This window comes from Oryza sativa, chromosome 10 (genome assembly GCF_034140825.1).
Source record: "Oryza sativa Japonica Group chromosome 10, ASM3414082v1".
Lineage (NCBI taxonomy): Eukaryota > Viridiplantae > Streptophyta > Magnoliopsida > Poales > Poaceae > Oryza > Oryza sativa.
Genome location: NC_089044.1, coordinates 15141827 through 15193881, shown reverse-complemented (window position 1 = coordinate 15193881; position 52055 = coordinate 15141827). Strand labels below are relative to the sequence as shown.

Sequence of the window (52055 nt, the reverse complement as noted above, 5' to 3'; positions counted from 1 at the left end):
GTAACTTGTTTAGATTCATCATAATACTAGAATATATTTCAACCGGTACTAAATTGCTATATTACAGTATTATGAGATGGAGGGAGTAACACATTCCTCTTGCTTTCTTACATGTTTAGAAAGCTTCTAACAGCTACAACTTCTTATAAAATTTAAAACTTTTTTAAATAGTCCAGTTTCTCATCCAAATTATAAGAAGATGTAGTTATAAAATCTAGAAAATGAACTATAAGCTAGAAGCTGGGTTTTCCAGACTCTCATAAGCTAGTTACTAACCAGTTGTTTCTCAAAATTTTAAACTCATCACATAGACACTAAGTACTCCCTCCGTTTTACTGATACACTTTTTTTTAAAAATAATAATCAAAGAATAGGATGAGACTAAATAAAAGGGAGTTGCCATTGATTATGATGAGGAAATAGATAGAGCAGCAGCTCTATTATGGATAAAATTTAAATGCTAGAATAGTTGTATTATGAGATGGAGGTAGTATGTTTTAAATATCGGAATTGCTAACCTTCTATTATGTCCCGATTCGTGATGCACTCCTTCTACTCTAACTCTGGCGACCGGCGGTGACTCGATGAGTTAGGGTTTAAGCCTTTAGGGTCCCGGGTTGGGTGGGGATAGGAGGAGGGTTGGGATAGATGGAAGAGAGGAGAAATCGCTGGGCTTAGGGGGATAACCGTGGGAGACGACGGCCTAGTGGTGGACGGTGGTTCTAGGTTTCTTTACATAATAAACATGCAAATTATCCATCTGATTATCCTATGGAAGATTGATACATAATAAGCAAACGGAAAGATCATTTTGTAAATCTAATGGTTTGGGAAAATACCTCACTGTTTTGCCTTCGATGCTTCCTCAGGAGCGTTCTCCTTGCATCAATTTGATCAGGTCATGGATGGAGCAGGGAGACGACACCAGAAGGATTCGAATTAGAATCTCCTTTTCTCTGGCAGGGCCGGCAACATGGAGAGAAGAGGGTTTCAAAAGGTAACGAGGGAAACAAACTCTTCCCCATCCACATAGACGAACAGTCTATCTAGGCGCTCGGGAATCCCGGGCATTCGACCACATGATGGAAGTATGGAACGACCGTTAAGATGTACTAGCTCCTGCAGAGCTAGATCATTAAGAATGAGACGGAAGCGGCCCATCATTCGCCGGTTAAGGTTGGTGTTGTTTTTCTTGGTCTCGATAGATTAGATTGAAATTGGCTATTATGATCCCAGGACAGACACGATGGGCTCTAATATCTCGGATTTCATAGAGAAAACAAATTATATTTGGGTCAGTTTGCGGGCCATAGACGATAGTAATCTAGTGGCACGACCCGTCAACAAAGGATAGCTCTGTCGTGAAAGATAACGGGTACGCCTAATGGGCAATCGATCACCGTGGGGATGGGATAGCGATCAGATTCGCTCCCCACCTCCCCCCTTCCTCCCTCCTCTGGTTTTCTTTTTTGGCACCGCATTACTTTCATATTTTAGTAAATTTATACAGCTAAAGTTTATACACCTAAAGTTTACACATCTAAAGTTTAGAGACTAAAAGTTTATAAGTCAAAAGTTTATATATCCGATTCAAATTTGAATTTGAATTCAAATATTTTTTTATATATAGTATTTCTATACATCTAAAGTTTATACACCTCAAGTTTATAGACCTAAAATTTATAAGTCAAAAGTTTATATACCCATTTCAAATTTGAATTTAAATTCAAATATTTTTCATATATAAGTATTTCTATACACCTAAAGTTTATATACCTAAAGTTTATATACCCGATTCAAATTTGAATTTAAATTATATCTGATTCAAATTTGAATCTGAATTCAAATATTTTCTCTATGTAGTATTTCTATACATCTAAAATTTATACACCTAAAGTTTATAGACCCAAAGTTTATAAGTCAAAAGTTTACATACCCGATTCAAATTTAAATTTGAATTCAAATTTTTTTTATATATGGTATTTCTATACATAAATTTTTCTAACTTTTGTTTTTTAAAAAAAATTGTATGGTTTACTGTAGTAGAAAGAGGAGAAGGGAAGGAGGAAGGGGGAGAAGAGGGAGGAGTACATCTAGTAGTATAGGGGAGAGGGTGGGCGGGTGATCGCTAGGCGGGTGGGGGAGCGATCACCCGCCCATTAGCATTTCCGAAAGATAACTGGCCGAGAGAGAGGTTTTTGCAAGAAACCGCACTATTTACTTCTACAGGAGAGATGGAATGACGAAGCCGAATTGGTCGGCTATTAATTTATATCCTAGCAGCACTGCCTCCCTCCCCATCGAGCAATCTACAAGGGTTTCTCAAAAGGGCTTGTGCTTGTGTATCAAGAAGAAATGGTTGCCTCTTATATTTGAAGACCCCACAGAGTTCATGCTAGTGGGGAAATTCGTACCTTAACTGTGACCCGCTATCGCACGCAAATGCAATTCTTCCTCATTGCCGCTTGGGGCGCGCGTTTGCGATCACCCCCTACACCATTAATCCGTATTTGTATCAATTATATGTAACCGTTCAGAACAAGAATAGAGTAATAATAATATGTGGCATACAAATATTTATCAAGAGAAAACTACACACTAGAGATAATGTTTCATTTAACTTAGGTCCTGACAATAAACTACCGAGTTTGTATTCATAATTTGTCACGACCCAAATATTTTTTTTGACAGTCTGTCGTATCCTTATATATATATATATATATATATATATATATATATATATATATATATATATATATATATATATATATATATATATAAGTCCATAAGGATATAAGGCAAGATGTAATATCTAACTATCACAACTAGAGCTTGGACACTTTCAACAATGGTTCCATTTATTTTTCACCAGCTACATTGCATAATACATCGGTTGATTCGCTTACCAACTTATTATTACCAAGACGATACCCTATACCTAGCATGATGGTATGTCCTCTTGTATGCTTCTAAAGACTAAGTAGACCACGCTCCCCATTAGGTTTGCATGTCATCATTTCCCTCGGACATCTCGTCTTGACTAGTTTCTGCGCACATCAAATAGTAAATATATGAGTATATTACACATACTCAGCAAGATTAGTACATATAGCTATATAGATGTTTTTAAAGACAGAAAATACTACTACCCTTAGATATTAACAACCGATAAATAATAGAAGACATTTAACATAGTAAATGAGTTAAAAATACACTGCAGAGGTATTAAAATAATCGTCATAATATCGTTCCTTCAATCCATTTTCTCCCCCAATTAGTGATACCCTAATCTGAGAATCACGCCGCTGAATTCCCTAGTTGTGTGAGGCATTCCTCATCTCACACTGATATCAGCCGACTCGATATCGTTGTTTCAGGTATCGGCCGTCTCAGGCTAAGTATCACTATCACGTTATTATTCTCACTGATAAAATCATCAATCCATTATTCGTGTATTAATAATATTTACTGTTAGATTGTTAGTATCACCATCTCAATGTAATAATGGTAAGCAAATTTAGTTAGAGATGATTAAGTAAAATAGTTGATGGGCGTAGTCTTGCCTAGTTTTCTATCGTTCTACCCGTGCGTTTCGCCTAGCCAAATATGCAAATCTTTGATATTAATTAGGCCGTGTTTAGATTCCAACTTTTTTCTTCAAACTTCTAACTTTTCTGTCACATCAAATATTTGGACACATGTATGGAACATCAAATGTGGACGAAAAAAATCAATTGCACAGTCCGACTGTAAATTGCGATATCTTTTGAGCCTAATTACGCCATGATTTGACAATGTGATGCTACAGTAAACATTTGCTAATGATGGATTAATTAGGCTTAATAAATTCGTCTCGCAGTTTACAGGCGGAATCTGTAATTTGTTTTGTTATTAGTCTATGTTTAATACTTCAAATGTGTGTTCGTAAATTTAAAAAAAAAATTAGCACACGAACTAAACACAGCCTCAATATATAAATTTTCATGCATGACAGCTACTAATAGAAGATAGCTAGTTGATGTGACTATGCTAAAGGGACAGAACCAACAAGTACTAGTAGGTGCTTCCATGCATGCATGTAGCTGCTGTTAGCCAGAGTATTAGTCTTTTCACTAATATATTAGTATATTTTTTACACTAATCTATCTATTCTATAGCTAGACATCAGGTGTTTATTCTAGCCATGTACTCACAAAAACCAAAGGACAATGTTCCATACATTAATTACCGGGAAGGCTTCTACTAGCTCTAATCACTCAACTCATGGACCTTGCCACAGCCAGCGCAGGGAAAAGTACTACTCATGAGACAAGAGCTGTAGGATCACGTACGGCTTAAATAGAGCAGCTTCCTTCAGTCTGAAGCGGACATCTGTCCAAAGCCATGATGATGGAGATAGGATTCACCCTCTCTCTTCCTTACCCTAGAAGATCCTATCCATCAACCCTCAGTGATATTTATCTGTCCTCCTCCCCAAAAACAATTCAAGAATGTATTTAAGGTCACGTATCGAACAGTCTCCTGCTGCTGCTGCTATTATTATTATTGTTGTTGTTGTTATTATTATTATTATTATTATTATTATTATTATTATTATTATTATTATTATTATTATTATTATTATTCACTACTACATAATTTCATAGATGAACATAAACCAATTCAGATGGTTCTAATTTCTAGATTCAAACATTGTCTGATTACAATATCTAGTATCTCGATACCGCGGCTGTCAAGGTTATGGATACCACATACCTAATAGTAGTCGACTACATCTCGGCAGGACGCACCACGTACCATGTCTTATACGGAAACTAACTTCAGATATGGAGGGAGTTCCGGATAAGGAAAGACAACCAGAGTTCTACATGGAAACGACAAGGGCTACTCGGATTGTATCCATATTGGTTTCCCTAGTTCTACTTAGACAAGGGGACACCTATATGGGTATAAATACAAGGCCCCTAGAAGAAGAGGGGACACAATACACGGGACAACATACAAGCCAACATACGCCAAGACAAGACGCCGGATATCGACTTCAGAGAAAGGCACGGCTAGTCCCATACGGTGTCTCCAGATACTGTCAGGAGAGACGAAAGCGCTATCTCTGATCTCGCCGGGCACGGATTCGAGGAGGAAGACTACCCTGTCATCGACTACGAGTCAGACATTCAAACCGCCATGTCGACGACGGTTAGATAGGCTACCCCACATATTGTACTGGTGTGATTATGGTGAATAAAAGCAACTCCGGCTCCGGCCAACAGGATGTAGGGTTATTACCTGACAACTCAGGGACCCGAACCTGTATAAAAATCCCTGTCTCCGTCTCTTTTACCTCAGTCTCGCGTATATCCTAGCACCGACGATCCCCATACTATGTAAATACCAGAATTGCGACATCAAACGTCGACAGTAGCGCGCCAGGTAGGGGGATTTTGGTGCTTCAGGGTTTCGACGAGATGAGTTTAAGAGATGGATTCTCCAACAACAACCTACTCGACGACTTCGGTTGAGAGGGAGATCTAATCTGACCAGAGTACGTGCCCCGACAAGATCGGAACCATCATCATTAACTATTCGATCCGGCGAGATCGACCAAGCTTCAAGATGTCGCCGCTGCGGAGAACAACGGTTCAATGTTGTCGATCGTGAGGCCTCGGCCCGATTGATTACTTTGAGACCACGTCGCCGCCAAAAATCTAATCAGGAGAGTGCTCCCGCTTGAGCCCTGTCCTCGTCGGCTTCGTGTTGATTCTCGATGACACACAAGCACATGACGAAAAGGACAGCGAAACTGCCCTGTATGCCGCTCCACTCGCATGCACCAGGCTAACTAGCGGGCATCCATTAATCTCCTTGATTTCTACTCGGAATACAAACCATGGCAGAGGACCTAACGTCACGCTGTTACAGCGTGTATATTTTGGTCTTGCTGTCAATTTGTCTACATGCGTGGGCACAAAGCCAAAGAGCCACGTGTATACAGGAGTAACCACCACAGTACTCATCCACGGTTGCTTCACTTGTACATGTGCAGATTATCCAACTACATCAACAGAGGTAATTAGCAGATTGAATTTTTAAATTAATCTACTAATTTCGTAGATATATCCGGCATGTATCTACAAAAGTACGTAATATTTTATATGTAATTTATCGTACCTATTCAGATCATACAGCATTATCAGATCTATAATTTATTATGTTTACCTAGAGCATATTTTTTATACAATATCTATTGTGCAAGCGTCCCCGATGTTAGGCCAACTACGGCCTAACGCTGGGGGCTCGCTCTGTTTTCTTCTGTATAAATCATGCTTGTTTACGGTTTACATAATGCATGATATTTACATCTGCATGTTATATCCTGATAATGCTAGAAGATCCATGCAGTTTTTTTAAGTACATACTCGATATTATCTGCTATATATCTTGCCTTCTAGAAAATATTTTTTAGGAACAATTGAGCACTCGAGTAGGTTATGGTCGAGTACACTCTATTATCGAGAACATTATCGACAAATGCGGAGTTATCGCACCCAACCTACCAACGAAGACCGACGATCTATCTCATAGCACCGGCCATCGCTGGACTACTCAAGAAAAGGTTGTTAACGGATAATTCCTCACGAACGCCGTCGGCTTGATCACCCGACATGATTGCGAACGGATATCCGGATATGCTATAAGTTGGGTATGTGAGTCATGCTGGCCACATGAGATACACATGTAATAAACCAACTCTAGCACTTTCATTGGTGTTCGAGAGATAATTCTACACGTTCGCTGGTTCTCACACCAGTATGTAGCAATCTCTCACACCACAACTTCTATTGGTGTTCGAGAGATAATTCTACACGTTCGCTGGTTCTCACACCAGTACGTAGCAATCTCTCACACCACGACTTCCATTGGTGTTCGAGAGATAATTCTACACGTTCGCTGGTTCTCACACCAGTACGTAGCAATCTCTCACACTGCAACTTCCATTGGTGCTCGAGAGATAATTCTACTCGCTCGCTGGTTCTCGCACCAGTACATAGCAATCTCTCGCACCGCAACTTCCATTGGTGTTCGAGAGATAATTCTACTCGCTCGCTGGTTCTCGAACCAGTACGTAGTAATCTCTCGCACCTTAACTTCAGATGGTCGAGGTATGACTACGGCAGCGTAGCGGTCCTCGCACCATGACTTTAGATGGTTGAGGAACAGCTACAACTAGTCTTCGACCGGCAGCGTAGCGGTCCTCGTACCACGACTCCAAATGATCGAGAGACACCTACTCACTGGTTCTCAACCAGTTGATCGTAGTGATCTCTCGTACATTTGCTTCCAGTGGTCGAGTTACGACTACTACCTGGTCCTCGACCAGTGGTGTAGCGATTCTCCCACTACCTTTACTTCAAGTGGTCGAGTTACGACTACTACCTGGTCCTCGACCAGCGGTGTAGCGATTCTCCTACTACCTCTACTCCAACAAAGTTGGTATCAGGTACACACTATCGCCAAGTGTTTTACCCAGAGATTCCTTACCACGACGACACCTAGCGTTGAAACCTATCCTACTGTCCCTTTACGCCATCTTGACAAGGCCTCCGAGGAACCTAAGGGAACTTCGGCTGGGGACGCCCAGAGCCGATAAGGCCTTGTCGGATCCTGTAGAGACAAAAGACCATGTAAGATCTGGTCATGTAAGAGTTCTCGCCGTGCGTATTAACCAAGTCATGTAATCGGAAATTGAGTTTTCCAACTTCACGGCTGGGGGCTAGGATCAGTGCTTGTTCAACCAAGGCAGGTCAAGGGTCCAAGAGCCTTCTCCTCCGAGAACGATTCTCCAACGACAAGGCTAGGGTCTAGGGAGAGTGTATGACTCTACAAACTGACTGATCAAAGTCGGTAAGAGAGAAGAAGCTCATACACAAAACATTGGTCGGTAAATTTAATTCATTTTTAGTTTTCCATATATATTATAACATGTCACTCTTTGAGCGTTCGCTCGGGGGCTATTTCTATTTGATATTCTCTTCTGAGTATTGATTTCAGGAAAATTCTATTCGACATTGACGAAGACTCCATGTCTCTATGGTTCTACACCAAGATCGACTAAGGCGAGTACGACAAATGTCGACAAGGCTCCGTCGCAGACTCTACACCTTCTCGATCGCTCGAGAATGGTTGCTGGATCTCGACAAGGAATACGAAATAAAGAGATGGTGTACCAGCCGAGATAGAATTTCTTGATTTCAATCCAAATTCTCGATTACGGCAAGACGGGAGACTTAGTCGTCTACTCCGTACTTCCTTGGTTGACATCGGAGATTGACTCAGACAAACCCTATAGGTGCCCGCACGAGGCTGATAAGGGAAGTCTAACGTTATCTCTGAACTCGCCGAGAACGGTCACATGAGCACGACAACAGTTACTCCAGGGTCTACGGTTGAGAATATGAATTCGTTCATTTGCATTGAAGTCGGGGGCTACTGTTAGGGTTATGGATACCACATACCTAATAGTAGTCGACTACATCTCGGCAGGACCCACCACATACCATGTCTTATACGGAAACTGACTTCAGATATGGAGGGAGTTCCGGATAAGGAAAGACAACCAGAGTTCTATATAGAAATGACAAGAACTACTCGGATTGTATCCATATTGGTTTCCCTAGTTCTACTTGGACAAGGGGACACCTATGGGTATAAATACAAGGCCCATAGGAGGAGAGGAGACACAATACACGGGACAACATACAAGCCAACATACGCCAAGACAAGACGCCGGATATCGACTTCAGGGATAGGCACGGCTAGTCCCCTACGGTGTCTCCGGATACTGTCAGGAGAGACGAAAGCGCTATCTCTGATCTCGCTGGGCACGGATTCGAGGAGGAAGACTACCTTGTCGTCGACGTCGACTACGAGTCAGACCTTCAGACCGCCATGTCGACGATAGTTAGATAGGCTACCCCACATATTGTACTGGTGTGATTATGGTGAATAAAAGCAACTCCGGCTCCGGCCAACAGGATGTAGGGTTATTACCTGACAACTCAGGGGCCCAAACCTGTATAAAAATCCCTGTCTCCATCTCTTTTACCTCAGTCTCGCGTATATCCTAGCACCGACGATCCCTATACTATACAAATACCAGAATTGCGACATCAAACATCGACAGCGGCAATCCTGCCTAAAAATGATTTGTAGTTCAACGCATATCATTTAGCCAGGATTGCTATGATACTATGATCATACAATACTACTCCCTCCGTTTCAAAATGTTTGACACCGTTGACTTTTTAGCACATGTTCGACCGTTCGTCTTATTAAAAAAAATTGTGAAATATGTAAAACTATATGTGTACATGAAAGTATATTTAACAATAAATTAAATGATATGAAAAGAATAAATAATTACTTAAATTTTTTGAATAAGACGAATGGTCAAACATGTATTAAAAAGATCAACGGTGTCAAACATTTTAAAACGGAGGGAGCATATGATATGTTCGTGACACTGACAATCTTGATCACACGTGCGTATAAAGCATTTGATTCCTTTTGTATGGGTAGATTGCAGATCGATGCTCTAAGAATTAAATCTCGGTTTATCTAAATTTATCTACAGAACTTGGAACTACCAGTAGTGCAACGCTCATGATTTCAAACTTCGAAGGAAAGCTCATTCTGGTTGGCTCAATTTAGCATTGTTCCAATTAACCTCGCTTTTCTTTCAAAATTAAACCATCCGATTCTAAAAGAAAGTTAGTCTAATTCCTTGTCCAAATTAAGAGCAGGTCTATAAGCATGTTTGATGCCAAAACTTGCAGGAAAGAAAAACATAATGCTAATAGAGTTGGATAGCATTTGTTTTGCTAACAAAAAAATGTCATTGCCATTTTTTTAAGGCTCTCTTTGAATCAAAAGAAATTCATAGAAATTTTAGAGGATTTCATTCCTATAGAAATTTTTCCTATATGGTCTTTTGAATCGAAGGAATGAATTTTATGAAATTCCTATGAAATGACTCTTCTCATACAAGTTTTGAAGAAAATTTAACATGAGGTTGGGATAGAATCTCATGAAAAGAATCCTTTGAATCTTTATCTCTCCTTAAATTTATGTGTTTTTTATGCGGCCCAATTAAACAGTCATTCCTATATATTTTCCTATGTTTTGCAATCATCTGTTTTACACTTACGTTCTAATCAGAATCCTATGTTTTTTTTATTTCTCCGTTTTTTCATTCCAGTGATTCAAAGGAGTCTAAAAAAAAAGTCCCAAATACCTACAAAGATTTGTAACCAAATCAAACAACCACATCTCGCCAATTTTTTCATAGTAATTTTAGTATTATCAAAATATTAAAATACCAATAAATCAAACAACTTATAACTTATGTTACGCTACATCTAACGCATGCATTAAACTAGCCTAACAGTGTCGATGTGTTCTCTCTGCTACCCCTCTCTTAAAAAAACTAACTCTAGATTTAAATTTGGATATGTGTATTCAGATTTAAACCTAAAACTAGATTTTTTTTATAGAGGGAGTACTTTAAAAGGGAGCCCTAATTGGTGCCTGTGCGCGTGCCTCCCCCTAGCGATGCACACCCCCTCTAGTCTACTACTTATCCTATATAAGTAATAAAAACTTTGTATACACGTATATAAAATTTATACATATGTATACACATACACTTTTAACGGATAAAAATACGTACATATATAAAAAAGCTATGACGTGTCCTCACCCTTGGCCTCTCCTGCACACCACGTGGCATCAGCCACACACGACGCACGCCTTTGTCATCACACGTCTGAGTGCATATTAGCAATCTCGCTTTAAAATACGAGTCGTCCTCCACTCTATCCTGTGCTTCTTTTCTGAAACTAATCCTATAAAAAAATATTAGTAGAAAATAAAAACCAAATATGGCAAAGCGGTTTCGTTTTCCATCCTTAATATATACTCTCTCTGTCCTAAAATATAAGCATTTTTAGCTATGAATTTGAACAACTATATATCCATATTCATAGCAAAAGTTGTTACATTTTGGGACGGAGGTAGTATTGTATAATATAGGTAATTTTCTAGCGTATTGCAAATCGGTACTAGTATACTCCTCTTAACGAATAGGAGACCCCACGTGGCACGTCGAGCTGACTAACCTACATTGCTTGCTTCTGCTCCTCACTGCGACACTGCCCCCGTCATCACCTCGCCAGTCGCCACCCCCGCTTCTCCCCACAAATCGCCTCTCCTCGCCAAAATCTCCAATCCCGCCGCCTCTCACTCCGCCGGCGACGGATCGGAGGAGGAGGCGCCGCTCTCCGCCGTCCGCGCCCCCCAAGGTGAGTGAGGAGAGCAGTGTCCGTTTCGTCCCGTTTCGGGTTGGGGGTAGTGAGTCAGGGGCAAAAGAGTAAACTCGCGCCGCCGATTTCGCGCGGGAAACCCGGAGCAGCAGAGCCCGCGCACCCACGGTTTCCCTTCCCCTTCCCCTCCCTCGCGCGCGCCTCTCTCTCTTCCTCCCCCCGTATACCGCAAGCCGAGGGGCGTGGTGGGGCTAGGTTTCCCCTCCCCGCCTGCTCGGAAGGTGTGGCTATAAAGTTTAGGAGAGATGGATTTAGGAATTTCGATGTATGTATGTATGTTGGGGGGTGTTCCTCCGTCTTGGGGCCTAGTTTCTGGGGATCGAGGCAACGTTTTGCTGGATGCATTGGCCCTATGGCGTCTGGGTTGAATGGAAGGCCGGATGGCTTTCTTCGCTCCTCAGCCTGGCTCACTCGATGCAAGGTGGATGCAAGCGTTGCATCAGTGGGTGCACGCGCGTGGCAGGGGTCTGGCGTCCGCTCACCTCCTCCCTCTCATTTTCATCTTCCCATTCTCAACTGCTCTCCTCTTCCCTCTCTCCCTTGCCGCCGCCGCCTCCACCAAATCCCCTACGGTCACCACCACTCGTTCGGCGTCTTCTCCGATGGTGGACTGGCGGCCGACCTCGAGCTCCCTCGGCCGACCCCGGTGGAGAAGCTGCAGCCGCTATTACATCCCTTGCCATCTCCATCGCCGGCTTCCTCGCCATTGCCGGCGCCGCCTCTCTTTTCTGTCGCCACAATCGCCTTCTCCGACCGCCAGGCCACCAGATCCGGCGACCATGGTGGCGTTGAGCAGCTAGGAGCAGCTGGGAGCGCCGGTGAAGCAAGTCAACGATGAGATTGAGGGGATTTTTTTTTGTTTTCTCTTTTCTATTTTCAATTGAGAGAAGAGCGGAGGAGCGCGCGTGGCAGATCCGTATGAGAGGCCAGCGACGGAGGAGCGTGGTACTGGCCGGCCGGCGGCAGAGGAGCCGGGAACGGCTGGCAGCGATGAGGCAAGAACTCCTCTCCTCGACGACAATGAGGAGGACAAACGCTTCTATCTTTCTTTTCTTTTTTTTTCCAGCGCTTTGCAGTCAAATGGTGGGGAAATTTTGGTGACTTTTTTTTTTTGAGAACTCAACAAATTTCGCTTTGGTGCAAAGAATGCTGGCTGATTTTTAATACCAATATTATTCTTTGTATGTGAAAAATTGTTTATACCTATTGTCTAGATTTGAAATTTTTGTATGGGATATTATAGAGGTAACCTCACCCAATTAAATGAAGAGGTAACCAGACTCAAATCTATCCAACCAACCAAACAAAATATTTTCCAAACCGCATCTCTCATGCACTCAACCAAACAAAATCTCATCTCAGCCGGGCTAAACCGATGCAAACAACCAAAACAGTTGCATGTGTATCTCTTCATCTGGGCTAGACTCAACCAGGATGAAAGAGATGAGCCAGGCTAGGAAAATGCAAGCAACCAAACACACCCAATTGTTGCTGTGGTGTGGTGGATGACTCAGGCTGGGCCGTGGTTGCTCTCATGAGTCATAGCAAATGGGTTGATGGCGTCTATTCTTGATTGTGCTTTTGATGCGTTCTTCGGTAGCAATGTTTGTTCTCTAGCAATAGCCCATGGATCAATATGGATTAAGCAAACCCTTGGGCCTTCCGGTGCTAATTAAGGAGTTTTGTCATGTGTGGTTCACATTATCAATGAGATTTTGTTTTAGGACCTTGTTACAGTGCAATGAGTCTGCGTTCAGGATTTGTGGTTGGTTGGGATGACAAATTGGGGAAAATGTGTTACACCTTAGTAACAGATCTGGTTTAGGATAGCCAGATAAACGGTACATATGCCTATTGAAGTGTAATTTATGGATGTATTCCCTATATTTCCCCCCCTATTTTGACACAAATCCATAGCTTACAAAACAACCACTGTATGAAACTTCTATCAGGATCATGAGCAAGTTTGCAAGGGGTCTTATTACCTGGAAATGATCAACTTGTATTTACTTTGTAAAGGTCGTGTTACTGAAATATGAATTTGTTCTTGAATATGTTTACTCTCTAAAAGCCTAACATGTCATCGAAAATATGGCTACCAAATGCTTGCCATTTCATAATTATCCAGAAATTTCTTATATAAAAGTGTTGCTTTATTCAAAAGCACATCAACACTGATTTTCATTTGTCACCCAGCTTTGGGGATTAGGTAAATGAATCAACTTTAGTTGTGATATTGGGGTCCATGAAAGATTGGGAAAAATTAAATATATTGGACCTTTGCCGAGCAAGGTTCCGATTCTCCCTGAACTGTGGTAGTCTTAGTCATCTTTCTTGGATTTGTGCAACACATGGATTGACTGGTTATGCTGTATTGTAATGTAATGTCATGGACTCGATTTGTCCTAATCTTTTGCTAATTACACTATATGTATTATGCCTTTTTTTTTCTTTTCAGCCATGATTCCCTGTTCACTGAATTCTGAATGTAGATGGTTCACATTGTATCCAACTACCATAAATCATGAGAAATTTAGTTCAATCACACCTTCATGTCATACATAGAAACATCGATGGGCATTAAATTTTGTTTACACATTGCACTTCTAACTAATTTCTCTAGACCACATAAGCTGTGCACTCATTTTGGATTGTTTCTTTGATCTGTGTTCAAATTTCAAATGCTCACAAAAAAAAATCTCTACAATATCTCTATCATCATGTAAAAAAAACTAACATATGTAATATGTCTTGAATCCCACAATACTATACAGATGTTCAAACACAAATCTCTTTCATCAATAGTTGTTAGTTAGTATATTTTGCAGAGAGTGTGTGCTAGACAGCTACGCTTGTTGCAGCTTATGTCATGGCATCAAATCATTAGTTTTTTTTATTCATTATAGTTTCTTTGCTTTGAGTTGTTCTACTCCTATATGCTAACAATTGAAAACATGCTCCAAATTGCAAATTATGTCAGTTTCAATTACCATATGATTTGATCAACACACACCTACCGCCTCAACAACTTTCACCTGCTTTGTATTGACCTGCATGTGTTCTCATCGGAGTTCTTCGTCATCGTAGTCTTGCATTAGTCATCATGACTGACAAGTTCACTCTAACTCCATTTGGTAGTAATTTTTACTTAAAAACAGGGTGTTTAATTGTTAAGCAATGCAAGATCCATTTCTTTGTATAGGTCCAAATTAAATGCATACGACAACCAACTCCACTAGCAAGATCGGTTGCGTCATTGTTTCATAGTGGTGGGGCTGTACAAGCTACTAGTAGATCATGAAGCCTGGTTGTCTTCCTATATAAGGATTGGTTTCAGATCCTTGGGAGACTTGACCTCTGCATGGTCATGGAAGTTATGTGTATAGTGGCAGTACCTTGTGTAGTGTCTCGTGTATCAGATATTGTTTGATATCAGATTCCTATTATCAACTCAGTATGATTGCTTGCACTTAGCTTTCCTGGCCATCCTTTTCCGTAGTATCTTTGTTAGTGAGTTCATGTTTCTATCCTCACTTTCAGACAGAATCTCTGAACATTGGTTTTTCTCTCAGAAGCTAGAAGATAATTTATTTTGAGTTCGGTTCTCTACATCTTATCATAATTTACAGAGTTTTCCATTCACTTTTGCAGTTTCTAGCTATGTTTGCCACATGTATATCAAATATAGTGTCATGGGAGGAATCCATCGCTGCTCTTGGACCAGCAAAGGTATTCATAACAAACCACCTCTGGAAAATATGTTTTAGCTAGTGGTATCTGTGAATTGTTAGGATATAGGCATATAGTAGCATTTTTACATTTCACATTGGAGTTGGGTAGTGGAGTTTCATGATGTTTTAGCATGCATGTTTCTTTTCTTTGGTTGTTCCATTTTATAGTGTTATGTTTGTAATTCTGACAGCTCAGGTAAGTTCCAAAAAAGCCTAAAGCTACAAAATACATTGCAGACCTCTGATTTTAATTTAATAATCTTGAATCTGATCGTAAGAATGAAAAAGGGCAGAACATATGCTAAATAAGGCAGCTATCTCTGAAGTTCAGTGTTCTTGCTATTGAAACAGACAGCTCACTAATACTTATGGTAAATTTAGGAATTAGGATATTTTGAGTATCTATCTGGATAATAGAAACAACTTTCTTCTTTCTTCTGGTGAAAAGGCAATTCACAGGACGAAAGCTGCTTCCTGTTTATGTCTAGCAGTGAGCTTAGTTGCCCTTTACATTTGGATGATTTTCCTACTAGCATTTAGCAACCATGATTGCAGATGCTGCTAGTTGTTAATTTCAGCAGGTAAAGCTGAATAGGATTCCAATGCATAAATGGTTGAGGAATGATGCCTCCCTGCCTTGTTTGGAGGACATCATGAGTAGGTGAAGCTTGAAGTGATTCCCTTGCATTTCTTATGTCCATCTTGCTGGTCAGGCCAGCTTTTACTTCAATTCTAGGACTTGCTTGGTCAGTCACTCAGTTGGCATTAATTTCATGATTTTTGCCTCTCAAATGTTACTGGGCATACTATATTACTATCATGTGTATTCTTAATTCTGATATGAGTATAGGTATTCCGCAATGCAAACCAATATAAGCTTCTGAAAATAAAGATGTCAGATCAAAATTTTACTCCCTCCGTTCCAAAATGTAAGGGTTTCTGGGTTGGCAAATGCTAAGATTAGGTCAAAAGAAACCTTTTTAGTCATTTCAGTTGTCAATTTTTGAATTTTGAATTGCTTAGATTCCCTTTCCAAGCATGTGATTGGCAATGCTTTGGAATCATTGAAATGATGGGAATTAGTGCAGGGATCCTTGTATTGTGGTACAAGATTTGAATCCTAGAAATCCTTATATTTTGGAACGGAGGGAGTAGTACAGTTCACTTCTCTCATGTACTGATGGTGTATACTCATGTTAATGCTTTGACCAATTTCCTGAAAGAAGATTCTGCGCCATCTTAGCTCTATCTGTTTACGGAATCTTTAATCATAAGTTAGTAAACCTTTTCCAGAACTTCGTATGATAATCTGTCTACACATGTTCTATTCTAGGCACAAGTTTATAACTTCTTTATAGCAAGCAACTGTGTTATTTCTTTGCAAAATAGATGGCATTAGCCTATGCATAAGTTTATGACTTCTTTATCAACTACAAGCAATAGTATGCTTATTGCCTGCTCATTTTCAAGGTTATTTCATGCTAGACACGATAAAGTTAGTAAGTCAATGTTCTTCTATTACCAAATGCCAAGACATTTACTCATTTACTGCAGAAGTACTGCAGAACTTAACAGTGTAATTGTAAGCTCTAACAAAGCAATCGAGTGCACTCATGATAGTCAACATTTTGAGATTTGACTGTCACATTTCGTGTTTAAGTTCCTTTCATATGTTTACTAGTCCCACTAACATAAAAGATAGAAACAATCAATAGACCAATTTGATTTACTCCAATTTTGTGTGCAGATGATCTGAGAATTTTTATTAATTGTATGCATCCTACGTAAATGTAGGGTTTATTAATCTACATGCCTCCATTAGTTGCCCCCTTGTTTTTCGTCTGATCTTGACCTCCAGCTTCAAGCTCCAATATCTGTTAAGAATGCAAACAGCTAAAACTGATATAAATTGATATGTGTTGGAGATCTTACATAACCCTTAAAGTCCAATCTTCCTACTAGAGCCATATCACTATTACAACAAAAAGAACGGATGCAATGGCTGATCATGATTTTGTTTTATGATTGGTTCATGCAACTATTGTGGTTATACTAATATAGTAGATTCATTGTTAATTTATATGTGCTCTTGAGCAGTTATTACCGCCGTGCCTGGGGTGATCTTTTTCCTTGCATTGCATTTCCACTTCCATTGTTCAATTTCAATGTTCTCTCATTGGGCGATCAGCCCTATCGCCTAGGCACCAATCAGGACAATCAGGGCGATTAATCGAGGCTGATCGGTTAGTATATAGGAGTGTTCAGCAGGCCATATATGCTATATATTATGTACTAAATACTCTATAGTCTGTAGTATACGGTAAAAAGCAAGCATCATTTGGTCAAAGAAGAAGAAGCATCATTTGCTGCCCATCATCTGCCCAAAATGGAACATGGGCTGGGCTGGCAGGCCCAAAATTATATTTTTCTCAGGGAGGCAGCCCATGAACTGATCGTTTTCCACCCTGATAAGACGATTAATCGTGACTAATCGTCGATTAATCGGACGATCAGCTTTCTGATCGGCTGATCGACTTACCTGTGCCTGATCGGAGGTAGGGGAGCGATCAGGATGATTAATCACGATTAATCGGATGATCAGACAACATTGTTCAATTTTTGATATCACGGAAATAACTAAAAATAGCAGATAATCTGTATTGATCTAAAGCAAGGATCCATGATATACATGAATCTTACCATTGCAATGTGAGCAACAATATGCAATTGCATTTGATACACTAACCTGATTGACAGCGTGCTGATCTTCTATGGTACAACCTTAGATCGGTACTTGTATATCAACATTTTGATAACATGTGATGAGCTTGTTGAGGCAAAGGTAAAAGAGAAGGAGCAGGGCTGTACCTTTCTCCCCAGTACTTAGCCTGAGGTTGATGCCATATATATAGACATTGTAGAGCATTGCAACAGTAGCCAGGAATTCTCTGTACTGTCAAACTTGGCTGGCACTTGCACATGTTATTAGTTGTTTTAGTGCATTTGGTTATTTGCATTGGATACAAGACATTTTCCTAATAGGTTGTCCTGCAGTCCAACCTAATACATAGCCTTTTTTGACTGTTTCCTCCTTTCTGCCAGCAGAAGAGGCCTCCAGATCTCTGTCATAGTTTGTTTATCTTGGACGCCAACCAATAGTGTCTACTGGTCCCTACATGTTTATCCAAATTGATCTTGGATATGCTTATATAATCCTAGAGTTACTGCCTAGATGATGACACCAGATCACTATTATTTTTTCTTCAAGAGATGCTACTATTTCTTTGCTTGTCACAGTCAACTTCATTATGCATATTTATCATGATAAATGTTTTTTTCACTTTGGTACTTGAATTTGTTGCAATCTCTCTGCAAGGTTTGACATTGTCGCATTCTGTTATTGCAGGGCAATGCATTGCCATTGGTGGGTGGAATCAAGGTTGGCTATTGTAGTGAAAGGCAAACTAGAGGCCCTCTTGTTGCAAAGATGTGGTGGATCCTTAACTACACTGCGAGCCTCCCAGGCCTCACCACCATGAATTGCCCATCTATGCCCTCCCAACCCAAGCCCCAGCTCGGTAAACCCTCGTAAGAGGGGTTCCTTGTTCTGCACGTGCCCATCGACCACTCCTGCAAACCGTTCTCCTGCCAAACGCGGTTGAACTCATCGGTGTTTTTTTCCTTCATGGGATAGCACTGGTGATACCTAACTATATATATTTAGCATATAGTTTCTCACCTCATAGGACCATCCTATTTTCGCCTCCATTAACCGGCTTGGTTTTGCTGTGCCTTTTGTTTTGGATGGTGCATTGCATTGTGATTGCAAGGTTGCAGTATTTGCCGAATGAACTGTACTTGAAGTGCTAATTGATTTGCTGATCTGATCCCCATGTGACACCTCGTGCCTGCCAATTTTTGATATTGCCCTTGAGATGGGGGCACTATAGCCTCTTTCGGTGGCCATAGTGCTGTTTATAAACTGGAATTGCTGGATAAAGTGGCCTTATTATTCATCCCTTCCTAACATCATTTGGCACCATTGTGTTGTTCCATCCATTCCAGGCATTATTTTGCCTATATTTTAGAGTAATATTTGACTCAGGGTTGCACAATGGAGACATGGGGTAGTTACAGTCTCTATTATTTTCATATTCCACAGGGTTGCCCCATGGAGTTGTTACAGCCTTACAGGCTAAGTACCACTGTACTACACAATGCATCTTGTTTCCCACTAGTTGGGTTTCTCACTTTTGCCATGGATCTCGTCTCAATCTCGGCCTCCTGCCTGCGTCTGTTCTGCTTGTCTTTGCTGCAAAGGTCCATCCATACTGTCACCTGCACTGCTCTAGTAGTAATAAGATCTGATTCACTTGCTCTGCCACTGGCGAAAAGGACGGCACTGGAATTTTTGTAACCTGACACCTGACAGGATATGTGGACTCCTACGTGTTTCTTGTATGCCGTTTCACCGGCAGATTGCTCTGTTGCTTTGCATGATATACTACCTTGTGAGTTGTGACTGGTGCCTCGTCGGTTGTCACGGTGAGTTTGGCATGGTTGCTCCATCAGATGATGTCCTTAGCTGGAGAAGCACTTAAATCCGTTAGAAGTATAGTGATGATGTTGGTTTAGATCCTACTGCCCTTGCGTGTGGATCAATTTTAGCAGTAGAAAACGTAGTAAGGTTTACTGGGGGTGAAAACGGTTGTAATCGATAGCATCTCTAGAAACAAAGCTTGATCTATCTGTAATTGATCATATCTATTATTTAAACTGCTCGGTATCCATATTAATTTCCGTGATCATTTTTATCCTGTTTACATATGAAACTATATATCTATCGATAAAAATTTCACAAATACAATATAATCATAACATAATTGTATTATTATATTATAATAAATTACATGTAAACTACATACTCCCTCCATCTAAAAAAACCAATCTAGATTGTCCAGATAGGAGTGTGTCTAGATTACTTGTCATAGAATATGTCATATCATATCTTAGGTTGAGCTTTTTTTTTAACAAAAAGAAGTAACGTGTATGTAACTGTTTCTTTTTTAAAAAAAAAAAAACATTAGCAAGGGGTAGCATGTTGCTCGCATGAAGTGGTCCCTCAACTGCGTGCACTCTGATTTTTTTCCTTCCCCATCTTACCCGAATCTTAGAGTAAATCTAATGTCTCAAAATTTGACAATTTTTCTCTAGAATATTTGTCAACATATATATAGCAAAATCGAAAAAAATTGATGTCCCAAAATTTGACAAATTTTCTCCAGAATATTTGTCAACATATATATACCAAAATTGAAAAAAAAATGATGTCCTTGGTTGCACCAAGAAATTCAAATTGGGTAACAGTCTTTCTTCTTTGGGTGGGGTTAAGGCCAAGCATAGAGGAATAAGTTCACTTTACATCTTATATTGACATCGAGTTTGAATTACATCCTCAAATCGTAATACTGAAAATATTAAACCTTCATCTTTTACAACCAGGTTAAATAAGATCCTATGGTAGTATAGATGGTTGTCTTGACTGACGTGACATCCTAGTAAAACAAAACATGTGGGGTCCACATGTGGCATCCTAGTAAGGGCAGTAGCAGTGCGCCCTGTGATTTTGGCGAACTTCACATGCCACCTAGATGAAGAACCGCATTAGCCACATACTACTTTACAATGCAAGTTACCTATAGTGGGTTCCACTAGTATCTTTTTTTCACTTTTTATCTCCCTTTCTCTCTCCTTTCCTCCTTTCCCCATTGCACAGCTTCCTCCTTTCCCCATCGCGCAGAAAACGGCGGGCGAGGTGGCACTGGGGCGGCACCGGCACTAGGGCGACAACGGCGGCGGGGCGGCTAGATCCACCCTTCCTCTCCTCCCCCGAAGCAGCGGCGGCGTTGGCGGCGCGACGGTGCCAGAGAGGGGCGACTAGATCCACCCCTCCTCGGTTGAGGCTGCCCCTCTCCTCTCGCCATGCCGGCTTCTCCCATCTCCGGCGGCGGCTTCTTCCCTCCCCCCTTGCCTTACCCTCTCCTCTCTGGTGGCGGTGGATCGAGTAAGGACGAGGAAAAGCGCGGCAGCCATCTCAGGCGTCGAGTCGAGTGGAGCTGGAGGGTAGCGGGCAGCTGTGGCGGCGCTACCTCTCTCTCCGTCGGTGGCCTCTCCCCTCTCTAGCGCTGCTCCTCTCTCCCCTCTTTCCCCTGTGGTGGTGATGGTGGCATCGGGGAAGAGCGGGGAACAACGGTAGTGCCGGCGACCTGCGGAGCCGGGGGCGGCGACGAGCCCCACGACGGTGCCACTCCTGTCTCCCCTCTTTCCCCCGGTTCCTCCCCCGGATGCATAGCCCAAGCTATTCCCCTCCCTCCCCAACACTCTAACAAATCTGACGAGGAACTCGTGGCTAACTTTGGCTCTCCGGACTTCACTTTGTTACGGGAGTAGCAGATGTGGTATGGAATCCATGACGTGGAATGTTAGGATTGAATGGTACATGTATACAGTTATGCACCGTGAATGGCCTAAGTGAACATCCACGGTTCCACCTATCCCTCTCTTCCCGCATGTTGGAGTACTGAAATGGGTCACCAAATGATGATACCCCATCTGTCCACGTCTATTAGGAATGGGCCGTTCTAGGCTACATAGTACACACCTAGCACAAAGCTAAACTAAGCTAATGATGGTACACAGTAGACGTTTGCAGGCCATCCGGCCCATTACCGCCGTCCCAAAATACTTATTTTTGAGTTTTTATTACCAATTATCTTGTTTAGAAGATTATATAATTATTATTTATTTTATTTGTGACTTACTTTATTATCAATAATATTTTAAGTATGACTTTCTTTATATTTACACTAATTTTTTAAATAAAACGAATGATCGAAAATTGAAAGCAAAAAGTTAAAACGACACCTAATTTACAGAGTCAAAATGACATCTAATTTGGTACGGAGGGAGTTACAAAAATACGCTTTAAAACTTACAAAGCGTATCTTATGGCACCTCGAGGGCCCAAGGCTCAGGCGGCTCCGCGGCTATGCGCCAGCGCCACCTATGACCTATACCCGCCGATGCCACGTCATGCCTCACCGAAGCAACAAAGCCTCGCCTTTTGTCTCCTGGCTAGCCCCACACACGGCCACACCACGCGCCCCGCCTCGAAGCAACGCATTTGATTTCCGCCTCGTCTCGTCTCGTCTCGTCACGCGCCCCCGCGCCGCCGCGGAAGCCTCGGAGCAGCAGCCATGGCGACGGCGGCGACCCTCCCCTCCTCCTCCTCCTCCGCCGCCGCCGCGGTCCAGACCATATCCCGCGTCCTCTCCTTCCCCCGCCGCGGCGGCGGGGGCTTCCTCCACCTCCGCCGCCACCCCCTCGCGGCTGCGGCTGCCGCCACCCGGGGCCGGGGCCCGCTCCTCCGCCTCGGCCCGCGCCGCCCGTTCTCCGCCTCCGCCTCCGCCGGGGATAACGGGGCCGCTGCGGGCGGCGATGGGGGTGGGTGCGACTACGACTACGACCTCTTCACCATCGGCGCCGGGAGCGGCGGGATGCGGGCGTCGCGCGTCGCCGCCTCCCTCTACGGCGCCCGCGCCGCCGTCTGCGAGATGCCCTTCGCCACCGTCGCGTCCGACAGCCTCGGCGGCGTCGGCGGAACGTGAGTGAACTTCGCCACCCTTCTTCCTAGTTCAAGTCGCACACATTGTTCAGTGGTAATGTTTGTTTGGAATTCGGATGGTGTGCATGGTTTGCTTCTGATTGTTTGTTTAGGATTATGATTTAGTAGTGAGGAGAGGATTGAACAATTTCACGCACGATCCAGTGCTCTGTTATGATCAACGACCACTAGGAGTCTACTCTATGACTATAAGAACAGATTCTTATTCACCATTCCTGGAGCTCATGCTTAATTTCAGAGGCTTTTGTGGTATTCACTATAATGTTGTTCAATATATGTGTAGAGATGATGATATGAGATTTACTATTAGGGTTACATACTTACATGAATGGCTCTCCATATACGCAAGTAACAAAAAAGTTAGAGAGCTCTGTCACGATGGCTGGTTGTTATCAACCAGTTAGCCTTACGCGTTTCCAGCTTCCTTCTATATCTGTAATTTGCTTATAGCGTCTGCAGAGTGAAATGCTTAGTATCTATAATGTGCGGATAGCATCTTTCTTCCATTTCATATCCAATTGCAAAAATGTGCAAGTAAGATGTTCAGTTTTTCCATACTTCAGATGTGTGCTTCGTGGCTGTGTCCCAAAGAAACTGCTGGTGTATGCATCCAAATACTCTCATGAGTTTGAAGAGAGTCATGGCTTTGGGTGGAGGTATGGCACTGAGCCAAAGCATGACTGGAGCACTCTGATGACCAACAAGAATTTAGAGTTGCAGCGCTTGGTGGGGGTTCAGACAAACATGCTAAAGAATTCTGGGGTCACTATAATTGAAGGCCGTGGAAAGGTTGGGACAAATTTGTAAATTGGGTTAAGTTTGCATATACAGTTTTGTTGAAAGGATCAATGCAGCAATGACAGTGTTGATATACTACCTGTTCATATTATGCAGGTTGTTGATCCACATACTGTCAGTGTTGATGGAAAGCTTTATACTGCAAAAAACATACTCATTGCAGTTGGTGGTCGGCCATCCATGCCAGACATTCCAGGGATAGAGCATGTTATTGATTCAGATGCAGCATTGGACCTGCCTTCAAGACCTGAGAAGATTGCGATAGTAGGAGGAGGGTATATTGCTTTGGAGTTTGCTGGCATTTTCAATGGCTTAAAAAGTGGTGTTCATGTTTTCATCCGACAGAAGAAAGTACTGAGAGGCTTTGATGAGGAGGTGAGCAAGTATCCATTAGAACAATAATTTCGTTTTTGAACTGAAGTGTGTCAATGCGTCATGCCTTGAGTTATTTTCTCATTCCATGTGGATTTGTAGGTCAGGGATTTTGTTGCCGATCAGATGTCTTTGAGGGGTATCACATTTCATACCGAAGAGACTCCTCAAGCAGTAATGAAATCAGACGATGGCTTGCTGACTCTGACGACAAACAAAGGAAGCATAAATGGGTTCTCACATGTAATGTTTGCAACAGGACGAAAACCAAATACAAAGGTTAATATTATGCCAGTCATTTCCACTTTTCTCAACCAAGTTTGTTTTGGGGGCATACATTTATTTTCTGGATACACATCTTCATACAATCCATACCTTTGTAGAATTTGGGTCTAGAAGAGGTTGGGGTCAAAATGGACAAGCATGGTGCTATTGTGGTATGTGTATTTAAACAAGGTTCTGTGTATTCTACATAGATTCTATACATTATGATTCTATACATTATACATAATCTAACATTTTCTCAATTATTAGATGATCATTAAGTGATAACTGAAATTCTTGGTCTATATATGTTATCCTAGGTTGATGAGTTCTCTCGAACCTCAGTTGATTCTATATGGGCTGTGGGTGATGTTACTAACAGGGTGAACTTGACACCGGTTGCATTAATGGAAGGTGGGGCATTAGCAAGGACTATTTTTGGCAATGAACCTACAAAACCAGATTACAGGTATGCATGTATATGTATTTTTAGTGTGTATATACATATATATATAACATCCATATAAATTTGTATTGATCTTGAACCTTGCGATTTTGATGCTTCATGTTCCCTTATTTGTGTATACAAACTGATTGTTCTTGGTGAGCATTAACAAGAATTCAAGAAATGCTAAATTGTGTACCTTGTAAACAGTTGTCATTTTGTGCACATTATGCATTAATTATCTCTTGTGGCAGTAGTGCATAAGTTCAAACACATCCGCTGCCCCATCCCTTTCTTTCTTCACAATTCAAAATGACTAACAAATCTGATTTTTTTTTGTCAAGTTCTCTATTTAACATTATAATTCAATAGTAGAATCATGTACACTGTAATTTGGCATAACTGTTGTATTAAACTCTTTGATATGCATTTTTACAGTGCTGTGCCATCTGCGGTGTTTTCCCAACCTCCAATTGGACAAGTTGGACTCACTGAAGAGAAGGTATTGTAAACTTACAAACTTGTTAACTTGCAAAAACACACGAGAAATTTAAGTAAACTATACACTTCTGTAGGCGATCGAAAAGTATGGAGATGTTGATGTCTACACATCAAACTTCAGACCTCTCAGGGCCACTCTTTCTGGTCTACCTGATCGTGTATACATGAAGGTTATCGTGTGTGCTAATACTAACAAAGTTCTAGGAGTGCACGTGTGTGGTGAAGATGCACCCGAGATTATTCAGGTTTGTGAGTTCTTTATTTAATATTTAGCCATCATTTTGTTCATGTTTGCCTAATATATTTGTGGTGTACATTACTATGACAGGGTATTGCAATTGCTGTAAAGGCTGGGTTGATGAAGCAAAACTTTGATGCCACCATAGGTGTCCACCCAACCACTGCAGAAGAACTTGTCACAATGAGAAGCCCGACTAGGAAGGTCCGGAGAGATGCTGTGGATGAGGTTTGATGAACCCATAATTTACAGTTACATACTCCTTGATATAAATATTACATAGTGTACAGAAATACTGAAAGTATAGGCTCATCTGTAGAACTGCCTGGTTCATAAAGTTTGTTTCCTTATGTTTATTCTTGCCTTTTCAACTTCAGGCCAAAATGAAAGATGAGGCCACAAGTCAGAAGTAGATACACCTGCCCTGCATAAATGAGGTAATCATTTGGAGTAAGGGTTTTTTCTTTTTGAAATTTGGATGATAAATTTTGTGAAACAATCGCTAAATTGACGATGATTTTTTTCTGTTTATTGCACCATCTGCTTCATTAACATCTTTGGCAGTTGTGCAACTAGAATGATTATTTTCGGTTGGTCATTGTATGAGCACCTAAACAAGTCATGAATTGGATTATACATCCTGGAGACAAATGGCAAAACTGTCCAGACATATCTTTTGATATTTGCGATTTTCTTTTGAGATGTTTGTGGTCCACAATCATCATCTTCTGAAACATTACAAAGGACCACTAAAATAAATCTTTCTAAATTTCCACCAAAATTATCTGAGAATTTAGTTTGAGTTCTATTGCCATGAGCTACCTAACTATGATGTAGTTTGTGTTGCAGTCTGACCAGTCGATTTCTAACCGCGGAAACAACAGACAGATATCGGTATTTCGAGCAGTACCAGAGAAATCCAACCCACGATTGCAGCCAGTGAAGAACGGAGATGAGTTACAGCAAATGGCTAGCTATCTCGTATATTGCATGGTTTATAAGTTCATTATTATAGAAACCAGCTCAAGTTCCTTTTATTTTTTTGGCCTAACATGTTACTGAAAGAAATGCTTCAGGTCCCGGTCAAAAAAAAGAAAGAAATGCTTCAGGATGTTGATAGTATTGCCGCATGAAATTTTTTGATTAAACAACAAATTTCTTGAGTACCTTCTCCTGAACTATTGACTGGTTTATGTACATGTGATCCGTGGATCAAGCATCCATCTATTTTGCTTCCAGTTCCAGATATCCAGAGGTATATTATATAATATCACTGTGCCGTTCTGAATGTAAATCGTGACTGCAAGTTGTAACCCATTCATTCGTGGTGTGGTCCTACACACTAAGCTTTTTGTTCCTGCTTTTGATGCTACTTTACTGCTTTGTGATCTCCTGGTCGCAACAGCTTGCATTCAAGGATGTATTAGTAAGGGTATGTTTGCTGCAGCTTCTTTCAAAATCAGAAACTCATTCAAACAATCTAGCTTTTGATTTAGATTTTAAGAAGCCATAGTTGTAGAATCTAGGAAATAAACTAGAAGTCACAAGCTAAAAAACCTAGTTTTTTTTATTCTTAGAAGCTTAGCTACCAACAAGCTTAAATAGGCCTAAAACAAGGTGCGGTTTGAAGTTGGACTTATTCTGGTGACCTGGTCAGCAAAGGTGCTTAGAAGGTGCCTTGTTAAGCTGATTAAAAAGTGACGCTTTTGTTCGTGCATTGATATTTCTCCATGATTTTCTTTGTGACCTGAACACGACACCTTGCTGCACGATGCTTCCAACGGCAGATACGTACGCACACTCGTTGGGATGGGATCGTCACCTCGGTGTTTCCGTTTCATTCTGGGTCGATCTGGCGTCAACATGTGGCGTGGCGACAACAACAACAAAGTCGTCAAAACCTAGGAGCATAATAACGAGGAAATCGCTCACGGCTCCTCCAACAGCCGAACCGGTTCTAGCGAAAATTCCTATGTTTCAAATTCACTTTAATCCATTGGACTACAGCTAATTAGGAAAAAGATTAATGAGTGAGCTTTTATATTTATATCCTTACTATCCCTAAACTATCACGGTCGATCGAATTATACCCTTAAATCACAAAACTAGACATTCTTCATCTATAACTATGCAAACTGGACAAATAACCCCCCCGGCTCAATCCATGGTGGTTTTAATCCTACGTGCGCGGTAGTTTTGATCCTACGTGGCGTGCGAGAGGATCAAAACCACCGCGAATTGAACCGGGGGTTATTTGTCCGATTTATATAGTTGGGAGGTGAAGAATGTCTGGTTTGTGGTTTAGGGGTGTAATTCAATCGACCACTATAGTTCAGGAGGCCATTCATATTTTTTCCTTTAATTTAAAAGCACACGAAAAAAACTACGAAAAAATAAATCTCTAAATTAACTCTAAAATCACTTTTAAAATTTTAAATTTTGTCTACGGCTCATAAGCCAAAAGAAAGACGGTGCATAGCTAAAATCTCTTGTATTGAAGGGATAGAGGAAGTTTGAATTTTAGTTCGGAGAAAAATCGTTCTTTGGAATTTTAGTTTAAGAAAAATTGAGGGGAAATGGAGAAATGACTCCCCTGCCCCTTCTTCTCTCTCCTCCCATCACTCATCACTCGCCTCCACTCCACTCTCCATCCCTCTCTCTTCTCTCTCTCTCTCCGCCGGCGGAGGCAGAGGCACCGCCGGCATTCTCCCCCGCAAGCCCCGCCTCGCCTCCTCCCCCTCCCCGCCGCGCGCCGCCGGCGAGCTGCCCCTGAGGCACACGGCGTGTGCGGCCTCCTCCTCCTCCCCTTCTCCCCCACCCCTGCGCGGCCTCCTCGCGCGCACGGCCGGCGCAGCAAGGTCCGGAGACGCGACGCGGCCGGCCTCATTCCACTCGCCTCCATCCCCGGCTCGAATCGAACCCCCAAGGTACTCGTTCTTCTCCCGTAGCACTCTCTCCCTTCCTCCCTCCCCGCCGCTTCATGAGCCGTCGTGGCGTGGATTTGGAAATCCATCCCGACCTGGATTGACTACTTTGCCTCCAATTAACCCATTCAGTTTCTTCCGTATTTCTTAGTATAATAGTAGTTTTTTTTTTGAAAAAATGCTGAACCCCCACGCCCCACGTTAGGTCGGTTTATTTTAACAAATTTGGTGGTTTACACTTCAACGCTTGTGCTAATTTCTTGGCTTGCTAATTAATTTTCACTAATTATTACTGCGTTCTTCATATGCTAATCATTTGTAGCACTCTAAATTTAGGGGGTACCCGATTTCTTAAGGTGGACGCATGTCTTACTGTGTGCAGCATGCCATTTTTTTTTTTGTGTGTGTGTGTTTTGCAGTTGAACAATGACTGCTCAGACCAAGAAGAGGGGTGGCGGGGAGAGCGGGAACGGTGGCGCTGGCTTGGGCCTTGCTGCCTTCATCGCCAACGGCGAGGATCTGGGCCCTATCGTCCGCCACGCGTTCGAGTCCGGGAAGCCCGAGTCCCTCCTGCAAGGCCTCAGGAGCATCGTGAAAATGAAGGAGGTTGAGATTGAGGAGCTCTGTAGGGTCCACTACGAGGAGTTCATCCTTGCAGTCGATGAGCTCCGCGGCGTGTTGGTTGACGCCGATGAGCTTAAGGGTATGCTGTCCGGCGAAAACCTGCGCCTGCAAGAGGTTGCTAGCTCCCTGCTGTTGAAGCTTGATGAGCTTCTTGAGTTGTATTCAGTGAATAAGAATGTTGAGGAAGCCCTAGGGATGTTGAAGATCTGTTTGCAAGTCACCAGTCTGTGCCAGATGTGCAACAAGGACATTGCAGAAGCCAGGCTTCATTCTGCTTTGAAAAGTTTGGAGTTGATTGAGAAGGATTTTCTGCAAAATATTCCTCTAAAGCTTCTAAAAAAGGCTGTTCAGAAGCAAATACCAATTGTCAAGCTGTACATTGAGAAGAAAGTTTGCAATGAGTTTAATGAGTGGCTGGTGTATATCAGAAGGACAGCAAAGGAAATTGGTAAGGTTTCGATAAGCCAGGCATCCTTGGCTCGTCAGAAAAATGAGGGAATACATTCCCAACAGAGGGAAGCAGAGGACTGCAGCCGTATTGGGTTTGACGAGCATGCTTATGCCTTGGATTTGGATCTCATAGGTGAGGAGGAAGTACTGGAATTCGATCTTACACCAGTATACCGAGCAAACTACATTCACACATGCCTTGGTCTTGGGGAAAAATTCCGAGAATACTACTACAATAACAGGCTTATGCAACTTAATTTGGACCTGCAAATTCCCACGACACAACCGTTCATGGAGTCTCATCAGCACTTCCTTGCTCAGATAGCTGGGTTCTTTATTGTTGAGGACCGTGTCCTTCGAACTGCAGATGGGCTTCTTTCTGATAGTCAGGTTGAGACAATGTGGGGGACAGCTATTTCTAAGGTCACATCTATCTTAGAGGAACAGTTCTCTCGCATGGATGCTGCCAACCACCTCCTACTCGTAAAAGACTATGTCACTCTTCTGGGTGCAACCATGAAGAAGTATGGATACCAAACCACATCATTGCTTGAAATTCTTGAGAAGAATAGGGACAAATTCTATCAACTTCTTCTTTCTGATTGCCGGAAAAAGATAGATGGCATCTTCACTAAGGACTCATATGAGCAGATGATCATTAAGAAGGAAAATGAGTACCACATGAATGTTTCAGCATTTCAACTTGAACCCATTGGTGTAGTTCCGGATTTTCCATATGTTGCACCATTTTCCTCTTCAGTTCCAGATGCTTGCCTTATCGTGCGCTCTTTTATTGATGATTCTGTGAACTACTTGTCATATGATCCTATGATGGACGCCTATGATGTGGTGAAAAGATACCTAGACAAGCTCTTGATTGAGGTACTAAATGATGGCCTTCTGAATTTGATACATGGTGGTTGTTTGGAGATTACACAAATGGTGCAGATTGCAGGAAATATTGCCATTCTTGAGAAGTCCTGTGACATGTTCCTCTTTCATGCTGCCCAACTTTGTGGTGTTCCTAGGCGTCTTCTTGACAAGCCTCATTCCGGTTTGACTGCTAGAGCTGTGCTCAAAGCCTCTCAAAATGCAGCGTACAATGGGTTAATAGCCTTGGCCAATTCCAAGATTGACGAATTTATGTTGCTTTTGACTAGCATCAATTGGACACCAGAGGAAACTCCAGAACATGTGAATGACTACATGAATGAGGTCGTCATCTATCTTCACACGTTAGTGTCAACTGCACAGAATGTTTTTCCAAGGGAAGCCCTGTACAAGGTGGTTTGTGGGGCATTCAGCCACATCTCGGACTCGATAATGACAGTTTTTCTTAGTGATCGGGTGAAAAGGTTCAATGCTAATGCTGCCGCAGGTATTGACATTGACCTGAAAAAGTTAGAGGAATTTGCAGATGATAAATTCCACAGCACTGGGTTGTCAGAGCTGAGAAAAGAAACAACTTTCAGAGATTGCCTGGTCGAAATTAGGCAGCTCACCGATCTTCTGCTCAGCAACCAGCCAGAGAACTTCATGAACCCTGTAATCAGGGAGAAGAATTTTGGATCCTTGGATCATAAGAAGGTGTCTATCATCTGTGACAAGTTTAGAGATGCTCCGGAAAGCTTATTTGGGAGCCTTTCAGGCCGAAGTACAGTGCAAAGTGCTCGAAAGAAGTCCTTGGATGTGTTGAAGAGAAGGCTGAAGGATTTTAGCTGAGCTTAGCCATGTTGCATCAGAAAATAAGTTAGTGCTCCCTTGAAAAGACTGCTGCCAAGTGGTGGTTAGCCTTTTTAAGTTTCTTTTACCCCTTGTAACCTCCGTAGTTCGGCAACTCTATATGGAATTTATGTAGCTGTCATGGTTTGTATAGGTCAATTTTGACTGTTATTATGGGCAGCACTTGCATTCTCTCTTCAAATTATGAACTTCGATGGCACTAGTATACTAAATCACTGAGAGAATCAGGCCTAAGAATTTGATCTCCTGAATAGTTAAGTTCTCTTGTTTAAGATGTAATCCGTCTATAGCATCTATTTTGTTTTCTTACAGTGTTAAAATGTTTATCTTAAGAGCGTTAAAACCGTGAAATCTGAGAAATTTTGATTTTCCCTCAACTGTTGCCGCTATTCCAAATCATAAATATACTTAATACTTAGCACATGTCAGATCACCAGGTATAAACCACTGGCACAGATGGCAGAGACATTCATTTCATCACCAACATGATACTAACTAACTGCATTCACATGTCATGGAAGAATTTGTAGGTTTTGACATCAAGTGCGATCGCTCTGACGGCGCCGATGCATGCCAGAGCTCCGACAATGGAGAACAAGACAGCGACAGCAGAGGTGATCACCTTCACAGCATGGCGTAATCCTGGGTTTTCAGGTAACTTCCCGGCCTTCAGAAATGCCAGTGCAGGTAGCACAAAGTCCAGAGGGGTAAAGCCAACAGCTCCACAGACTGACACAAAGTCCCCAAAGAATGGCATTGCTGCAGAGATGAGGGTGATCACCACCATGTATGCAGAGGTATACACCAGCCTCCACATCCTTGCTCTGTAGCCTGCGTCTTTCGCCTGAATCCGCTGTTCAAATTGCGCGAATGTCGGCCTGCAGTATATCTTGGTGAAGATTTACAGTTACTGGATAGTCTGTCAGAGTGAAAATTGTGAAAAAAAAAAGAGGTTACTGGTGTGTTACCTGAAAGCAACCAGTGATCTGAATGACTGCAAATAGATTTGCCATCACAATTGTCCATCTTGGAAAAGTCAGGGAGGACAGGATGTAGGGCTGTACTCCTGAGCCAAATGCCCAGTACCCACTGAATGCCAGGGTCCAGTAGGACATGACGATGATCGAGTACGCCGTCGACACGCCTTTGTACATGTTCATCCTCACCGGTTCTCGCACAGAGCTCTGAATTTCAGTGAAGTTTTGGAGTTGAGTGGACACTGACAGCATGAATCTCAGCATAATATCAGATATTCACCTGAATTTCTGGCAGCATTGCATCCCCAAATGAGAATGCTATTGTGCCCAGTGCATTGAAGGCTCTGAAGATCTTTGATGCAGCGCTTCCTTGCAGACTGTAATCAACTTCCTTCCGATCAATCCGATGCCCTGCATTAGGAAATTCATTCTGTTCATTCTTCCACATCTTCAATTTCCAGAAATCTTCAGTCTGAAAAGTGAAGATATGACCAGATTTTACCATCATAAATGGTGACACCAATGGCTGTCCCTGCAAATCCAATGGTGCTAGCGGTGCAGGCAGCATTGACCCACCGGAGTGAGTGGATGTCAGGAAGCTGGGAGAGTAACAGCTCGAATGCGCCGAAGAGAATGATGAACTGTTGCAGGGTCATGGCGCCATCATCAGTGGTGTGGTAGTGCTTGTACACAGCCTTGAGGCTGCTCCCAGCTGCAATCTGGATTGCAATGTTGTTTCCAATTGATGCCACTTGCTGGAAGAACGACACATACCAGTAACCCCAGGGACCTTCAGACAAAAGCACAGATTTTTACCATCACTTGAGGTAAATTTGCAACAATTTCTGCACTGCTAAGTATATTACTGTTACAAGTAGATCATCAAAAGTAAATATTTATGGTGAAGAATCTGTAATCCCATTTACTATCGTTTGGCAACTCTTTTCCTGCTAGGCTGCTACTCAGAAATCTTCTTGTGACACAGTACAGTAAGATCAAAAGTACAATTTTGTCGTGACAAAAAAAATGGTGATGAGTACTAACCAAAGATGCTCTTTGCAAGAAGCTTGTAGCTGGTGTGCTTGTCTCCATTCCACTGCCACAGTGAGGCAACAACCAGGCTAGAACACCATGTAACTAGTGTTCCTGTGACCAAGCTACAAACACCTGTGCTCAAACAACAGTTAGCTAATTACAAATTACTCAAATCAAACAGAAGAAAAAATCATGCATGCATATGAACTGAGAAACTTTCTGTTCATGGCATTTCAGGCAACAGAGCAGGAGAAGCTCAAATATCAGAGAATCCATGGAGAGGATGAAACAGGATGAGTAAAGAAGCACCAACCAAGAGGCCAGCCAAGGGAGGCAAGAGCAAACGGGAGGGGAGCATAGGCCGCCGGCGTGGCGATCGTCGTCGCCACGTGGAACGCCGCGTGCCTCCACGTGCCTCTACCTCCCGTCTCCGCCGCCGCCTTCTCGACGTCGGCGCCACCGCCCTCCTCCTCCGGCGTGCCACCTCTCGCCGGCGACATGTGGAAGTACGGTAATGCTATTACTGGCTCACTAGCACCACCCTTTCATGGCTTTCTTGGAAAGCAAAGCTGCTTGTATATATCTTATCAGTCTATACCAACTTATACATGGGAGAAGATTCAGACTTTCAGAGTGGCACAAGAAGAAGGAAGGCACTCCGATTAGCTCATGTCATATCACATCCTGAATTGGCCAAAACGCTGTCTTGAGAGAGAAGAGAAAGGCCAGACCACACAATTTTGGAAATGGAATACTCTTAAACAAGCAAAAGCTAGAAGACTATATTCCTATGCAAACATGAGGTTAAGAGTAATAGTGTGGGAGATTTGCTCCAATCTAATAAAAAGTATCTCAAGGTACCGGTACTTCATGGTACCAAATTGTCCGTTTCCGATCGTTGGATCAGCGTGATGTATCGGGACCTTGAGGTACTTTTTGTTGGACTGTAGCAAATCTCATAGTGTGGATAAAGAAATCAACCATGTGTTACATGAAGTGGCATTTTTGTGATGGTTATTTTAAACTCAAGGCCAGCATGCATTTGGGACAAAATAGGCAAGCTTGCAATTTTAAATCTAAATAAATGCAAAGTCAGCTCGTGTGCGGGAATACAGGTTGTTCACGTTTTAGTACGAATTTGACTAGTTTTCTTATTATTATTGAAAAAATGTTCTAATTATTGGCTTTTGTTTTTTTTCCTGGAAATACAGTATTGGCAAGTGGATACTAATTTTTAATGTGAAATTAGTTGGATTCAGTTCGTCAAGAGAGTTATATATGACGAAGAGGACAGATAATCACTTAATCAGATGTGATGCAAATTGTACTTCAAAAATGCAATTTCAGTCAACTCTATGGAACAATTAAATAAACATAACATCCCCGCAAAAAAAAAAAAACAAAGAGAAGGAAACAGCGTTGAAATAAGAGAAGATAATAAAATGGAGGATGGATACAGTGCTGGAAAGAAAATATTTGGAGATGTTTTTTTTCCTACTACTTTATACAGTATCCTACTCTCTCCATGCCCATATAATTATCATCAACATTGGTCATATGTAAACTTTGGCCATTCTTATTTTTGCAACACATTTGTATATATATGAAAACATAAGATATTATCCAAGCATGTTGCATGCTAAACATGACCATACCACAATTTTCGTTCAACAAAAAAAAAACTTGTTAATTATCAAAGTTGCAACGATATTGGTCAACAGTGACTAGTACTATCTCCATATTTTAATGTATGACGCCGTTGACTTTTTATCCAACGTTTGACCATTCGTCTTATTTAAAAAATTTATGTAACTATCATTTATTTCGTTGTGACTTGATTCGTCATCAAATATTCTTTAAGCTGGACATAAATATTTTCATATTTACATAAAACTTTTGAATAAAACAAACAGTCAAACGTTGATCGAAAAGTCAACGGCGTCAGGGAGTAGTAAATAGGAACGGAGGGAGTAATTGTTGAAATTTCTGAGATATGCAGTCCAAAAGCTCGGGAGTTGAGACTAAATGGTCTGCAACAATATGCAAGATAAGGACGTAATTACTTCAAGCCGTGAAATTCAGATTTGGATCTTGACTTTTGGGCAACAATACAGAAAGGAATAAAAGCTCAAGTGGACTAGGTTCAATCTAAAATAGTAGTTTGCTAGTGGCGGATGACGAATTCCTGTGGAAATAACCGGCCACTCATATATGCCTGGGAAAATAGCACAAGAAAATCCCATTTGCAATTCTCTCATCAGGCATCACACAATCAGCAGGAATGGAAAAAGAAATTTAAACGTATGGAGAAAATTAATTGGATGAGGCAGAAAACCTTGCATTTCTGAAGCAAGGAGACATTGATTAATTTGATATGAACACTGTATATATTCTACTAGTTAAACTCCTCTTTTGCAAGAACCGCAAGCATCAGTTACATCTACAGTTACAAACTTGCTCCTAACAGCAATCACATCGATATAGAGGAGATGCCTTTGTCTGTTTCAGTAATTTACTGAAGCAGTGACAGAATTACAGCAACAGGGGGCCAGCCTGGTCAATGAAAACTTGAAGATTAGTACAAGGAATGGAAGTTTTTTTTGTCAGTGCATGCTCCTTTTCCTCATTTCAGATGATCTTTCACCGACATCGATTTCTAGACCTCTTCAATGCTGCTCTAACAAGAAGCACCATGAAGGTCTGTAGCACTACATGAGAAGAGCTGCAAGAAAAGGTTAGGCCAAAGTTGTCAATGATTTATGGTTAAGCAGAGCATTCATGGACAACATTTGCAATCCTATAATTAAATTATATAAAGAAATTGAATATCAAAGAAATGACAAGAGGGATTAATGTACTGAGAATAACGCAAACATAGCTAAAACCTGATGGTATTCAGCAATGGAGCAGAAAGAACCTAATCCAGATCCATCTTTTGACATACAGATGGGCCAGAATTATTAGTGTCACTTATCAGTGTATGAAAACACTTGCATTAATTTTGCATCAATTATGAATGTGCATTTCCTTGGTAGCTCCTACCATGGATATATTTCTAGAATCTTCTTTATATAGGCTTCTGTTTTATCAGGTTACATGTTTTTGGTAAATCAATTACTACCTCATAAAATGATAAAATCCTTCCGTTTTTTTTTCAAAATGTTAAGGAAACTTTAAAATAATAGCTCACTGCTATGAAATGGTAGCTAGAATAATTATTACCTCATGACCAGAAGGTGTGAAATCAGGGGGGAAAATTATCTCTGAGTTGCAATTCTTCTCAACTCTAGTAAATGGCTGGCTATCGCCTGTACACACTGCAGTCCATCAGGGCTACACCTTAGGGAGTTTAACACATGCTTAAGAAACTCCTGATCAGCTTCAAGTGCCTGCAATCTCGTATGCAACAGTGAGACTTCATCCTTAAGATTTGCATCACTCGTTTTCCCATCCTCTGGATGAGAACAAGAACAGTTATCCTTATGGTTCTGAACAGATTTGTTTCCATCATCTTGCTGATCAGAAGTTGATTCACCATGCGTTGGTGAGCTCCCAAAATCAGCCCCTCCTATCAATCCCTCTTGATTAATTTTGGCATCGTCAGAAGCAAGTCTGTTTGTGGAGACGCAGAGCTTATCCTCCAATCTGCTTATCGATTCCAAAATATACGCCATTTCGTCTTCGAAACCCGACATGGTGTTCTTCGTGTAGCCCAAGTCATTCAAGACCTCAAACGGCATGTCTGTTTCATTCATTATGCCAGCGATATCATGTTTCCCGCCATTGAATTGTTCATTCTGGACTAGCCTCCTGAAGTTCTCAAGCTCAGCATCCATGTCAAGTAATTCTTTCTCCCTCTCCGTAAGCAAGTCGTGAAGATTCTGAATCGCTTCGTGGTCATGATCGGCCTGCTCTTCCATCATCCTCAGGTATTGCAGTGCCTCCATCTGCATTGCAGCCTTTTCCTCATGCAACTTATTGATCATGGCCATTGCTTGGCTAGCCGCGATCGCCGAAGCGCTACGTTCTTCCTCAAGCTCTTTGTAGAGAGCACTCATCGACTTCTTGTTGAGCTCAAGAAGCCGCTTCAGGTTCTCAGGAGAGCTCTCTCCCTCAACTTCATCAGCGAGGTTCGCATCCGATGGTTCTATCACAGAATAGTTCCTCTCGAGGGATGGCCTCCTGCCATTGGCATTGCTTTCATCGGTTTGCGCATTGATTCCGGGGCTAGGAGCTCCATCACTCCAAGAACTGTCAATGCCCCTTACAGTAGACATCTGTGAAAGGAATGCCTTCACTTCTTGCTGAGTGGTTGAATTGCTGTCCTTGGCAGAGATTATTTGTGATGGCCGAGGTGATGAAAGATTGGCCCTACTTATGAAACCGTTCTTTACGCTGCTGTTGCGATCGACGAAAACGCGCATAGGCACAGTAGATCCACTGGGTGCTAGCTTTGCAGTCCCAGCATTTCCAGAAGCGCCATTGTTCTTTGTGGATTGTTCATATGTTCGTGGTGAACTATCAGATTCATTCACCTCCTCAATACCCACCACAAAGGCTACAAAAAAAAAACACAATGGATTCACTCGGTGAACCTCTAAAAAGGATTCAGTTATAAGAGAATCTGAAGTACAGTAGTTCAGACAAGTGAACTTACCCTTATCTTTTGAATGATCTGCAGGGATTTGTTCCCGGTTGATCTCCCCAGAAACACTGGCAGTCTCAGAAATCCTATGCGCATTGCGCGCCTTGGTGAATGGCTCCGAACAGCAAGAACACAGCTGCCTGGATTTCGATCTCCTTGTGTCAACCACATCATTCGTTGCTACAGTGCATCTTTTGCAGAGATCATCACATTGTGCAAGATTGTTGTGGCTACTGCAGTATGCCAGAGATGATATCTCCGACCTATGCGCGGCGCAGACCAAATCCGAAGAGAACCATGGCTTCCCATGAAGGGCATGATCCATCCTTGTGCACAGGATGCATGGCATCTTGAGCTTGTGGATGCGCGCCAACCTCGTCGCCAGGTAGGATGCTCCTGCGGCCACATGGAGCAGGATGATCAAGCAAAGCTCGCTGCAAGCATAAGACAGCATGGACCAGAATCTCCTCCAGAAGTCCTGGGATCTCGCATGGTTTTTCGCAGCCATGGATGATCAATGTGCATCAAAAAAATCACATGAAAGGTTCCTCAATGCAGCTTCAAGGCAACCAAAATCACACTGCTGAATCTTGGTTTGATGATATGGGAGCAAATGTTGAATCTTGATTTGGTGCCAATGCAGATTGCAGCACCAAGAAAAGGTGATCTTCACAGGAAGCTGTTTGCTCAGAAGGTAAATGGATGGAGCGTTGGTGCTGCCAATGCCCACCTTTCTTGCAGAAAGACACCAATATCTGATTGTTCAGACAAAAAAAGGAGGAAAATATGAGCAAGGATCCAAAATTTTCACCAGTTATAACAGGGGAAAAACTCCTGAATAATCTTGAGAAGAAATTACTTGCAGCGCAATTGATTACATGTAACATCACAGCATTTTCACATTCATACAAAGATTGTTCCAATGATTTTTCAAGGAATTTTAAGAAATACATAACAGGGTGATTGAACATACCGATGCTGAATTTTTCTTTAGACCGAAAAGGCGTACAGATTTGTGTGGAAAATCTGAAGAAAGATTGGGGGAAAATGTGGTTCTTGGCAGGAAAGAGGAGGCAAAAGGGGTTCCTTCTCTCTCTCTCCCTCTCTACGCAGGGACGAAGAGAGGAGAGAGAAAGGAGGAACAGAATGGCTGCCTTGCTCTCCTCTAAACCCGGCATTTTCCCCTTGTAATGTCTGAAGTCTGAATGTCAGGCGAGAGATTCAAGCATGGCCACACATACAAAAATAGATCAATGCAAGCTATGCAACACCCAAGCATCCATTGACATGGCAGCAGCTTTTAACAGTCAGGTCACACATCAGCAGTTAACAAGGAATTAAAAGTGAATTTTAGTTTGTAGATAACATAATGCATGTTGTCATGTAATACAAACTGTCTCTCAAACATCTGAGGGCACATATCTTGTACATCACTTACCCTGAATCCACCAAAAAATTGTTGTCCTATACCATAATCTCAGACTTCTAACCCATGGATCAAGGTCTATTTCTAACTCATGGATCAGAGTCAATTTCTAACTCATGGATCAAAGTCTATGGCTAAAAGCCAAAGAAAAAGAAAATATTAGATACAAGTCTTGGGGGTTCAAAAAGGGGGCGCATATTAATCATCTGAGGATGGATATCAAAACTTTCTGGGAATGTACTCTCGCGGATTTCCTGTATTGCCGGTGTAGGGACTATGTGCAGAAAGAGAACTCTTGGGAACTCAGTAGGTCGCTTGCAGGCGAGGTTCTGTAAAACAGCTTGCTCTGCGAGTGAGTGAAGTAGTTGGAATATCTGGCTCTGGAGATCTCGGTGCTGGCAAATGTGATGGAATGAAGTCATAACTGTGATCAGGGGAAGCGGCAGCAGCTTCAGCCATGAAGTTCTGGAAAAGAAAACGATGGTCAGGAGAGTGGTAGGGCAACATTGATATTTTTAAGGCAAACGTACAAGCGTGGAATTCATCTTACAGCCTCAGGCTCTCAGCACAATAGTGGTAAAACTACAGAAACCAAGGTGCAATTCCAAAAAGCAAAAAGCAGTCCCGGTAGCAAGTGGTTGAACTTTCAAGGGTACTGAGCTGCTATTCAGGTCAAAGTTCATGCATATCAACGAAGAGTCTAGAACCTGATACACCAGGACAGCAACCAGCACCCTGATTTTCCATACAAGGACTGGGCTAGCGAGCATTAGATGAATAGCAATATGTGGTCTGTTTGCGGAAACATGGAATCTTATACAATTAATTAGCTGTCCAGTAGGTAAAATAAGATTGAAAACTAGATATTGAACTATATTTACAATAAAGGAAAAATTGGCTACTCTAGAACCAATTTTGCCTACAATAAATGGAAGCAATACCCACAAAAGAGAGGATTGCAGTCATGTTGTGTTTTTCATAAAACAGAAATAGAACCTTGTCTAAAAGTAAAGACCAGTTATGTCAACAGAAATGCAATGAACTTACTTAGACTAGTCATTTCATCAGAAGTAAGTACAACAACAACAACAAAATTATAAAAGCTGCTGCTACCTTTATCAACTGCTCTGCAATTTGAACATCTGTTGCAGCACTTCCAGTGATCTCAATAGACATTGCACTGTCATCAAGATCCTTTATCACGACGCTTGATCCGCTGGCTTGGCGAATGTAATCAATTCGTGCACCAGTTGGGCCAATTACCGCTTCAGCATAGAAAATTGGAACTTGCATCTTCATTATAACCTGCCAAGCAGCCCACCGTCCAAAAATGATAGTAAATAGTGTTGCGCAGACAATAAAAACATGTCAGCAAACAAGAAGTAAATAATGTTGACAGGACTAATTAAAACAAGTCAGCAAGAGTCTATGATAAAAACCATACAAACCTGAGAAGTGACTGCAGGAGATTGACTAGTTAACGAAGGCACAACCACATTTGGCAGTTCTTCTGGAGCGCATGCAGAAACACGGCAGTGTTGAAGGTTTTCGACATTAGTTGAAGGATACATCTTTAAGGATGGAGATACTTGCCATTTATATGCAGAAACAGCAGGAGATGGGGGTAGTTCAGTAGCAGGTGATGGAGATACCCTTGTTGGATGATCATCCCTTCTGTACAAAGATATCCCCGAGTGTGGATGTTTTTCCATTTTAGTTGATTGATATGTCTGCCTCAGCGGATGTGGATGTGCCTGTTTTCCATACACAGATATAAGGGAGCGTATTCTTTCAACAGTATCTGATCGACCAATTGGTGGAGTTGCTTGCCATCCATATGTATTCAGGTTGTTATGCAAACATAATTCCATTGGAGATGATAAATATGCTTCTGCTTCATGCCCATAATGTGGAGGTGTGACTGACCGATATCTCCCAAAAAATACTGGTGCTTCTTGTCTGTATTCAAATATGTCAGCATGTGTAAAGTTTTCCATTGGATACCTTGAATAACTAGTATCAGTCCATGGGTGTTCAAGTTGAAAAGCTTCAGCATATAGGGAGTAATAGCCTGGACTAGCTTCGTGCAGAAGGCCCTCATGATGGTCACTGTAGTGGAATGGGGGCATATCCACAGGTGAGATTGGAATAGACACCTGAAGAAAATCATTCCTCAGAATTAAATGTTGCGAGGACAAAAATGTACTGTGTCGGTATGCTCAATTGCTCATTAAATAACAAATGTTCAAAATAGTGGCAACTTACATGGGGGTCAAACAGTGGGATGACACTTCGATGAACCAGGTACTTTCTCAAATGACAAGCAACAAGTTCCAATGCTTGATGCACTCTTGCAGGCAGTCCCCAAATTTCAATAATCATATCATCTTCAAGTGCAACAGGTGGCAAGTCACCGTCTACATAGTCAAGACATGATGGAATGAGTACTTATTAAGATTATATATAGAAGGCTGGAAAGTGTACCAAATAATAGCAGTTTAATCTTGAAAGTAGTATTAGATACTGAAACTGCATATCACCAAATGGAACTAATATAATACCATTTAGGTCAATCATAACTGAAACTTTTGAATTTAAAATAAAAGTGCAACCCATTTTATCCAAATGATGGATGCAATGAAACCCATGCGTCATCGCATTAAACAGATGTTGCATTTTGTAGTTTTGATGAAGTCAGTGTCAAACGCAGAGCTAAAATTTAGAGGCGAGGAAGGGGCCGTGGAACAACACTAATAAAAAAATAGGATTCAGAAGGATGGTTTGCATATGTTTTACCAGATCACCATGGCATCAATGAGATTAAAATCCCTCCAAGATTTTATTTGTTGTTTCATACTGCCATTTGTGCGGGAAATATTGCTAATATCACTTGAGAAAAACTATGTAATTTAGTTTAGCCATATTTATGAATCTAGTAATAGATGAACGATAAATGCAAAATAATAATCAACGGATCAACTAAAATGCTACTCTGTATGTTGCAATGCCGTGGCCATTGCTTGGTTACTAGATAATTTGACCGTGAATACATAGCAGGCATGATGGGCTGAAAGCACTAGGCCCGGGGTCCCCACCTTCGCGCCCCCTGCTCCATCCGCCATGGATGAAGTCATGCTTAAAACTGTTTCTTTTCATTGCATCCATGGGCAATCATTGTGTTATTGTTGATATTGCTTGATAAATTCAAAGAAATAAGTTAATTAGTCACATAATTTTCATGCCATATCAGAATCCTTTAAGTGTAACCAAGTCCTAGTTCATTATGTATATTAACTTCTCTGCTTGCTCTGTAACTATTTAAGTGAGTGACAAAAGAAAGAGAAAGATCAATTAATTCTTAAAATAATATGGTTGATCCTTTTATAGGATGGTCCCTAACAAGAATCTCTAATGAAAAAGGAAACAAACAATCTAATGGAATGGAAACATAGACAAAGATAGCAAGTAGGGATATCTAATCCACTAATTATCTCTCGCCAGTGGTCCGCTTTCAACGGATGTCATGTTGGACGGGCCGCATAAGTACGGAACACTGGCCATAACAAATACTTTCTTAACACATAAGAAAATATGGACACCTGACAACATGTACATAGCTACACGCAATATTAACTATTCCTGCATGAACATATTTTTTCACAGGTACAATCTCAGCTTATAATTAACCAGCAAAAACATGTTTGACAGAATATGCTGATGTAGTAGTCCATTTAATTCCTTGATGGGGCTAAAACATCACTGCATGCTTAAGAAATTTAGTTTCAATGCAGTAGAGTCACCAAGCAACATGAGTAACCATGTGCTTCAGTAAGCTGAAATTCATGTAGCTTATAGATACACTAGTGCATCATCCAAAGACCCGCATCTGTATATATGGAGAGTTGGAGACCACTGATATCAAATTTATCAATAGAAGGAACTAGTGGTTCCAAGAGGTGCATCAAAGTAAGAAAGTTACCAATAACATGGATGTTGGTTTTAGAAGCTTTCTTGATATAATTAATCACTGAACCCTGATCGCCAATAAGGCTTGCTGCCTGTTCACTTGGTGTAAGAATCCGTGCCACAACTATATTGTTATATCTCACATCTAAACCATCATCATTGATTATACACTCATATACTCTTAGTAGTGCATCAATAGCTGGAGGTTTTGGCTCATCAGGTTGTTCCTTTGCAAAAATGATTACCTTCCAATAAAAAAAATTGAAAGAAACAAAATTGAGGAAATTATTGAACTAAACATAAATGATGCCCATATTTTTATGAATCACAAGCTATTGCAAAAATTATGTTGAAAAAGACCAACTTATATAAGAATCCAAAGTACAAAGACAAAAAAAAACAATATAGGAGGTTATATTTCAGTTACCACAAAAGCGATTGGAAGTCAACACAACATCGTAACAGGACAACATTCTAAAAGCAAAGAAAAACCATCTGCATCCAGGATAAGTACATTCTATAGTCCACTTCTGGTTTGCTAGTTGATACTTGATACGTTAGCCAGATCATGAATCATTCATACATTTCTCTGAAAGAAACCCCGCAGTATTGTTTGTGGCCAAATGCTATAAAATTTAATTGCAAGCACTCAATTAAGATCATCATTGCCAAAAAGAAAAAAAAATGCTAGCATACTGCAGGCAGAAAAGGAAACAGTATTCTAGTATAAATAGTAATGGGAAGTCAAGGATGATCAAGAAAAAAAATAATACTACTAAATGGAGAACTTACAGCTCGCTCTGCAGCAGCAAAGTGGCCACCTATTACTCGGACGCAGGCTTTTGTTTCCTCACACAGTCTTCTAAGCCTTTCTCCACTGTGACCAATTACTGCGCCAACTTTAGTTGCAGGAATCAGCATCCTGAAGACACTCGTTCCAGGCCAACCAGGATCCCTATTTTCGCCAGCCGAACAGTTGGTACCACCACACTCTTCATCATCTGTAGCGCCTTGTTCTACCATTCTCCAAATCACTTCATCCTCCTCTTGCCTTTTAGTTTTGCTAAAAGCTACAGTAACCTCTTTCTTATCACAATATGAATTCATCCCAGCATTCCTGGTAGCACTGAATCATCGAAAAGGATAAATAGTAATGAGAACAATCTGAATAGTGACATTCCTACAATTTAATGATGGAACCAAGTAAAATTTCCTGGCAAAATCCCATCGAATATCAACCCCGCAGTGAGCGACTCAAATCAAGAGCTCAATCAAGGCTTGCACACAGACGCAGTATAACAAGCCTCAATCACCGGGATCCTAACAGTCCCACAAACAAAGGAACTGTGTAATCTGAAGCTCAATCGTAGCAAAGAACAACCTGATCAGCTTAGCCCCTGGTACAGCTCTGCTCCCAAGTACTACCAAGTAGCATCATTGCGCATTGCCCGAAACGAAAACTCGAACCAAGCCCAACACGGTCACCAACGGAGAACAACTCGCTATAGCGACGCCGACGCATCAAAGCATACAAACAAGCAAACAAAAAAAAAATGAATAAAACGAACCAACCCCCTTTAGTGCCTTAAGAACTCAGAGCGACACATATAACCCCATGGATTAGACCAACAAGCCGTACACCTCCCAGCTCGATACCCAAGTAAGTCCCCAACCCCGCCAAACCCAGCAGAAATGGGGCCGGCGATCCCCGCCCCGCGCGGCACCGGAGCACGGCCGCCGCCGCTGCTGCCGCATCGCTTGCATGCGCGCGAGCGGAGAAAAGGTAGGAGAGAGAGAGAGAGGAGGAGGAGGAGGAGGGGGAGAGAGCTAGGGACGCGGAGATCACCTTCGCGACGCACGGCGTCGGCGGCGGCGGCGGCGGCGGCGCAATGGCGACGGCGACGCGGCGGGGGCGGAGCAAGGAGAGTGGGGTTTTGTGGGGGGAGGAGGAGGAGGAGGGGTTTTGATGGCCAGAGCGTGGAACGGAACGGAGGAATGAAACGGAAAAAAGAATAAATGGGCCGTGTTGGAAGTGGGCTTTCTAGGGCCGAAAAGAGGATGTAGGCCTTGCTTGGATGGGCCAGAATTCTGGCCCATACAGTTCAGGCCTTGTTTGGAACGGGCCCAATCTGTCTGTCATGGGCTAAATTTAAAGGAATAAGTTCACTTCATGACCCTCAAAAGTGATCGAAACCTAATCCATGACCCTAAACCACAAAACTGGATATCTTGACCCCCAAACTCTTAAAACCGGTGCAATTTGACTCCTTGGGTGGTTTTGGAGGGCGGTTTTGCTGACGTGGCGCATACGTGGCAGTATTGACTCGGTCTTCTTTCCACGTGGCGCTTAAGTGGTATTAGAAATAAAAAATATGCGTGGTACCCATTAGTCATTCACACACAAAATAAAAAATTGTGGGGCCCACTGACATGTGGGCCCCACATGTCATCCTCTATCTCCCTTTCTTCTTCCTCCCTTCTCTCTTTCTTTCTCTTTCTCTTCTCTCCCCTTCGCCGGCCGCGGGGAGCACGGGCGACTGGAGCTGGAGCGGCGGTGGGCAGGGCCAAAGCAGTGGCGGCGGCGGGCGGGGGCCAGAGCGGCGGCGGTGGCGGCCTCACCATCGACCTCGCCAAGTGGAGAGAGGAGAGGAGAGGAGAGCAGGTGAGGGAGGAACGGAGGTGGTGGGTTACACGAGAGGCGGCGGCGGCGCATAAGGGCCGGAATGGAGAGGGGAGAGGCGGAGCCGTCGAGCTCGTGTTGTCGCCGCCGCCGGTGCCTCCTCCCGCACTCACAATCGCCCGCACGCCGCCAAAGCTACCGCTCGACCTGCTCGATGCCTCCGCCGTCGACGTCCCGCGTCCTCCTGCGCTGGAGCTGATGCGTGTGGAGGGACAGAGGAGAAGAGGAGGCACTGGACTACGAGGTCGCACCTCCTCGCGACGACGATGCGAGGATGGATGCGGGGAGGTGGTGGAGGATGGCGGCGAGGAGCTCTGATCCCGGCGATGCAGATGGATCCGAAGCTGTAGCCCGTAGACCACCGACCCCCCGCTCGATCTCGTCGGAGTTCGAGTTCAAGAAGGATACGACATGACAGTTATCTATTAATTAGGCGTAGTTTGTTAGTTTTCTTTTATCTTTAGGAAAGTGTGTTTAGTGTCCGATAAGAACTTTATCTTTTCCTTTTTAGTTTCTTTCTTGTCCGACAAGGACTAGTATCTCCCTATGGGTATAAATATGTACACCCGGTGTCATTGTAATCTATCAATCTATCGATCAATAATACTCTCGGCGCATCGCCACCCTCTTCCCTGAGGTTTTTACTTATCTTCCGGCGGAACTTGGGCACCTGACGCAGGGCTGCATCGGCTTTCGATCTCCAGCGAAACCTTTGTTGCCATCGGCTAAATCCAACTTATATGTATATGCAATCCCTACAAGCCGATGCAACGTCCAAATAACTTATCGGCTAGCACCCCGATAAAACATTAGCATGAACCTATCGGCTTAACAAGACTTATATTATCAACAACAATCTAGTAGATCGAATCTAACCGATGCAGCACGAGATTGTATATGATAATCTAATACTCAATGAGCCGATAGATCTGTCTAATGTGATGGATATAACAAATCTATTTAGAACAACATTATGATTGTAGAGATATATCGGCTAAGACAGGAGATCAGACCTAACTGAAACAGTCCCAACTAAACCGATGCGTCTCTAAACACAATGCAATTAGAGATAGAATTGAGATATCAGGTAGGCAAATATATCAACCAAACCAGAGCGATCCAAGAGATCGAATCGATGCAGCCTTGAACAACACCAACGTAGCCGACAGATTCACCAGGGCCCGACAGAACGTAGGACTTACCCCTTCGCTGGAGATTGAAAGCCGATGCAGCCCTGCGTCAGGTGCCCAAGTTCTGCCGGAAGATAAGTAAAAACCTCAGGGAAGAGGGTGGCGATGCGCCGAGAGTATTATTGATCGATAGATTGATAGATTACAATGACCCCGGGTGTACATATTTATACCTATAGGGAGATACTAGTCTTTGTCGGACAAGAAAGAAACTAAAAAGGAAAAGATAAAGTTCTTATCGGACACTAAACACATTTTCCTAAAGATAAAAGAAAACTAACAAACTATGACTAATTAATAGATAACTGTCATGTCGTATCCTTCTTGAACTCGAACTCTTCTAGATAAGCTTCCTTTGATTGATCCGACGCTACCAAGAACACGACATCGTGGAGACTTGACTCCCATCTGCTGATTCTAGAACTTTGAAGCCGATACTGACTCTAAACCGAAAGTAACTTTGGGCTTACCAAATTTCACTGTTAACACTAGGTCAACACCGCCACGTCAGCGAAACTGCCCTCCAAAACCACCAAGGGAGTCAAATTGCACCAGTTTCAATAGTTTGGGGGTGAAGATATCCGGTTTTACGGTTTAGGGTCATGGATTAGATTCGGGTCACTTTTAAGGGAGTCAAAGTGAACTTATTCCAAATTTAAAACATGTTAAACTATTGTTATTATTCTAGTTCACTCCAAAGCAAAGAAAATCTGTGTGCTTAACACTAATAAACAGATAATTTTTTATATTGTTATATTTTCTGAGTATAAATGGAAATAGAGAAAAAATATTTGCTTGATGAAAAAGAAATAATTTTTGTATTGAACCTCCGATACCAAGAAAACAGAAAAACTTGTTAGTCGAAAATATTTTTGTGCAGCATGCATGTCCAACATCAATAAAAAAAGGGGGCAAAAGAGAACATTAAAAAATGCAGGAAAAAAACACAAAAAAAAGGGCCAAAAGGTGATCTTTGTTGTTACAGCTAGCTTGCAGGTCGCCTCATGGTCAGTTTCTTGAGTGTTAAGCTTGGAATCAAAACAACTCGGCATGCAAACGCAATGCAAAGGGCAAGGAACCAAACGCTTTGCTTGCGAATAAAATCATCAGCTCAGGTCAGAGCCCTGCATGCATGCAGCACTACTCCTGAAAGACATACACAAAATGTTTTTAAACTCTAATTAGTTAACTGCAAAATTTCTAGTTTGTTCACTGGCTAGTGATGTGTTATATGCTTAATCATGACCGAGAATATGCGTAATCATCGCTTAATTTTCATAACCAGCCAATTGACTTTCTGCTCCCTGCTTGCAGTTTTACAAATCCAGTTGACCATCCACAGAATCTTGGTTGCGAAGTTCTTCTCCTCTGCCTTAATCTGCATGATCATTACCAAGCATATATTACTCATTTTTCAGATAATGAGGCATATATTACTCATGATTACCACTAAGGCAGATGCACCTCATGACTGAATTCCATTGCCAAGCATATATTGCTCATGATTAAATCTCCTAATTAAGTATACATACAGTGCACTCCTTGACACAATTGCAACATAAAATAACCCGAAATAACTTAAAATCAGTTGACAGTTTCGTGTGTTGGGTGTAGAAGTGTAGTGTGAAAGCAGCAAGAGAGAGCAAAGGAAGAAAGAAGCATGTGTAAGGCTGTGGAAAAGCATTGCAGCATCGATCATTTGCTGCATATATACGCAGGTAGCTAGCTAGTATATAGGAGAAAAGCTTTCTTCTTCCTCCATTCTTCAGTTCTTCTCTCCTCCATTAATTTCAGTTCTTCCCCTCGATCATCTTGTTGAGAGGAATGTCGTCTGGCCTGAGATCGTACCACAGTGGTGGGTACACGTGGACGGTCTCGGACCAGGCTTCATTCCCCTCAACAACTCGTCGGAGTAGAGGAAGAAGACGGACAGTGATGGAGCTCATCTGGACCTCCTCTGATATCCTTTTGCACCAGCAACAATCTTCGTCTTGCCCTGTGGTAACTGGTAAGTACTCTCTTGGTTCTTCCAGGCATTTGCACATTTCATGCGATGATGAACAGATGAAGCACTGAGTTTGATGATTTCATCTTCCTTAACTCGTGAAGCAATGACGATACTAGATCAATTGGTTGGAAAGGAAATCAATTCAGACAAGCTAGCTAGCTAGTAGCATCTTGATCGATCACTACTCTCTTAGCTAGATTGTTTTAATTTTATCAGCAGCTTCATCAAATCGTCATCAGCTTTTCCTTTTTATCTAGCTAGCAATCACATTCACCACTCTCAAAACACAAAGATTAGTTTAATTATATTAGCACATTTGTAGATTATATGATCCACTAACATAAGTGCTTAGCCATCTATGATCACTATAATACATAATTGGATTTTAAATGACCGTTGTTTGAAGTAACTACAATTGATCTAGTTTGAACCGAAGTGGATGTAGAGGATGTAGAACCTCGAACCACCTCATGTATTGTCAGTGTAGGGGAAATAGTCGTAGCGGTGAAGACACCAGCTTGATCCCGAGGGGGTCGCCGACGATCACTTGCAGAGTAGCGGTGACCTTTTGGTCTCCACCTACACTGTCTCATAACAGCCGTACGTTCTCCCTCTAGCACTCAACTGATCAGATAAGGTTTGAGGATTTTTAGGGAGAAAATGATCGTGGAGAGATCATCATCTATCCATGACACCGGTCTCCCCTATTAATATGAAGGTAAGGGAGATCGGGGGCAATCCAAAACATGGAAAGATTTGGCGCTACCAATCAATACGCGTAATCATCTAATTATGAAAATATTCACAAATTAAATCACATTAATCCCACATGCGAAGGGTAGAAAACAGCCGTGCGTGCGGGGATTTCCTCTCGATTTCCATGCCGAGAGATATAATTTTCCAACGACATTAACTACTGCAGGTAGTATGCTTGCGGCTCTGCATGCATGATCAGCTGTGGTGTCGTCGTCGCCACGGATCTTTCTCTTACTATCATGGAAAGATCGCTTCCAAGATTGCTTCGCCTGCTCGCACGTGTGAAGCCCAAGAATCCAGCTTTGCTTGCTGCCCCTGTTGCAGCCTGCAGATGATTACCGCCGACACACATGCACGCATGCAGTTAGGTGGCACCACTGACGACGACGCAAAGCCACCATTTCATCAATTATCACCGTACTGCACTTTCTGCTGTGTGATATATAGTGTTCATGAAAATTAACCTGGAGATCGAACAACAAGCTTCTGAGAAGAAATTTTGAATATTTCTGATTCTGTCTCAATTGAAAGCTACTAGGCAAAATGAGTGATAAGTAGTAGCAAGGTTGTTAATTAATAGGATCCCCGATCGTATATTGTAAGATATCCTAGCTAGCAAGCCGAAACAATTAATCTCGTGTTATTCTATTTGTATTCATATGCTGATGCTACCAATCTCGTGGGATCATATGGTTGTAGTATCTCATTAGGATCCCAATCATATGATTCTATATGTAAGTACTATATATTAATAAAAAGTGGATCGAAAATAATGTGAATAGTAAAAAGGTCAATTAAATTTAACAAATTAATGTTATAGGCTTTAATTTTTGCAATGTATTACAGATCTTTTATAAAAAATATGCACTTTTGTAAAATCCGAATCCGATAGGATCCTGATCCTATGATTCAATGCTTTCAGGAAAAAATGACCTATCTAAGAATTTAGTGAGATTTGGGATTATCTTTCTTTGCCTCCTTGGGCTGTCATCTACTCCTCTAGCTTGCTATTTTTGGACACCATTCATATAGAATAATTTAGTGAGATTTAGGATCTATAGTCCTTTTAGCATGTATTAACGGGGTATATTCACATGTGTATACTTGTGGTGTAGACGTGTAGTATGTGTATGTCTTGCATGATTGGGAAAAAAAACTCAGAATAGCATGTCAAGAACATTTATATACTGTCCTCTGAGCCGGATCCGACGGCGCCAATCCTGGCCATTAGCTAGATCCAGTGTTTTGCGGGGTCAAAAAGGGGCGACAGAGACTTGAAATGCGGTGGTCATCGGTGAGGAAGAGTTTTAGTGACCGGCGTGGAAGATGGAGGCGACGACCGACGGGAAGAAGATGGAGGCCATCTATCATCCCCAAGGCATCCCTCAAGCACTATCGTTTGTCCCGAGGAGAGGCCGGAGGCTAGTGAGGAGAAGGGATAGGAAAGCAACTATCGACGTTGCATGGTGGGTGGTGATGACGATGACGGTGGTCATATGGCGACGGATGATGGCTAACAACAGTAGAGATGAGGACGATTCGTGAGGCACCAAGCAAGCAAATGAGAAGAGGGAGGTTACTGGATCGGATGTGTGACCCCCTCTCCCCACACTGCACCAACTCATGCATCCCCACACTGCACCTGCTCATCCTCGCACTTGTACGCGCTCAGCCAAGCTCTAAAGTGAAGCTCAATTCCGGCTTCCTCTTGGGCCTGGCTAGGGAGTCAGGAGGCCTTTATATGCATGTGCAGCGCCAGGCCTTGTAGAGGGCGCGGGCAACCAAACATTTGACAATTGCATACGTGGATATAAGTTAGGCTTGATGTAGGTAACCAAACACGCCCATATGCATGATGTGACGCTACTAGTTATGGTTGATAAAGAAAATGATCGAGAAAGATCAATTTGCGCTGTGACTTTGGAAAGTAAATTAATGATTAGTTCTAAGACCTTTTAACTTGTAACCTTGTGGGGACGATGCTACGATACCTTTGTGGTTACTTAGTTTATTAACTAGATGTAATTTGGATAGAAACGCTTTTGTGATCGGATTTATGCATGTTAGCTCTTTTGAGCATCACCTGTGGTCATTTCAATTGGTAAGACTTTTCTGGTCTCTTGATCTCTTCTTTGGAGTCTTCGACTCTTGGTACATAAGTACATTGTGAGCGTGGCTTCAAGTTTGAGCAAGCTAGCTCTCCGCTGTCACGAGGATTGC

General features: G+C 42.0%; 5 protein-coding genes and 2 long non-coding RNA genes across 8 annotated transcripts; 3 read left to right on the top strand and 4 right to left on the bottom strand.

The window, feature by feature from the left end:
* The first annotated feature begins 11886 nt into the window (after positions 1–11886).
* On the top strand, positions 11887–19002 carry LOC4348624 (uncharacterized). Its single transcript, XR_010736964.1, has 3 exons — positions 11887–12373; positions 15030–15107; positions 18516–19002. It is a non-coding gene; the product is annotated as an uncharacterized lncRNA (long non-coding RNA).
* LOC136353627 (uncharacterized) lies at positions 16646–17990 on the bottom strand. Its single transcript, XR_010736965.1, has 2 exons — positions 17856–17990; positions 16646–16983 (listed from the first exon to the last, which is right to left on the bottom strand). It is a non-coding gene; the product is annotated as an uncharacterized lncRNA (long non-coding RNA).
* A 3249-nt stretch (positions 19003–22251) lies between the features above and the next one.
* Positions 22252–26705, top strand: LOC4348623 (glutathione reductase, chloroplastic). Of its 2 annotated transcripts, none has more exons than XM_015757646.3 (11): positions 22252–22772; positions 23357–23582; positions 23688–23966; positions 24066–24242; positions 24347–24400; positions 24548–24696; positions 25111–25174; positions 25248–25418; positions 25502–25639; positions 25789–25848; positions 26261–26705. In XM_015757646.3, exons 1-10 carry the CDS (start codon positions 22366–22368, stop codon positions 25822–25824), a joined length of 1701 nt encoding a protein of 566 aa, XP_015613132.1. In that variant the 5' UTR covers positions 22252–22365; the 3' UTR covers positions 25825–25848; positions 26261–26705. The 2 variants fall into 2 exon arrangements, with proteins under 2 accessions (XP_015613132.1, XP_015613133.1); XM_015757647.3 differs by having other exon boundaries at positions 26249–26655.
* Positions 26706–28042: 1337 nt separating this feature from the next.
* Positions 28043–31399, top strand: LOC4348622 (exocyst complex component SEC15A). The gene is made up of 2 exons (XM_015759146.3): positions 28043–28338; positions 28755–31399. Exon 2 carries the CDS (start codon positions 28762–28764, stop codon positions 31129–31131), a length of 2370 nt encoding a protein of 789 aa, XP_015614632.1. The 5' UTR covers positions 28043–28338; positions 28755–28761; the 3' UTR covers positions 31132–31399.
* LOC4348621 (GABA transporter 1) lies at positions 31080–33906 on the bottom strand. The gene is made up of 6 exons (XM_015759147.3): positions 33478–33906; positions 33174–33296; positions 32632–32919; positions 32410–32540; positions 32121–32336; positions 31080–32041 (listed from the first exon to the last, which is right to left on the bottom strand). Exons 1-6 carry the CDS (start codon positions 33662–33664, stop codon positions 31658–31660), a joined length of 1329 nt encoding a protein of 442 aa, XP_015614633.1. The 5' UTR covers positions 33665–33906; the 3' UTR covers positions 31080–31657.
* Positions 33907–35486: 1580 nt separating this feature from the next.
* LOC4348620 (probable myosin-binding protein 5) lies at positions 35487–38980 on the bottom strand. The gene is made up of 4 exons (XM_015759144.3): positions 38783–38980; positions 37822–38564; positions 36387–37722; positions 35487–35886 (listed from the first exon to the last, which is right to left on the bottom strand). Exons 2-3 carry the CDS (start codon positions 38315–38317, stop codon positions 36422–36424), a joined length of 1797 nt encoding a protein of 598 aa, XP_015614630.1. The 5' UTR covers positions 38318–38564; positions 38783–38980; the 3' UTR covers positions 35487–35886; positions 36387–36421.
* A 155-nt stretch (positions 38981–39135) lies between these two features.
* On the bottom strand, positions 39136–45182 carry LOC4348619 (flowering locus K homology domain). The gene is made up of 7 exons (XM_015759142.3): positions 45048–45182; positions 43994–44327; positions 43215–43446; positions 41501–41652; positions 40684–41391; positions 40349–40540; positions 39136–39700 (listed from the first exon to the last, which is right to left on the bottom strand). The coding sequence occupies exons 2-7, from the start codon at positions 44306–44308 to the stop codon at positions 39539–39541; spliced, it is 1761 nt and encodes a 586-aa protein (XP_015614628.1). The 5' UTR covers positions 44309–44327; positions 45048–45182; the 3' UTR covers positions 39136–39538.
* Between the last annotated feature and the right edge of the window lie 6873 nt (positions 45183–52055).

What these genes read in the sequence shown, in the direction of transcription:
- LOC4348623 (XM_015757646.3), top strand. Translation starts at nt 22,366, where the DNA reads ATGGCGACGGCGGCGACCCTCCCCTCCTCCTCCTCCTCCGCCGCCGCC. An exon ending in CTCGGCGGCGTCGGCGGAAC is followed by an intron (nt 22,773 to 23,356) that starts GTGAGTGAACTT and finishes TCCATACTTCAG; the next exon opens with ATGTGTGCTTCGTGGCTGTG. An exon ending in CCTACAAAACCAGATTACAG is followed by an intron (nt 24,697 to 25,110) that starts GTATGCATGTAT and finishes GCATTTTTACAG; the next exon opens with TGCTGTGCCATCTGCGGTGT.
- LOC4348622 (XM_015759146.3), top strand. Translation starts at nt 28,762, where the DNA reads ATGACTGCTCAGACCAAGAAGAGGGGTGGCGGGGAGAGCGGGAACGGT.
- LOC4348621 (XM_015759147.3), bottom strand. Translation starts at nt 33,664, where the DNA reads ATGTCGCCGGCGAGAGGTGGCACGCCGGAGGAGGAGGGCGGTGGCGCC. An exon ending in TGGTGTCACCATTTATGATG is followed by an intron (nt 32,541 to 32,631) that starts GTAAAATCTGGT and finishes TTCCTAATGCAG; the next exon opens with GGCATCGGATTGATCGGAAG. An exon ending in CAATGCTGCCAGAAATTCAG is followed by an intron (nt 32,337 to 32,409) that starts GTGAATATCTGA and finishes ACTGAAATTCAG; the next exon opens with AGCTCTGTGCGAGAACCGGT.
- LOC4348620 (XM_015759144.3), bottom strand. Translation starts at nt 38,317, where the DNA reads ATGGCTGCGAAAAACCATGCGAGATCCCAGGACTTCTGGAGGAGATTC. An exon ending in AGATCATTCAAAAGATAAGG is followed by an intron (nt 37,723 to 37,821) that starts GTAAGTTCACTT and finishes TTTTTTTTGTAG; the next exon opens with CCTTTGTGGTGGGTATTGAG.
- LOC4348619 (XM_015759142.3), bottom strand. Translation starts at nt 44,308, where the DNA reads ATGAATTCATATTGTGATAAGAAAGAGGTTACTGTAGCTTTTAGCAAA. An exon ending in TCCCACTGTTTGACCCCCAT is followed by an intron (nt 41,392 to 41,500) that starts GTAAGTTGCCAC and finishes GATTTTCTTCAG; the next exon opens with GTGTCTATTCCAATCTCACC. An exon ending in CTCCTGCAGTCACTTCTCAG is followed by an intron (nt 40,541 to 40,683) that starts GTTTGTATGGTT and finishes GCTGCTTGGCAG; the next exon opens with GTTATAATGAAGATGCAAGT.